General features: G+C 34.3%; 2 protein-coding genes across 3 annotated transcripts; both read left to right on the top strand.

Annotated features, from left to right (window-relative positions):
• The first annotated feature begins 5,687 nt into the window (after window positions 1-5,687).
• Window positions 5,688-8,872, top strand: LOC108454009 (ATP-dependent Clp protease ATP-binding subunit CLPT1, chloroplastic). Its single transcript, XM_017752294.2, has 6 exons — window positions 5,688-6,128; window positions 6,233-6,268; window positions 6,441-6,550; window positions 7,237-7,416; window positions 8,438-8,565; window positions 8,642-8,872. The coding sequence occupies exons 1-6, from the start codon at window positions 5,923-5,925 to the stop codon at window positions 8,672-8,674; spliced, it is 693 nt and encodes a 230-aa protein (XP_017607783.1). The 5' UTR covers window positions 5,688-5,922; the 3' UTR covers window positions 8,675-8,872.
• A 28,705-nt stretch (window positions 8,873-37,577) lies between these two features.
• Window positions 37,578-56,670, top strand: LOC108489278 (cleavage and polyadenylation specificity factor subunit 1). Of its 2 annotated transcripts, none has more exons than XM_017793696.2 (26): window positions 37,578-38,085; window positions 38,657-38,803; window positions 38,966-39,119; window positions 39,728-39,863; window positions 40,276-40,421; window positions 41,040-41,135; window positions 41,284-41,336; window positions 42,116-42,247; window positions 43,104-43,155; window positions 43,262-43,381; window positions 43,864-43,998; window positions 44,490-44,618; window positions 49,476-49,553; window positions 49,748-49,888; window positions 50,259-50,353; window positions 50,905-51,101; window positions 51,279-52,066; window positions 52,549-52,629; window positions 52,722-52,787; window positions 52,878-52,955; window positions 53,515-53,745; window positions 54,158-54,289; window positions 54,399-54,575; window positions 54,809-54,994; window positions 55,396-55,778; window positions 56,204-56,670. In XM_017793696.2, exons 1-26 carry the CDS (start codon window positions 37,763-37,765, stop codon window positions 56,316-56,318), a joined length of 4,371 nt encoding a protein of 1,456 aa, XP_017649185.1. In that variant the 5' UTR covers window positions 37,578-37,762; the 3' UTR covers window positions 56,319-56,670. The 2 variants fall into 2 exon arrangements, with proteins under 2 accessions (XP_017649185.1, XP_052874929.1); XM_053018969.1 differs by having other exon boundaries at window positions 37,913-38,085; window positions 38,698-38,803.
• Window positions 56,671-72,089: the final 15,419 nt, after the last annotated feature.

Raw genomic sequence — 72,089 nt, 5'->3', positions numbered from 1 at the left:
GCGAAACGAATTCGTGTTCTTGTATATGGCTATTGAGCCAAAAGTGGAATGGTTGATAAGCATGTTGTGCTTGTGTTCTAGTAATGTAAATGAAATGCTAATGTACTATGATATATATATATGTGTGTACACGATAATTAAGGATTTTCAACGGGCTAAGACCCGCAGGCCTTGTGTGAGATTTATATCCGGGCTAAGTCCCGAAGGCATTCGTGCTGGTGTTATATCCGGCCTAAGTCCCAAAGGCATTCGTGCTGGTGTTATATCCGGGCTAAATCCCGAAGGCATTCATACTGGTGTTATATCCGGGCTAAGTCCCAAAGGAAATTATGTTGAAAATGTGTGATCTTGCTGTAATAATTCAAATTAATGGGCTCACAACCCTAAGATGGTCAGGTATGTACCGTATATACGTTGTAAAATTTGATTTGGTTTAAATTGTGATTATTCATTTGGATAGTGCTCTGTCAGTCATTGCTTATGGTTGTATGAAATCTATAATTTATTCAGGATACATGAATTTTGATTCAAGTGAAAATATGTTAAGATTGGCTCTGAGCATGTGAGTATATTGGTTGAAGTGTGAAGTAACATGAATATGTGAATATGCGTATATGTATTTATTGATCCTTGAAATTGAATTAGATGTATTCGGTCAAATAATGAAGTTGGTTGAATAAAAAAAAAAGTTATCTACTTGATATGAAATGGTGTTTAAGGAATAATTTAAAATGACTTGCATGAACAATAGTAGTATATTTAGTCATGTTATATTCGGTCAAAGAAAATATGATAAGCATTATGAATGCTATGCTTTAATTTTAAATGATTTCATTACTTAAACTTACTAAGCATAGAAATGCTTACTTTGTTGCCCTTAATCCTCTATTTTATAGATCTCGTTCGTTAGCTACGGTCTCGGGGATCTCAAAGTCGAAGTCGTCCACACTATCTAAGCATATTCGGTACTCTAGTAGTTAAACTTTGATAATGGCATGTATAGGCTTGACTTTTTATTGTTAAATAAGTATCTTTTTTACGATGTATATATGTATAGCCATGCGAAAATGGCTTGTTAAGTTACTATATGTGTTCCACTTAATTAATGTAAATGTGTGGTTGATATTCGATTAAAGTTTTCAATGTTTTGATGTGAATTGAACTTAAGAATTAATCAATATACCCATTATCCTAAGATAACTCCTTTGTATATTGTAAGTGTGCCAACGGGAGTTATTCTAATAAAGTTAACTGAAATTTCGTGCTTGTATGGTAATACTCTTTAACCCTCCGGCGACGGGTATGGGTTAGGGGTGTTACATTTATCCGTACCATTTCGAATTTTGTTCCATCATAAGTAACATTTTACTCAGATACTTGAGTACCTCTTTCGGAATTATCAGAATTAACTCGATTGAAAAGCATCTCTGTTTATTTGTGAAACAATTTTCATCAGAGTTGGGAGATATCATACTATCACAGGTTATATAATGGCATGTATTTCTAGACTCCACATATGCTATGTTCAATATTAGAACTGACTAAATTATAGCTCTGATACCACTAAATGTAACACCTCTAACCCATGTATGTCTCCAGAATAGGGTTACGGAGTATTACTGAAACTTCAAAAACATTTTCAGATGATTTATAACAATTACTATTCACTTTCTAAAGTTATTCGTAATGTCCCTTAAATGGACCCTTGAGGCCCAATATGAGCTTTAGAATCGAATCAGGACTTAATCGGGAACTCTAAAAAATTTTCGCGAAATTTCAAAATTTTGCCAAGTTACAAGGCTCAAACGCCCCTGTGGTCTAAGGGACACGCACGTGTGACCCTAGGACACGCCCGTGCTATAAGTCGTATTTGACCCCGTGTAACTCTCTGACTTGTACACATGGCCATGCCACATGCCCGTGTGCTAGGCCGTGTGATTAATTAAATTATTTCGAAATTAGGAGTAGGTTTTACACGACCAAGACACACACTCATGTTCCAAGCCATGTAGCACATACGACTGAGACACACGCCAGTGTCTCTTCCCGTATGCTCAATTCTGAGTATTTTATTTTCTCGAATTTAAGGTGCAGGGGACACACGGCCTAACCACACGCCCATGTAACAGGCCGTATGTCACACACGATCTAGACACGTGCCCGTGTGTCTGCCCATACGGACAAAATAAAGCCATTCCTAGCTTCATTTCTCACCCAGAATCATACCTTCCTGCACCAAACTTACAACCAAATACCAACTAGCCCAAGCATTGAATTCAAGCAATTTATAACATCTAACATGATATATTGTTACATGCATTCATTCTTAAATCTTACTTTTCTCAATCATCTCCATAAAGTAAACTTAAATACATATATATATGTACCAAAACATAATAATCACTAGCCATTCCAGTGGCTAGATTATAATAATCATTTACATTTACATGCCAATATGACCAATATAACCTATACATGCCATTATAACCATAATTGCTTTACCATATTGTACCGACATTGGCCGATTGATAGTGTGAGTGATCTCCGCCAAGCTTCCAATCCAACGAGCTTCTGATTGACTCTAAAACAGGGAAATAAAACTAAGTAAGCATAAAATGCTTAGTAAGTTCGTATAACATGGTATTTAACTTACCATTCATTCTATTTTGAGGTAACTATGTAAAGCATATTCAATCAATTTGACCTCAAGCCCTACATACACCCTCATTGCCCTTATTAGTCATATATTCCATAATAACATCAAAATATATATGAGCTCAACAACAATCAAGTTTCCATGCACATATGCTTTCCACAACATGTATTCATTTAACATGTATAAATCATCTCTTTATATTACAAGTATAATTTCATAATAGTTCATCTCGAGTTTAGATTATTTCATGTCAGAACTTTACTCATATCATTCGAAATATCAATGTCACACAAGTAGTACACTCAAGGTGTACAAATCTATAATTAAGGATGAACATATTCATCAAATAAATTCTATGTACAAATATCATCATCTCATACTTTCATATATCACTTGTCATGTATCATCATTTTCTTGTATTTCAGACGGATATATGTAATAGCTCATTTTATTATTCATATCTTCTCATGTCTGGATTGTCACTCGTTGAATTTATTTGAAATATCAATGGATACACAGGTAGTACACTCAAGGTGTACAATTCAGGATCCTTCAATCTATTTTCAATGGTACCCATAAGGTACTATTTCAGAGTGTACACTCTCGAGCCACACATGTATACAACAGGATTACCAATCCAAGCTAAATCCTTTTTATGACATATGCTCTAAGGAGCTTGATCGGGATTACCTGTTCGAGCTAAATCCAATCCATAACATATGCTCGAGAGGACTTATATCAAGATTACCCGTCCAGGCTAAATCCTTTCTGTAATGAGGTCAATAGGATTACTCGTCCGAGCTAAATCCCGTCAGCAACAAATGCAGAACCTCATTCATTTTGAGAAATCACATATCCATCAATTTTCCATTTATTCAACTGGGATTTAAACATATTTCAAGCATATAAGTAACATTTTTATCATTTATCATTTATCATTTATCATTTATCGGCATTATTATTGATCGGGATTTGTCAGATATATTTTCAATGTCATATATATATATGATATTTATACAATTTACAAACACAATATTTAATTCAAGCATATAAATATACACAATTTAGTTACACGAACTTACCTGACAATGTTCGTGTACGTAAAATTTACTAATCCGACATTTTTCTCTTTCCTCATTTTAGCTCCGAATTTGGTCTATCCGGATCTATACGAGTAAATTTTACATCACTTTATCACATTTCATATTCAAGTGGACTCAATTTACATCTTAGGAAAATTACCATTTTGCCCCTAACTTTTCCATAAATTCTCATTTCTTCTCTAGGCTCGGAAAATTGAAATTTATGCAATTTACTCCCTATTACAAGCCTAACCAAAATTTCATCTTAAAATTTACAGCACATATATTCTATAAAATTCAGAATTTTCTTCAATTTTCATAAATTTACATTTTAGTCCCTAAATCATGTTTTCATCAAAAATCACTTCGTAAAAGTTATTTATCTATCAACAACCTTTCATTTTCTACCATAAATTTTAAATTTTTAGGATATTCATCCATGACCTAGTTTTCATACTTTGATAACTTCTCAAATTGATCCCCCAAATAGATAGATTAAGCTATCCCGGTTTCAAAAATATCAAAATTACTAAAAACGAGATAAGAAAACTTACCCAATTTGGCAAAGAAAGTTTCTTCTCTCTTTCTTAGGGTTTCCATGGAATATTTTAGGGAAGAAGATGATAAAAATGATTTTTATTTCTATTTAATTAATTTATCATCTTTAACAATTTTGATTTTTAATTTAGTCCTCAGCCTTTTTCTAATTTTCCATGAATGAATCATCCAAAAATATCTACTAACTTTTTCTTTAATGGTCTAATTACCATATAAAGACCTCAAGTTTTGAATTCCATAGCTATTTAATCCTTCTAGCTATTAGAATTCAACTTTTGCATTTTATGCGATTATTCTTTTCCCTAATTAAGCACATAATCGACAAAATTTTCTTATCGGGATTTTACACATGAAATTTCTAACATATTATGGATCATGTAATAAAATAAAAATAAATTTTATTTTCGGATCAGATTTGTAGTCCCGAAACCACTGTTTCGATTTTCACTGAAAAAATAAGTTGTTACAGGCAACAGTTGTCTTAATTAAACAAGCCACTAATAACTACAACCGCTATCATGCCGACCCAAGTTTGACCTCTACTATGCCAGAACAGCCGCTCTTCATTGGAGAGCACTAGTATGTCCACCTCGGGTCAGCCTTCGAATAAAAATGAAATGTAAAAGAGGCCGACTGCTTAGAAATAAAGAAAAAAAATTACATTATTTACACCAGAAGTCCCCAGAGTTTTTTCGTATGATTATGACTTCAATATTATGTATGGTATATATAAGGCATCGTTTGTGGGTATCCAAAAAGCTTATTACCCCAAATCTTATTACCGCATCACGGCCGCCGATTGTGACCTCCACCTAGACTTCGACCCTTGATCGTATCAAGCATTATTACCCCAAAACTAGATTTCCCCATGATGAGTTTTTGAGTTAATGATTTTATCCCGCCATGACATATGAAATGCATGTGTTCTAAGACGTGTTATCACATCTCCGACCCTTCAAATCTACCTATAAACTTCTACAGTTTCAGTTATAATCCTTAATCTTTCTCAAACCCTAAATTTTAGAATACGCACAAATTTTTAGGAGAGAGAAAGAGAAAGCGCGCCTAGCTGGGTGAGCTTTCCAAAACCCTAAATTTTAAAATACACACCAATTTTTAAGAGAGAGAAAGAGAAAGTGTACCCTGTTGGGCGAGCTTCCCTTCCACTTGGCCAAAAAGCGCGTCCAGCTAAACGCACTTTCCCTTTCTCTCTTCTACAAACCATATATTTTCTAAATTAAAAAAACAGCCTAAAGACCTAATTAAAAAAATGGTTATTTTGGGCTAAATTTGTCCCCTTTCCAAACTATTTTCCTAAATTTAGAAAAAAAATTTAAATCCCTAATTAATTTTTAAAAACTGCAATTTTTTTCTAATTTAGCCCGGCTAGCCCTTAAGACACTTTCCTTGTTTTAATTAAGAGTTGGAAAGACAAATATCCAAACAGCGTCGAATTCCACGGCTCTCTATCTATCCGCTCCGAGCGAGAAAGTAAACCCTCGCGCCGATAGATATTATATAATCCGACGCGCCATTCCAAATTTCCAATCCAAATAGCCATGAATTTGTAAGCCCATTTTCATTTCCATTTCACCTCAAAATATAATCTCATCTCTCCCCTTTTCAATGGCTACCCACAGAATCTCGTCTCTCCCCATTGCAATTTCTACTTCCCTTTCTCTTCCCTCTAAACGCCGCGATTATCGTCTTGCTCTTCCTTTCAACTCTCTCTATGGCACTCGCCTTTTACTTAAACCCTCCAATTTGAGCTGTTTCGTCACCAAACACCATTCTTCAACCAACGCTACCGTTTCACTTAGCCTCCCAACCGCGTAAGTTTGACGTTTAAACCAAAAATTTCTGCAATTTTACTTTTTTAACTTATAGATTTACTTATTATTTGAGAACTTCTTTTCTTATGGGTTTTATTTTTCAGGAAACCGGAGAGGGCGACTTCCGAGAAATCCCCAGTGTGAGTTAATACTATCAAATATACTATGCGGGTTTGCTTATGTTTACATATTATGCATGTAATTATAGCGTATGTTTGAGGATTTATGTGAAACTCTATAGTCTATTGTACATTGATGGTCGGGGTTCTGTTTGTGAGTAATTACTTGGAATTGGGTCATTGTGGTGGTTAGATGGTCGGCAAGATCAATAAAGTCCTTTGCAATGGCGGAATTGGAAGCAAGGAAGCTTAAGTATCCGAATACCGGAACAGAAGCACTTCTAATGGGAATTCTGGTCGAGGGTTAGTATTTCTTTGCCATTTTTGTTCACTAATTGCTGTTGCACCATCATGTAACACACTTGGAAATGTATTTTAGAAAGATTTCTTATGGACTTTTATGAAACACCTGTTTTTGTTTAGAGAATTGTGGTGAACAAGTGTTACTTTGTAGCAGCCCTGTTTGTAATTGATTCCCATAAGAATTTACATAGTTCAAATGGTGATTTACTCTTTTTGAAAAGTAGGTGGACGCTATTTTGAGTAATTTTAGCAATTGCTTCCACAATTCAATTAGCAATGGTGTCAAACAAATGAAACCATCAATTTCAGGCTTTTGCTTCTGCATTTACTTTTAATTGTTTGGGATCCTCGCTTATGCATTGTGAAGCTGAATCTTCTAATTCTATATAAATAAGTAGGTGATTTAATGCCTCAGAATATTCATGTAAGGAGTGTGAAATCTTCTGTTTTGACGTGTTAACTTTGATGTTCTGATTAAAGCTGTATAAGCCCACCTCCTTACCTCCATTAGGAGAGAAGGGAAAAGATATATGAACTTGAGTAAACAATGAACGTATCTTTTCTGTTAACCTAAAAGATGATTTCATGAAATGAAGTCATACTGTCTCCTTTTCAATCTCTTTGATGTTAGAAAATTTTTTGAATGTTTGCATTGTACGTTTGTAATTCCTCTTTTTCATCTAAAGGAACAAGCCATGCTGCAAAATTTTTAAGGGCTAATGGAATTACACTTTTCAAAGTGCGAGAGGAAACAGTAAACTTACTTGGAAAGTCAGATATGTACTTTTTCAGTCCTGAACATCCCCCATTAACTGAACAAGCTCAGAAGGTCCTTGACTGGGCTGTTGATGAAAAGCTAAAGTCAGGTAAAAGAAAATTTTTCTGATTCTCCATTTGGTATATTTATCATGTCATACAAAAGTTTAGACAATGGTTGAGTTGGTTGTTTTATGTGTAGGGACAGATGAAAACATGGTGTAACATGATAAATATTGTGGTGGAGTTGATCTAATTCATATAGGGGTTTATTTTTTCTACCTTGAGAGGGAATTGGTTTAAAAGGGAATTATATTTGAATTGATTAGAATATTACTTATTTGATAATTAAAACTAATACTTAAGTATGAATCTGCAAATCTCATACAACTAAATGTAATACTAGTCATTATGTGGGGCTGGAAATTATATTTGAATTGATTATAAGATTACTTATTTGAAAATTAAAACTAATACCTAAGTATGAATCTGCAAATCTCATACAACTAAATGTAATACTAGTCATTATGTGGGGGTGGAAATTCTTTTTTTGGGTTTCTTAGGTGACAATTGGTCAGTCATGAATATGATTTTTGACATTTTCAGATGAAATGAGGAGAATGCTATAAAATCTTCAGTTTCTTTTTAAGGAAGTTACTGGGTAGCAAAAATTAATTGTCAAGCTAGAAAAATGACCCATGGTTCTTGTTTACCAGTTTAGTGGAATCTAAGTCTCAAAAGAAAGCAAATTATGATTTTTGGGATTGACAGTTCTAATATTAAAATTTAGTGATGGCACTTTCACTAGTGTATCCTTTTGCAGAATGTGTTTGACTGGGACGTTTATTATATTTTTTAAGTTCATGATGTACATATTTTTAAAACATTATCTATCTGCCACAGTAGGATCGCTACAAGAGCCACATGTTTTACCTGTGCCAACCTCCACAATTCTTCAACAGCTTCTTTCTCCTTCCTATATGTTTCTAAATGTTTGAGATTTGGTATCAACTGAGCAAGTTGTTATTAATATTTTATATATGGATATGTTTTTCCTTATTACAATCATTCCATCATCTCATATCTTTGAATTGTTTGTCCTTGAGATTTAATTAAGATCATTGTGTGCAGGTGAAAGTGGGGAAATAACCACAACGTACTTGCTTCTGGGTATTTGGTCAGAGAAAGAATCAGCAGGCCACAAGATCTTGGCCACTTTTGGTTTTAACGACGAGAAGGCCAAAGAACTAGCAAAATTCGTAAGTCCCTTATCTTCTATATCTGCAATAGCTTCTCGGTTCAGTCATTGACAGGTTATTGTTCTTTTTCATGCAGCTCAACGACGATATTGTTTTGAACTATAAGTAGGTAAAAAATTTCTGCAATTTCCAACTTTGTAACAGCTTCCTGATTCTTCTTGGTGGAGCAGATACTGTACCTTATGAGGGTTTTCCTTTTTAATGGTTTAAAGTTCAAACATTGATATTGTTTTTTTTTTGTGAAATAACTGCAAATGTTGGGAGCTTTAGTTTCGGCGTGAATGCATAAGTAGATTTCCTTAACTAACTTGAATGACTTGGTGGACAGAATTACATTTGAAGCTATAGAAGGAATGACCTTTTTTATCCATCAAGGCGAATTCCCCGTATTTACATAAGTATTCCAAACATTGATTCTGTAGGTTCAAGTTTGACCCTTTTTAATTTACTCCCATTTGTTTTTCTGTTGTCTATTTCTGCCCTTTTTTTTATTTTTATTTTAAAATAATTAATATGTTTGAGAGTTGTCATTTAGTTAGTCACCTACTTTTTCTTTATTAATGATAATTATTACACGGTTTCTATTTTTATATTGATTTGTACTTAGCATAAGATTCCTTTTAATCATTTCTCCTATATGTTTGATTCTTTCAAGGGTTAATTTCATTAAATGCCCCTGAATCATGTTCTTAAATTGCTTAATTTTTATTTACCCTAATTTGGGAATTAGGGAAAAGCAAAGCAAAGGAAAGGAAAGTTTACTTTAAAATGTTAAATATCATTTGGATTTGGTTAATCTTTTACCTAAAATATTTTATTAGAAAGATATAACCGGAAAAAATTATAAACAATCAATTTCTTAATTTTTCACACTTTAATCAAATAAAGATGTTCAAAATTCTTTGTTTTTACTAACTTTAACTATCCTATACCGTTAATCTTCTTTATAATAGTTTTATTTGTCTCTTTAAATTTTGCTTATTATAGAGAGGTGGTTGATATATAATTATAATATTATTTTGTTATAGAGAGGAATATATTCAAAAATAGAAAGAAAGAGAGATAATATGTTCAAAATAAAAAGAAAAAGTAATAATCAAATCAACAAAATTAAAAGACATAGTCGGGCATGTATTATTAATTTTATATATATATTTTATTTTACTTTTTATATAAATAATTACAAAATTCATAAATTTAATAAGATCAACTAATCTATATGAGTTATTTAATTAAATTAATTAATTTATCATGAGTTATTAAATTCAAGTAATTAATTTATAAATTTATGATGTTTAAAATTCATGGTAAAATATTTAATTAGAAAACTTTATAATTGCTTAAATTGATGTCTTTAGTTTCACTCATTGAAGATTATTTTCATTTTAATAAAATATGATTAATAAATTTATTCACATGAAATTTAATTATTGAGACAATACTTTAAATGAGATAACTTTTATGAAATAACTATAAATTTACTTAAAATTTTAGAGCATGTTGTTATAGAAAATTAATTTAATAAAGAATGTACTTCATGACTATGTGAAAAGTTATTACAGAAGGTTAAAATAAAACATAAAAAATTGAATCTTCTAGAAACTTGGTTGTTATAACTAAATGTTGTTCTTAGTAAGTGGTTGTTTTAGAGAGGGCTAATGGTGTAATTAGGCAAATATGCTTATTTTGAAACAAAATTAGGGTTATAGGCCATTTTTCTTCAAAATAGGTATTTTTTGAGAAAGAAAATGAAAATGTGCTTTTAATGTCCTGTTGCCACATCAACTGAAAACCTGCATGTTAAAGGCAATTTTGTCCCAACAGTCCAATTTTCCTAACGACTATTTTTTTCAATGGTCAAAAATGGATAATTTCTTTTTTCTCCCAATGACTATTTCATTTTCTATATATACCCTACTTATTTTCTTTTTTCTTCATTTAATCCTCTTCTTTCAATTCTCTCAATCCATCTATTCTCTTAATTCTCTTAATCCTATTTTATTCTAAATTTTTCATTCAAATTCTCTAAAATTCTTCTTATCTCAATATTATATTTTGTAATTTCTTTGATTTTATTTTATTTTCATAAAATTAAAATGTTGATGCATCTTATTCATTTGGACCACAAATACATTTTCGATGTCCAATTACAAATGGTAGGAAAATATTATTATATTTTTTATATCAATTAATATAATTATTAAGCAGTTAATATTATTAATTTTTTATGTTCATGTAATTAGATTGAAGATCGGATTATCAAGACGTATATACACAGTTTAAGTACGAGGGCATCGCGTATCATTGAACAACACTTGCAAGAGGCGGGATTTTTGAATGTGTCTCATATGCTCAGGGGGACTAAATTGGAGTCCTAGAAAGATGGAGACCTGAGACACACTTTCCATCTTCCATTCAGTTAATGTACAATTACACTCGATGGTGTAGCATTACAACTCTGCTTACTAATTGATAGGTTGGTCGTTACGAGGGTAGTGTGCATTGGAGATTGGAACGCAATTTACTACCGACTATTAAGTAAGATGTTGGACAAATTTAGTGGTAGTGGGATAGAAATGAAATTGTTAGAAGACAATTTCTCATATCTTGACAACTCCTCTAGTGAGGTTGAAAGACAACATTTCGCGCGAGCATTCATATTGAGGTTAATTGGTGGTCTTTTAATGCCAGATAAATCTCGAAATCTGGTACATTGAAGGTGATTCCTACAACTAGTCGACTTAAATGAAGCCGAGCCACTCAGTTGGGGATCAACTGTATTGGTGACATTGTATCGAGAGATGTGTCAGGCAACAGAAGCACAAAAAAAAAATCAGTGGTTGCATACTCCTTTAATCATGGGCATAGTACTGCTTACCATTTTTATGTCCCCGAGTAAACTTCCCTTATCAATTCTCACTCGTAATAAGGTAAGATTTATTTAATAATATAGTTATCATGTTTTTTTTTCATTATTATAGTTTTGAAATAACATATAATTTGAATAGGTAGAATAATGACACGAGTCATGTGGAGATATCGAATGAGCTCGAAGATATCCGGCTTTTGTTATATCAACAATCAGAAGCCGATGTTAGTTTTTGAAATTTTCAATTATATAATATTACATAAAGATTTGAAATTTAATATTAGGTACGTTATAAAATTTATAATTTCGTACTATAGTTTAAATGGATGTCATACTTTAATATGAAAATTCAAGAATGCATCTCGAACGAATTTTTGCAAATTGCAAAAGTTCCATTGATAATGTTTGCAACGGTTGAGATGCATGAATCTGATCGAATGATGTGTCAGTTCGGGTTTATGCAAAGAATTTTGCTGTCACCCTAGAAGTTCAATGAACTTCACAATATCAACTTGTGAGGGAGAACTAATGAAGATTGGCCTAAATTTCATGCCAAATATATCTATATCTGGGAACTTAGGTACGATTTCATACCTATGTGTGAACCAATTGTCTAACCAAATTTGGCAACCTCTTCAATTGCATGACATGGTTTAAATTTCACGGTAAGTCATCTATTGTATGAGAAGGAAAATAATAGACAAATTCATCGTAGAAAGCCAAAATAACCCCACATAAGGCTACTATCGGGAATACATGTATCGGGTTCATCATTATCAACTCCAACCCCAAATACTATACCGATAGATGCACCACCTCCCAGTCAGTATGGTTTATATTTTTTTTTGGTGTTTTTACTCAAGTTATCCATAGGCCAGGCCACTTGACCATACCTGAAGGCTCGCCCAAAAATTGGGAGGGTTAGACAAAACTATAAGCCCAAAATATGAGCTTGAACAAAAAAGCGAGACCCGTTTTCTAAACGAGTAAGGTCTTGGGTAAGCTTTTTTTAGCCTAGGCCCAGCCTGGCCCGGATTTCTTAACAAAATATCGGTATCTTTCACAAAATTATTGATTCTTGCCTGGTATTCGATATCTTTTTAAGGATCGATGTTTTGAAAATTAAAACAAAAAATTACCTGTAACACCCTGAATTTGGGCTTAGAAGTTTTGGGTCTTGAGCATGGGAGCGGTTGAAGGCAACTTATAATATTTTGTTGTGCATGTAAATTTCGTTAATGAAGGCTTGTTTTAGTGGTTAAGTGTGCTGAGAAGTGTTGGAGAAGTCTTAAGTTCAAACCTGGACTCTAGCAAAAATTTTGGTTTAAGGTGAATCAAACCCTGGGTGTAGTAGGTAGGCCTTAAGAATATTGTTGGAGAAATTGTGTCACAAAAAAGCCTTGTGGTCTAGTGGCAAAGTAGCGCCACATAAGAGGCAGGAAGGTGGCGTCATAGAGTTGGCAAGGAGGTCCAGGGTTCGAAACTCATGGCAATCAAAGAGCATTGATTTTGCTAATAGGGGGCGGCAAGAGTTGGTGTTGAATTTAAACTCTGATGATGGAGGGATCCCACATCGGGAAGCTAACATAAGAGTGGATGCGAAGCTAGCTTTAAATAAAGAGAACCATGAGGAGAGTAAAGGTACCTTTCTTGGCTGATCCCTTTCGCTTTATGGCGTGCTCGTTTGGGTTGGGCGTCGGCTAAGAGTGCTTAGAGCGGATTAACTCTAGTCTCCTATCGTGTGTATTTCTCACTACTCTAGTCAGTAGGATGGCTACTTGGATGATGATGGTAGAAAGGGGCCATGTGGGCCCAATGGGCCTACAGGCCCAATTGGATAAGTTGTTTGATTGTGTAGTAAATATTAGACTAGGCTAGGTGAATCCCATATCTGTGGATAAATTTGGGCTAAAAGGGCCACACGAGCGTGTGGGCCCATTTAGGCCAAGAATGGGCTTTAGGCCCATTCGTATTATTATCCCTGTTTAGAATACTTTAGTTTACCAAATTACCAAAATACCCCTAGTTTGTAAAATTACCAAAATACCTTTGACTTGTAAAATTATCAAAATACCTTTGGTTTATAAAATTACCAAAATACCCCTGGTTTATAAAATTACCAAAATACCCCTAGTTTGTAAAATTACCAAAATACCCTTGATTTGTGAAATTACCGAAATACCCTCGACCTATAAAATTACTGAAATACCCTCGACTTGTAAAATTACCAAAGTACCTCTGATTTACAGAGTTACCATTTTACCCTCGATTTACAAAATTACTAAAGCACCTTTGTAGGGTAGAATTACCAAAATACCCCTGTATGGTAGAATTACCGAAATACCCTTGTAGGGTAGAAATATCGAAATACCCCTGTAGGGTAGAATTACTGAGATAACTTTGTGGGGTAAAATTACCATTTTGCCCCTAGGGTGTTAAATGATTGTTTTGCCCTTGTGAGCAAGGGACTGACTTGGACTGTGTGGTTGACGGATTTGATTATGAATATGATGCACGAGATATTGTTATACATGATAGGACATGATATGCACATGATATGTTATGATATGCACATGATATGCTATGATATACTCATTATATGCATGGTTTGGGTTTTATAGAAATGGAGGAAGTGCAAAAAGGGCTTTGCCCCAGTTATTAAAAGAGGCTAGGCCTCCAGTTATATGATAAAGCAGCTATGCTGCCAATGGAGAGTTTGGTTGGGTGGGTTGAGTTATTCCCCACGTGGAGAGCTTGGTTGGTACGGGTGGAGAGTAGCGGATGGTGGGTTGAGTAGTCTCCCCAAATGGGCTTGCATACATTCATTGGTATGTCATGTGATATTGAAATAGGCCTATGGGCCATACCATTTACAGTAAAGGCTTCGGCCCAGTGATATGATTTATGAAAAGGCTTCCGCCCAGTAACCGTTAAAAGAAAGGCTTCGGCCTAGTATATGTCGAAACTGAATAGGGCTTTGGCCCGCTTTGTACCGATACCGTGTTATTCACTTTGTTTGTTTGTTATTGGGATTACACATCGAGTTTTCGTAAACTCACCCGCTTATTAACCTTTCGTAATTTCCACCTTAGACGGATCGAGTTGTGAGGGCTCGAGATGGCCATACTATCTTTTTTTTTTTTTAATTGCAATTAGATTTCGTTTTGGGTTTTTTTTATGTAATAAGGCCGTTGGTGGGTTTTAAGTTTTAATTTGGATTGTGATTTCTTATACTAAACTGCTAGTCTAGGAAAACTCGAGATTTCAAAATGGCATGACTTTTCTAAAGAATACGAGCTTCCAACAACAAAGTTTTCAAAATGCTTCCGCGATTTTTAAATGAGGTAATAAACCAAAGGCAAACAAATTGGTAAACGTTTTGATGGGAACTGTGGTTTAATACTAAATTTAGATTCAGTAATGGATTTTCATCGGAAAGATCAAATTTGAAAAATGGTTTGATGTGACGCACCAGATTCGGCCATAACGTCTAGGCCGGGTTTGGAGTGTTACATTACTTGAGTAACGATACCCTCCCCAATGTATTGATACCTTGTAGTAAGTATCGATACATTCCCTATTGTATTGATACTATAGGCTTTAATACCGGCCTAGTCTGTAACACCTCGCTCTGTGGGGTCCTAGTTGGCAGATTGTGTGGGCAGATTGTTGGCTAAGTTTGAGTTTGAGAAGGCAAAATGCGCCCTATCCGCCAGGTTAAGTTAGTGCTGGTTGTCACGCCATGATTGATACATTGTTTGGCTAAACAGGTAAGTCTATAAAGACTTGGTTGAAGATTTATCTTTTGGTGAAGTGTGGTTTATTAGTTTATATGTCTTTGCATGGTCAGTGTGGAAAACCCTCCAATCGGCAGATTCTCTTAGACAACTTTGTGTTGGTGGACCCTTCTGTCAATATCCGTCTAGTGGTTTGTTTCATTGGCGTGTAGAATTCACCAGTGGTGGATTGCTAGATCATAGACCCTACAATTTTCTTTGTGAGCGCAATGGGTAAGACCGCAATTGTGAAATAGTTTACCATGCTTACTTGTGGCACGTGGGTATACTATTCAGTCTTAATTTGTTCCTTATTAAGATCTAGTTGGAAATCACTAGAGTGAAAAGATGTTTATTATAGGGATTTCCTATAGATTGATATGTTGGCGACTAAGGGGTATTGAATTAACTCTGAATTGTTAGCTACGTGTAGGGTTATAATGAGGGTTGTTTGGGCTATAAATAACAGTATGGCTGGTGAAATGGGGAGTTTCCCTTTTGTTTTATTTTTTTCTCTTGTATCCTGAGAAATGGGGAGTTCTTTAACGGAGAAGAACCTGTAAGTGTCCGAGAAGCAAGAGAAGGCTGTAGAGTGTAGTGAGTTCTTTAAGTCTCCAATCTGTGTGAGTATCCAGCTTGTGTGAGTCTTTTGTCAGTCTCTTTCGTGTCATTGTATACTGTTAGTTCTTGAGTTGTCATAGTTAAAAGCTATGAATATGGTAAAATCGTCTTATTTGAAACGTAGTAAGTTGTTGCATGTAACCACTTACATATGCATGTAAGTGATAAGAAACAAACACAAATTCCTTGGTGCGCAAGCTCGATATCCAAAAAAGTGATATGGGCTACTAGTAGGGTATGTCAGCTGCTAATAAGAATGACAGATGAGATAGGCCACTGGTAAGGCATGTTAGTTGCTAATCAGACTGACAGATAAGAGATAAATGATAGGGCATGTTAGTTGCTAACCAGAATGGCGAATATGTCGAGTCACTAGTAGGGCACGTTATTTGTTAACCAGTCTGGAGGTATGGGTTTTGCCATTAGAAGGGCATGTTAATTGTTAACCATGACAGAACACCATAACTTTGCAGGGGAACATGCATGTGTTAAAAATAACAAGGATTGACATATCGATTCTGAAGCGTAAATATAGGATCTGAGGCTAGCACAAGGAAGAGTGTGAAAAAGAGTAAAAAAATGTGAACACTGATATGTTGCACGAGGTGCATGTTATGACAATGTGAATCTAGACTTGTTGCATGTAATGCATGTTATGTATATTTGAAGTGAGGAATGAGACCGCCAAAAAGGAATATTTGATTATGTAGTTGCCTTGCATGGTAATATTGCATGATAAGTGTTATGTCATAATCTTGTTAATGTGATTTGGATGGAGCATATCCGTTAGTCTGTTATGTGCTTGGCGTATGGCATATTAAGCAGGAGTTATACTCAGTGGTGTATAATATCTATCAACCAATATGTCTGGGATTATAGTGGTATGAGTTGGTAGCATTTGTGTCCATCAAGGTAAAGTATCAGTTGGTGTTAATGAAACTGTTCTCTAGGAAAGTAGTTGCGACCGTGTTTGCCAGACGATAGTGTCCGCCACACGATACTATCTGCCATTGTTGTATGTAAAAGGGTATATACCTAGTTGTTTCTGTGTAAAGTTTGTTGGCTTATCATTATTTATTTATATGTTCATTCCGTTCATGAAACATAATTGGAAAGGGTTGAGTATTTTTTTTCTAGAGCTTACTAAGTTCTTTTGAACTTACCCATTTTCTTTCCCTTTTTCCAAGTAAATACCATGACGTAGAGGGCACGTGGAAGGGACTCAGCAAAAAAAGTGACAATAATTATGAAAATACTGAATCAACTTAAATATGATCTCTTGATAGGAATAAAATTATTACCTCCAATAATAATAATTACGGAAATACCAAACCAAATACAAATAAAATTTAATACTCGAAATTACATTTATTTCCAAGGAAATTCCTACATTAATTGGCTCAAAAGCATAAGCAAATCAGATTGCAAAACACCTTTAATTTAATAAAATTGACCCCTCATCTTTTAGAGAATTGAAACTACTTTTAATTTTTTGATCAAAGTAAAAACAAACAACTTTTAGTTTTAAAGTTTTAAAAGCCTCTTTCTAATTGTACTATTCTATATTTTTATCTACCTTCTTCTTTGTATTTTTGAAAACATTTTACTTTTCTCAATGTTTGAGAATGTTTAGTTTTCTCAACATTTGAAAATTAGAGAAGAGAAGCAAAACTTCTCGACAACAAAAAGTGAAAACCCAAAGTTTTTAGTTTTCCTTTTTTATTTTCTTATAAGAGATGAAATAAACAGTTTTGCATGTGGATTTTGAGTTTTAGCTCTTCTTCTTTTTCTAGGGCTATTTTTTTAACTTTATTTTGTTTTTTTTTCACCTGTGATGCTTGATACACTAATGATACTACTTAAAAATATTTTTTATTCATTGATATACACATATTTTTCAAGTATTTTTCCAAAAAAACATACTGGTGCCGCATGACATAATGGCTACTTCTTCTTTTTTTTCTTTAAGTAATGATGGCCGAATGATGGGGGGAAAGTATGGGTGGTGCTACCGGTTTGTCAGGCAACATCAGTAGGCACAGTGTATTTTGCCTGTTTTCGTATTTAATTTTTAACCTATTCCATTTGGGTAATTATTTATTTTTTATATTATTTATGTAAAAAAACCCTAATTTATTTAAAAATTTGAATTTTAATATCTCATTGATTAGAAAATATTCTCATAGTTCACTTATTTACTATTTCCTTCAAAATTATTTTTAATATAACAACTCGTTTTCAGTGAAATCGGAACAGTAGTTTCGGGACCACAAATCCGAAGTCAAAAAATTTATTTTATTATTATTTTATTACCTACAGCATGATAGAAGTACCATATAAAAATTTCGTTAAGAAATTTTATCGTTTACATATTTAATTTGATAAAAATGACTAAATCGCGTAAAGTGCAAAGTTGACTTCTAATAGCTAAAGGTATTAAATAGTTATAGAACTTTAAAGTGGAGGTCCTTATATGGTATTTAGCCCATTAATGAGATAGTGGAGGATGTTGGCTTGGAATTTAGTGTAAATATGAATGTTTTTAATGGTAAAATAGTAAACAAGTAAATTAATGATAAAATAAATAAAACAAATTAAAGCTTTCATCTTTATTTTCCTCTCTTCAACCGAATATTCAAACAAAAGGAAGCCATGGATGAAGCTTCATTCGGCCACCTTTGTTTCTTCAATTAGGTATGCATTTTTGTCCATTTTTTATGATTTCTACATTTTCGGGATCGTTGTAGCTTAATCTAGCTAGCTTAAGGACTAATTTGTGAAACTGTTAACACATTAGGGTTTTTCTGTTGATGCATGTTCATGAGTTTTGAAGTTTGATGATAAAAAAATGAATGGTTATTGTTAGATAAACAACTTTTGTAAAGGAATTTTTGATGAAATTATTAATTAGGGGCTAAATTGAAAAATATGATAAATTCATGGTAAAATTTGTGAATTTATAAAATATATAGGCTGCTACTAATATGTATAAAAATTTTCTAGGTTTGGGTAAGGGTTAAATTGCATGAATTCCATTTTTCGAGCCCAGGGACTAAATTGAAAAGAAATTAAAAGTATATGGGTAAAATGATAATTTTTCAAAAATATGTGTTAGACTAAATTGAATATGAAATATATTGAATTGAGTTAAATTTATCCATATAGATCCAGCCAGACGTCGTACGGAGTTAGATCAAGACAAAGAGAAAATCTCAAATTAATCGCCTCCGTATCTACGTATACTCGTCGAGGTAAGTCCATGAAATTAAATTGAGTACTTATATGTTTTAATTGAATTATATGTATGTGATTTGTATAATTGCCATGAATAAATACAGATCACATATTCGGGGATGTACGACGATTACCGAGTCCCATTTGAACCTTAGGAATTCGTAGGATACAAATGACATATAATTAGGGTTATCGATTTGGTTGAAGTCCTGCATGTGTTGCGGACACACCACAGCTCATATGAGCTTACCGATTCACAACTCGTGAAAGCTTATCGGTTCACAGCTCGTGAGAGCATACATGTACAGGAATTGACAGATTACAGTTTAGCACACTATGTATGAGCTATCCCAAGTATCCAACGATATTCTAAATAGTTTAAAGGGCAATGTTCTATTACGAGACAATATGAGTTCGATACGAACTATTACAGGTATATACATGAAATACATGGAAATGATATTACATAATATATTGAAACATGAAATGGATGATACATGTATATGAAACCTGCTTAGTGGTTATGCTCAGCCATGTTTATTGGCTATTATATGTGTTTTACATGGCTAACATGTTGGTGAATATGTGCTTAGGCATTTGGCCAAATTGAGTTAGGATATGCTATGTTTACTTACCTAATTTGTGACTAAATGGTAAGTTAAATTCTATGTTATACGAACTTAATAAGCTTAAATGCTTACTCTATGTTATTTTTCGTGTTTTATAGTGAATCAGAAGCTCGTTCAGGTTGGAAGCTTGTCAAAGCTATATCACACTATCCATTGGCTTACTCAGTACTTTTGGTTGGTTTGAGTTTGGTTATAATGGCATGTATAGGTTATTTTTTGGTTATAATGGCGTGTATAGGTTATTTTCGCTAATATTGGCCTATATGTTTTGTTGTGATTATGACCACTTATTTTGCTTGTGTTTGGTATATTTTAGATGTGTATAAGTTGTCTTAATATGGTTGATATGTGGTATGAATTGGGGTTGAATTATGAAAAGTGAAATAGTTCTTGAATGTGCATATTAGATATGTCATATAGTTTGATGTGAATTGGTGCTTTGTTGTGGAAGGCATACATGTATATTGATGCTAGTTCAGAATGGTATTGTAACACCCTTTACCTGTATCCAACGCCGGGACTAGGTTCGAGGCATTACCGGGCTTAAACGAAAACAAACATAAAATGCTAATCCATAAAATTTCATCCAAATTTAAAAAATTTCAATCACATGCAAATTGTCCTTTATAAAAGGCCTACGAGGCCTAAAACATACATCGGAAGCGGCTCGGGACTAAACTGAGAACTTTAGAAAACTTTGAGAAAACTTAGAAAATTTTCCTATTTTGGAGAGTCACACACCCGTGTGGGTAGGCCGTGTGGTCACATACGCTCGTGTGGCTTGGTACATGCCCGTGTCTTCAGCCCGTGTAACACTCTGACTATGACATCATCAACCAAAATAAGGTCACACGGCCAAGTCACATGCCCGTGTGCTTAGGCCTTGTGGCGAATTAAATTCTCGAAATTAAGTGCATACTTCACACGGCTTGGGCACACGCCAATATCCTAAGGCCATGTCGTCCACACGGCTGAGACACACGGCCGTGTCTCTACCCGTGTGTTTACTACTGAGCATTCTGTTTTGATTAATTAGGGTGCAGGGGACACACGGCAGGGTCACACGCTCATGGGCGGACCGTGTGTCACGCACGGCCTAGACACACGCCCGTGTGTCTACCCATGTGGACAACTTTGAGGCTATTTTCCAAGCCATTTGTCACCCTTAAATGTTCATTCACTCACTCATCTTTTATGGCATGTAACATAGTATATTTAGTCACTCAATTACTCATAAACATGATTAATTCATGCATTTGTAATGTCAGCATTTCACTTATCCAAACCATTATGCTTTCATATTCTTCCATTAAACATCAAAATACAAACACGTCACACATGGGTCAAATTTCATACATGAACCCTAGCTCAAAATATGGCTAGAAATGGATAGATCATGCTTCAAGGACTTCAAAAATGCAAAGAACATAAAAAATGGGGCTAAGGAGCACTTACAATAAAGCTTGAAAAGTTGAAAACCCTAGCTATGGAACCCTTGCAAATTTCGGCACATAAGGAGGAAGATGGACAAAATTTTGACTTGATTTTTCCCATTTTATTCTTTTATTTACCAAAAGACAAAAATGCCCTTAAGGCATTTCTTTCCAATTTCTCCTATTCATGCCCATTTTTATCCAAAATTATAGAAATGGGTTAAATTGCTGTTTAAGACCTTCTAATTTATAATCTAATGCAATTTCATGCTTGAAGTTTCTAGAACACATATTTTGCAACTTATTCAATTTAGTCCCTAACTTCAAATTCGACATTTTATCAATGAAATTTCTTCATGAAATTTTTCACACAAGCATGTAATCATATCATAGACCTCCTAATAATCATAAAATAATTATTTCTACTTCGGATTTGTGGTCTTGAAACCACTATTCTGACTAGGCCTTAATTCAGGATGTTACAATTCTTCCTCCTTAGGGATTTTCGTCCTCTAAAATCTTACCGGTGAAAAGGTTTGGGTATTGGTTTCTCATGTTTTCCTCGGTCTCCCATGTAGCCTCTTCAACCCCATGTCTTTGCCATAAAAATTTTACAAGGGCAATACTTTTGTTTCTCAATTGTTTGACTTCCTGGGCCAAAATCTTAATCGGTTCTTTGCCATAAGTCATATCCGGTCAGCTCTCGACCTCTTTCTGTGAAATCACATGCGAAGGATCAGATCGGTATCGACGTAACATAGACACATGGAACACATCATGAATCTTTTCCAATTCAGATGGTAAGGCTAACCGATAGGCAACCGGCCCTATTCTCTCGGTGATCTCATTCGGTCTAATAAAACGTAGACTTAATTTGCCTTTCCTACCAAATCTCAAAACGTTTTTCCATGGAGACACTTTCAAAAATACATTATCATCGACCTAAAACTTAATCTCTTTCCGTTTCAAATCCGCATACGATTTCTGTCTATCCTAAGCGGCTTTCAAACAATCATGTATTACCTTTACTTTTTCTTCGGTTTCTCTAACTAAATTAACTTCGTGAATCTGATTCTCTCTGAGTTTGGTCTAATACAAAGGTATTCGACACTTACGCCCACACAATGCCTCATAAGGCACCATTTTCAAACTAGACTGAAAACTATTATGTAAGCAAATTCTACCAACAATAAATACTTTTCCCAGTTACCTTGGAAATCAAGAACATAACACCGCAGCATATCTTCAAGAATTTGAATTACTCGCTCAGACTGACCGTCGGTCTGCAGATAGAAAGCGGTACTAAAATTCAATTTTATACCTAAAGTCTCCTACAACTTCTTCCAAAATCGCGAAGTGAACCTCAGATCTCTATCCAATATAATTGATAAAAGGCACTCCTTGCAACCTTACTATTTCTGAAATATACAACTCGGCTAGCTTGTCAAGTGAATACTCGATACTTGCCGGTATAAAATGAGCTGACTTTATCAATCGATCAACAACAACCCATACAACATTTTTCTTTCTTGGTGTCAAAGGCAAGCCCGTCATGAAATCCATAGTAATACGGTCTCATTTCTACTGGGTGACCATCACAGGATGAAGTAAGTCTGAAGGTACTTGGTGTATAGTTTTCACTTGTTGACAAATCAGGCATCTCGAAACGAACTCAGAAATATCTCTTTTCATACTCAGCCACTAATATAATTTCTTCAAATCATTGTACATTTTCGTACTACCCGGATGCATAGACAAACGACCACTATGGGCCTCAACCAAAATCTTCTGAATCAACTCGGTATTCTTAGGAATACAAATCCTATCTCGAAACATTAAGCAACCATTGGAACTAATCCTAAAATCTGATTCCATACCCGTTTCACATTGGACTCTTTTAGCTTGCAAATTTTCGTCACTTTGCTGAGCTTCATAAATCTCTTGAAGAAACATTGGTCTAGCTCTTAACTCAGCTAGAATCGAACCATCATCTAACAAGGAACTGAGTGTTTATAGCCCTCAATACAAACAAGGATTTCCTACTCAAGGCATCGGCAACCACGTTCGCCTTTCCTGGGTGATAATCAATCACTAGCTCATAATATTTTATCAATTCTAACCATCTCAGTTGTTGTAACTTCAAGTCCTTTTGAGTCATCAAGTACTTTAGACTTTTATGGTCAGTATACACATGACATTTCTCACCATACAAATGATGTCTCCAAATATTCAACTTAAACACAATGGTAGCCAATTCCAAATCGTGTGTTGGATAATTCTTCTCATGCGGTTTCAACTGCCTCGAGGCATAAGCTATCATATTGCCTTCTTGCATAAGCACACAACCCAATCCATTTAAAGATGCATCACTTAAACCACAAATTCTTTTCCCAATTCAGGTTGTACTAAAATTGGAGCCTCAGTCAACAATACCTTTAGTTTCTCAAAACTCTGTTGCCATTTTTTTGTCTATTCGAACTTAACATCTTTCTCTAACAATCTCATCATCAGAGTAACAATCATGAAAAATTCTTTAACAAACCATCTGTAATAACCGACTAAGCCTAAGAAGCTTCTAAACTCTGACACATTCCTCGACAGTTTCCATTCAACAATAGTCGAAATCTTACTTGAATCTACTCGAATGCCATCACCCGAAACAATATGTCCCAAGAATCCGACTTCTCGAAGCCAAAACTCACTTTTACTAAACTTAGCATACAATTGGTTGTCTCTCAAAGTTTGCAAAATCGTTCTTAAATGTTCGTCATGCTCGGCCTCATCACAAGAATAAATTAGTATATCGTCAATAAAAACAACCACAAATTTATCTAAGTATGGTTAGAAAATACAGTTCATTATATCCATAAATACCGAAGGAGCATTCTTTAAACCAAAAGGCATAACCAAAAATTCATAGTGACCATATCTCGTCCGAAATATAGTCTTTGGTATGTCTGAATCTTTAACTCTCAACTGGTAGTAACCGGACCTCAAGTCTATCTTTGAAAATACTGTGGCTCCTTTCAATTGGTCAAACAAGTCATCGATTCTAGGTAAGGGGTTCTTGTTCTTTATGGTTACCTTATTGAGCTGTCAGTAGTCAATGTACAATCTCATTAAACCATCTTTCTTTTTCACAAATAGCACCGGTGTGCCCCACGGAGAATAACTGGGTCTCGTGAAACCTTTATCCGTTAACTATTGTAACTAGACTTTTAACTCCTTTAGCTCTGTCTGAGCCATCCTATACGGAGTAATCGAAATAGGTGCAGTACCCGAAACTAATTCAATGCCAAACTCAACTTTCCTAATTGGAGGCAATCTGGGCAACTCTTCCGGAAACACATCTGGATATTCGCAGACTACCGTCACTGACTCAATTTTCAACTCAAACTCCTTCGTATTCAACATAAAGGCAAGATAAGCTTCATACCTTTTTTCAAACATCTTTGAGCAGTCATAGAAGAAATCACTACAGGCAAGCTATCCGATTCATCTAATTCAACCCGAAGAATGTCACCACTTTCACATTTCAATTCAATGATTTTCCTTCCACCATTTACTACTACATCATGCATGGTCAACCAATCCATACCAAGTATTATATCAAATTTATTAAACGGAAAAAGCATGAGATTAGCTTGAAAACAATAACCTCTAATGATTAAAAGACAATTCTTACATAATTTGTCAACTATCACATGCTTGCCTAGAGGGTTTGACACTTTTATCACGGATTCTGTAGACTCAACGGGTATATTCATGCTAGACACCAATTTCACATATACATACGAATGGGTAGATCCCGGATCAATCAAAGCAACAACATAAGTATCATAGAAAGAAAAAGTACTCGTAATCACATCAGGGGATGAAGCCTCTTTGCTAGCTCGAATGGCGTAATCCTCGCAGGTGCTCTACCCGCGAATCTCACAGCTGGTTCCCTAGGTACACTCTTACTACTCGTGTAACACTCTTAACCTATATCTGTTGCCGGAATAAGGTTATAAGGTATTACTTGACTAAACAAAACTTCTATAAGGTCAAATATACTTACCAGACATAAATTATCAACAATGCAAACATGTCTCATTGATTTTCCATAAGAGCTCTTATAAATTTCTAAAATGACTCACTATCAAAACATAACCGAATATCTAATAACAAATTAACTACTATCAAGTTATAACTAAAACATTTCACCACATTAGTTCAATTATAAGGCTTCTCTAAACAAAATGAGCAAGCCATATTCACATGGCTATAATGTATACAAAGTCGAAATATCATTCTACCTATAGTCTATCCTATACATGCCTTAAACCATGATGATATACAATCTTCTCAACTCACATAATGACTAGATAGTGTGATGATATCTCCGGCCCTTCCAACTCGAGCTAAAGTATATACCTATAAGAAATGGAAAAGAGAACACGGAATAAGCTTCAATGCTTAGTAAGTTTTAAGCAATGTAAACAATTAATTTACTTATAGATTGATTATTCAAATTTTCAAGAAATCATTCCTAGATAATTGCCATTTTGGCCAAGTATCCATGAACATAATGCATATTTAGCAAATTCACCTCACTTGAATCTGAACTCAATTAAAACCAAATATTGAAATTACAAATAAGATCATAAGAACTCGAAAAGCATCTCATTAACAAGTTTTAACCATGTTTGCAACAAAATCACAAATTCACTACAAGTGTCTTCCCGAGCAACAGTCACTAAATTATTTATAATCGAGCTAAGAAACGCCAAATCAAGTGCCGTTAATTTTACCTGAAAATAGACTCATATATCTTCCATCCATCAAATTTTCAGAATTTTGGTTTGACCAATCAATACCAGGTTTTATTGAAGTTTCCCTATTTCACCGCTTTGACTAATCGACCACTCTTCACTATTTAATCAAATTTCTCATTATAAAGAATTCAAATATGTTATCGTTTATTTCATTTGAAACTAGACTCATTAGGGAGTCTAAGAATATAAATTTTATCTTATAACCATTTTTGTACCATTTATAATGATTTTCTGAAAATGTAATGGGGACCTCGAAGTTATTTTGACTCTGTTCACACCACTTCAAATATCTCATTATTGGAAACTCTTTTGCTTACACGGTCTCTTTTATAAAAACTAGACTCATTAAGATTTCATGACATAATTTATTCAGCCTCTAACTCAACTTCCACAATTTATGGTGATTTTTCGAAATCACGTTACTGCTGCTGTCCCAAGCAGATTTGTTACCCATTCTTTGGATTCATATTATTTAATATGTATATCACCAAATCAATCTCATATAACATTTCACCATAACTGAATACACATATACACATATGAGATTGTCACATATACTTCTCATTTCGCATTCATGATTCAATTCCGATCAATTAACATATAAAAGTATATAATACATACTTGACCAACTTAATGTATTGAACATATTCAATGGCAGTTTACTACAAACATTCGAAGTCATAATCTTACTCCAATCATCGGCATTAAGTCTGCTAGATTTAAAACCAAAATCAAATCATCAACACAAAACATGCGAGACTTTAAGCCCGGATATAATACCAGCACGAATGCCTTCGGGACTTAGCCCGGATATAACGCCAAAGACGAATGCCTTCGGACTTAGCCCGGATATAGCACCAAGACGAATGCCTTCGGACTTAGCCGGATATAATACCAAAGACGAATGCCTTCGGACTTAGCCGGATATTTTTCCAGACTTAGCTCATGGACTTTAAGTCCGGATATATTTCCAGCATAAAGCCTACGGACTTCAAGTCCGGATATATTTCCAGCATAAAGCCTGCGGACTTCAAGTCCGGATATTTTTCCAATACCATGCTTACTTAGTTATATATTTAACACATCTCAATCAACCTATCACTTAGTAATCATTTAATACATTCGGATATAAGTTCAATAGGCACATCATCATTAAAATTTCAACTCAAAAATTATACCTAATATCACACAATCATTTTGCCATTCAAGCTTAAACTCAAAGTTACCATCGACCTCAAAGTCATATACACGCATTGTTTATTAAACAACTTTGTACAAGTGCTAACTGAATTTCAATTCACCTATTAGACTCTTATAAACCAGCATCAATTATATATTAAAGGAAACTACTCAAAACTTACCTCGGATATTTTGAACAGTTGCAGATAGGCTACTCGACTGCTTTTTCCTTTCCTTATCTCGATTTAGACCTCTTTGCTCTTGAGCTTAATTAAAACAAATAGATTTATTTAATGACTTATTCAACTTTACTAAATACAAATATCAATTTTTTTCAAAACAATATTCAAACATTATATCCAATGAACCACAACTATCGAGTATTTAACTTATAATCGGACATATGATATTACCCGTATGTCATAAGCTGATTACCAAACCTATTACTTCAATTCATGTACATATCGAATGGAGTAATCCTTACTTGAACTATTAGTCAACCTTATCAAATGGACAAATATACTTAAGATACCTTATATATATATATGTGCATAGATACCATGTTACCGAAAATTATTTTTCTAGCTTAATTGCCGAACCAATATACAAAACCCATATGCTAAACAACTCGTCAATGTTACCTAATATATATATCAAATTCATTCCTCATCCATTCGACTAGCTAAGTTAATATCACGACACATTATCATATAAGCCACAAAGCATGCTCATTATTTATTATTTCCAAACCAATTTATAAGCTAATTTATACAATCAAAACAAGTCTATAATAAACCACAACCTAATCATATCCACCGATCACATTTACTTTACTTAAACCGAATAAGCAAGCACATTTAGTCCTTGGCCGAATATCACTAAACACAAGTCAACAATAGTCTTAATATTTATCCCCCTATATATATCATTTGCAAAAGAAAAGAAAAAAAATGGATTAATCATACATATATACTACAAAAGCCAAATACAAAAATTTAACCTATGCATAACATTACTTACATTCCAATACTCAAATTATTCAAAATCAAACTCTTAAAAGTTATGCACAAAGCCGAATCCCAAATATGAACAAACCTCAAATTCATTCATTTCAAACATCCACACGGTATTTGTTCAAGTCATTAAGTAAATTTATGTTCGGCTATAGTACTCATGAGTATTAAAATTTATAACTTAACTAACTCCAACCTTCCTCTTCAACAATTCTTCAGAAACATAAAGACTATAATCCAATCTCCTCCTTTAATAACCAAAACCGAATGCTCAAATCATCACCAAATTTCAAAATTTTGACATGGGCTATGTATGAAACTATCTAATTAACTAAAATCAAGCTTAAAATTTCAAAAACTAACATAATTTACTAACCTTCCCAAGCTTAAAGTGACCGAAAATCTTGTCCCTTTTTCTTTCTTCAATTCGCCAAGAAGAACCAAAAAATATGAAGCTTTGTTTTCATCACCTCTTTTCTATTATTTTTTATATACATTAATACTATAAAATATAAAGCCACTTCACTAATAAACAATACATATATTCTAAATAAAACCACATCATGGCTTACCATTACACAACAAAATAGATATTTGACATGCAAGTCCATCTTTTGTATTTATGCATTAATAGGCCACTTTAAAATTAACCTAACATATTTCACAATTGTCTCACCTAAGTCCTATTTAATAAATTTCACATACAAATGACAAAATTAAAGCATGAAACTTTCACACTTGCATGTACACATACTATAAGCATAGAATATAACAGTTAATTATTTTTTTATGACTTGGTTTTGTGGTCCCGAAACCACTTTCCGACTAGGGTCAAATTAGGGCTATTACAACTAGTTCCATTTCCCGGATTCTTCTGTGGTCTCCCTCTAGAAGGAGCATTACCCGATTTTGCACTCTGAAATTTTTCCTTTTCAACTGTATCAGGACAATCCTTGATAAAATGATCATGTGAACCACACTTGAAACATGCCCGGCTATTCATCCAACATTCACTGAGGTGATGTCTGCCACAATGTTGACACTCAGGTCTATTAGGTCAAGCGTTACCCACACTCGCTGTCGAAGTAGTTTGAGTCTTATGACCGGTATACTGTTTTCCATGGTTCCTGATTGAAAACCCAACTGAAACACTCAATCGAGTATTAAACTCTCTCAAGTTCTTAGTTAAAGACTAAAATGATTTACTCATCTGTCTCTTCTTCAAATCTCGAGACTCTAACTCATCTTTTCTCTTCTCTTTAGCTAATTCCTCAGCTTTACAAGCTCTTTCTACGAGCACAACAAATTCTCTCAGTTCAAGAACACCCACCAACAACCGGATGTCTTCATTTAATCCATCTTCAAATCTTTTGCACATGATAGCCTCAGTCGATATACAATCTCGAGCGTATTTGTTCTGTCTTACAAATTCACACTCATATTCTGTTACTGTCATTCGACCCTATTTTAACTCAAGGAATTCTTTCATTTTTTGATCAATAAATCTTTGGCTAATGTACTTCTTACGGAATTCTTTTTGAAAGAATTCCTAGTTAACTCTCTCACTTGGTGCCACCAACACAAGAGTGTTCCACCACTGATAAGCTGAGTCTTTCAGGAGGGACACAACACACTTCATGCATTCCTCAGGTGTGCATGATAACTCATCAAACACCCTAATGGTATTCTCGAGCCAGAACTCTACCCTCTCAGGGTCATCCTCTTTACTAGCTTGGAACTCTTCGGCTCCTTGTTTCCTAATCTTATCAACTAAAGGTCTATTCAGTCTCACGAAGTCCATACCTTGGGTGCTACGGGGATAGGTTGAGGAATAGGTGGGGTGGAGGGGGTTGAGCATTCGGGTTCGTTCGAACAAACTTCGTGTACCAGGCATCCATCATATGGAGAAAGACTTCACTACCTCATTCTCCTCGACTAACTGAAGGGGGTCTACTATCAGACGGCGTTGCCCTTTCAGCGGGTGCAGGCATATTACGTTGAACATCATCCACCATTACTCTGTAAGGATCCTTTTACTATATGAAAACACATTTTAAAATAGTCAAGAGTCATCACACTATCATAATATATATATCATGTACAGCTAAACTTGTACACATGCCACGTTAGTCTGAGAAATCAAATCCGTAGCTCTAATACGACTAAATGTAATACCCCTTACCCGTATCCGACGCTGGGACTGGGTTTGAGGCATTACCGGACTTAAACGTAAACAATCATACAATGTCGATCTATAAAATTTCATCCAAATTTAAAAATTTTCAATCACATGCAAATTGTCCCTTATAAAAGGCCTACGATCCCGAAGCATACATCGGAAGCGGCTCGGGACTAAACCTAGAACTTTAGAAAATTTTCTTATTTTAGAGAGTCACACGCCCGTGTGGGTAGGCCGTGTGGTCACACACGCCAGTGTGGCTTGGGACACGCCCGTGTCTTCAGCCCGTGTAACTTTTTGACTATGACGTCATCAACCAAAATAAGGTTAAATGGCCAAGTCACACGCCCGTGTGCTTAGGCCGTGTGGTGAATTAAATTCTCGAAATTAAGTGCAAATTTCACATGGCTTGGGCACACGCCCATATCCTAAGGCAGTGTCCTCCACATGGCTGAGACACACGACTGTGTGTTTACTATTGAGCATTCGGTTTTGCATTAATTAGAGTGCAGAGGACACACGATAGAGTCACACGCCCATAAGGCAGACCGTGTGTTACACACGGCCTAGATACACGCCCGTGTCTACTCGTGTGGATAACTTTGAAGCTATTTTCCAAGCCATTTGTCACCCTTAAATGCTCATTCACTCACTCATCTTTGATGGCATGTAACATAGTATATTTAGTCACTCAATTACTCATAAACATTATTAATTCATGCCTTTGTAATGTCAACATATCACCTATCTAAACCATCATGCTTTTATATTCTTCCATTAAACATCAAAATACAAACATGTCACACATGGGTCAAATTTCATACATGAACCTTAGCTCAAAATATGGCTAGAAATGGATAGATCATGCTTTAAGGACTTCAAAAATGCAAAGAACATAAAAAAACGAGGCTAGGGAGTACTTACAATCAAGCTTGAAAAGTTGAAAACCCTAGCTATGGAACCCTTGCAAATTTCGGCACACAATGAGGAAGATGGACACAATTTTGACTTGATTTTTCCCTTTTTATTCTTTTTTTACCAAAAGACAAAAATGCCCTTAAGGTATTTTTTTCCAATTTCTCTTATTCATGCCCAATTTTGTCCAAAATTATAGAAATTGGTTAAATTGATATTTAAGACCTTCTAATTTATAATCCAATGCAATTTCATGCTTGAAGCTTCTAGAACACATATTTTGCAACTTATTCAATTTAGTCCCTAACTTCAAATTAGACACTTTATTAATGAAATTTCTTCATGAAATTTTTCACACAAGCATGCAATCATATCATAGACCTCCTAATAATCATAAAATAATTATTTCTACTTCGAATTTGTGGTCTCGAAACCACTGTTCCGACTAGGCCCTAATTCAGGATGTTGCAGGTATAATTTGTACAAATTGAGAAGTTTTGGTATGTTATGGTAAGTAAGCTAAGTGGTATGAACTAATGCAAATTGCTTGGAAGATTGTTGGCTTATTTGGTCAAATTATGTACATAATTATACGTGTTATGAAATGTTTGAAATTTCTGTTTGTTTGATTTGTGATCTCCGGTGATACTCCATAACCCTGTTCCGGCAACAAATTCAGGTTAGGGATGTTACATTTAATCCCTAAAAAAGTTAATTTTAATCCCACATTGGTTAGAGAGCACTCACATGCTCAAATTTACCTTATAAATAAATTTCAAATTCTTTACTATTTTTTAAATAGTTATTTTTAATCTTACATCAAATAGAGAACACCCTCATATCTCATATTAACCTTATAAATAAGACTCAGTTTAGCATTGCATTTCTTTTCAAAAGCATTTTTAGAACAATAAACAATTCTAAACAAACAACTTTTAGAATTAGAAGTGTTTTTAAAAGCGCTTTTGAACCCAAAAGCAAAACCACTCTTTTTTTTTTTTAGCTTTTGGTTTTGGCAAAAGCGCTTTTAGAAACAAAGGATAATATTATATAATTTAAATTTTAATAGTTATATTTTAATATTTAAAATATAGTTTATATATTCAATTAAACTTTTAATTAATTGATATTAATTGGTTAAAAACATTTAAAATTTATATTTCATATATTAAAATATTAACAACAAATTATAATAAAATTATTTTTATATTCTTACTAAAATATCATAATATTAACTAATTTGAATATTACTTAAATGCATATGTGTTATCAGATAACACCATATCTAAAATGAACATTATGAACATTTTATTTCTCAAAATCACTTTTTCACGACACTTTTTAAAAGCACTTCTCAAAAGTAATAGTAAACTAGGCCTAAGTTTATTGACTAGATATACTCTCATAGCTCACTTTTTTGCTATTTTCATTAAAAAGTTAATTTTAATCCCACATTGATTAGAGAATACTCCACAACTCACTTCTTCGCTATTTTTTTAATCTCCCATCCATTAAAGAATACTCCATAACTCACTTTTTACTATTTTCATTAAAATTAATTTTAATCATATAAAAGTTAATTTTAATCCCATTGACTAGAAAATACTCTCATGGCTTACTTATTTATTATAAAATTAATTTTAGAACACTCCAATGCTCGCATTTATTCTATAAATAAGTGTCAATTTCTTTATTATTTTCATTACAAAGTTAATTTTAATCCCATATTAACTAGAAATCACTCTCATATCTTACATTAACCTTATAATTAAGTGATAAATTTTCACCATTTAAGAAAATATTTTCATAGCTCATTTTTTCACTATTTTCATTTAAAGAAGTTAATTTTATTCCTATATTGACTAGAGAATATTCTATAACTCACTTCTTTACTATTTCCATTTAAAATTAATTTTGTTCCGATGCTCATACTTACCCTATAAATTTATTTACTATTTTCATTAAAAAGTAAGTGACAATTTTTCACTATAAATGTTAATTTTAATCTCACATTAACTAGAGAAGACTCTCGTCGCTCCCTTTTTTACTATTTTCATTAAAAATAATTTTAATTCCACTTTAGTTAGAGAACACTCTCATGCTCACACCTACCCTATAAATAAGTATTAATTTCTTCACTATTTTACCCACGTTTGGTTCACTGGAATGGAATAGGGCCGTAATGGAATAGAGCTGTAATGGAATAAGCCTGTAATCAGTAATTCAATTGTTTGGTTGAATGTAATGGAATAGAACTGTAATAGCATAAAGAAAAAAACTAAAATGACCATAATACTCTTAGCGAATTTTTTAGATATGGATATTAAATTTTAATTAGATTCTTATTAAATATAATATAATTTGATAAAATAAAATAAATAATTTAATCATATTTTAATATAATTATTATTAAATATAACTTAATAACATTCTTAATATAATTATTTTTATATTTAAATTATACTAAAATGTTTTTTATTTTTATATTTAATTATATTAAAACATTTAAAAAATTATTTATGTTGTGAAATAATAAAGAAAGAATAAACTAAAATGTGATAGAAGAAAAAGTGTAGAGAGAATGTAAAAGAGAGAGTGTATCTTCTTTTTTTATATATATTTCATGAGTACATGAGCCCCATATATATAGGGGTTAAAAGTAATTTTCTAATTATTATAGGGCATGTAAAGGGTCATGACCTTTTATCTCCCATATTAATGGGGTATAGGAAAAGTCTCATAACTTATGGGGTATAGGAAGAGTTTTATAACTTATGGGGTTGATAATGACATCCACATAAATATTTCATAACACTCCCCCTTGGATGTTCATTATCTAATTATGCCTCGTTAAAACCATACACAGAAAAACCCAGTAGACAAAAACTTAGTGAAGGAAAAAGAGTACATAATTATACGCTTGATATGTCGCCTCATTAAAAACCTTACACTGAAAACCCAAAGGATAAAACCAAGGTTAAGGGAAAAAGAGTACAATATTACATTCCCCTAATGGCTACATCACTTGAGATCTCGAAGGTGACGCATTCCAATGTAGTAAACAAGCTTCTGAAACACTGATGTAGGAAGAGCCTTAGTGAATAAATTTGCTAAATTCTCACTTGAACTGATCTACTTAACTTTTATCTCCTTAATCTTCTGGAGGTCATGAGTGAAGAAGAATTTTAGTGCAATGTGCTTTGTTCTGTCACCTTTGATGTATCCACTATTGAGTTGATCAATGCATACTGTGTTGTCTTCAAACAAGACAGTTGTAGCTTCCTTTCCAGATGATAAACCACAATTATTCCTTATATGCTGGATTATAGATCTTAGCCATACACATTCACGACTTGCTTCATGGATTGCTAAGATTTCTACATGATTAGACGAGGTTGCTGCAATTGTTTGCTTCATTGAGCGCCAAGAGATTGCAGTACCTCCATATGTAAAAACATATCCAGTTTGTGATTTTCCATTATGAGGATCTGACATAAATCTTGCCTCTGCAAAACCAATCAACTCTGTCTTTGATTTATTAGGGAAAAATAAACCCATATTCTTTGTGCCTTGGAGATAATGAAATATCTGTTTTACTCCAGCCCAATGTCTCCGAGTTGGCCATGAGCTAAATCTTGCTAGCAAATTTATAGAAAAAGATATATCAGGTCGGGTATGGCTAGCAAGATACATTAATGCCCCAATTGCACTGAGGTATGACACTTCAGGACCAAGAAAATCTTCACTATCTTCCCGAGGACGGAAAGGGTCTTTACTTGGATCAAGTGATCTTACAACCATCGGGGTAGTTATTGGATGTGCCTTATCCATATAAAATCTCTTTAGCACCTTTTTAATATACGTTGATTGATGCACAAGGATTCCTTCTTTTAGGTGCTCAATTTGTAACCCCAAACAAAATTTTGTTCTTCCAAGGTCTTTCATTTCAAATTCTTTCTTCAAGCACTCAACAGTCTTTTGGATCTCTTCAGGAGTTCCAAAGATATTCAAATCATCAACATATACTGCAATAATTACATATCCAGATCCAAACTTCTTAATGAAAATGCATGGGCAAATTAGATCATTCTTGTATCCTTCTTTCAACAAATACTCGTTTAGGCAATTATACCATATGGGTTCGGATTGTTTCAATCCATAAAGGGATTTGTGCAATTTGATCGAATAATGTTCTCTAGAACCTGAACTCACTACTTCAGGCAGTTTAAATCCTTCAGGAGTTTCATATAAATGTTAGTATCCATGGGCCATACAAATAAGTCACACTACATCCATTAGGCGTAAATCAAGCCCTTCTCTTATAGCCAGACTTATCAAAAATCTAAATGTAGTTACATCTACCACAAGAGAATATGTCTCCTCATAATCAATTCCAGGTCTTTGTGAGAATCCTTGTGCAACTAAACGTGCTTTATACCTTACAATTTCACTCTTTTCATTTCTTTTACGCACAAAAACCCATTTATATCCCACTGGTTTCACACCTGTAGGTATACAGACTACAGGTCCAAACACTTCTCTTTTCGCTAGCGATTTCAATTCATTTTTAATTGCTTCTTTCCATTTTGGCCAATCATCTCTTTGTTTACATTCCTCAATCGATTTTGGTTAATAATCATCAAAATATCATCAAAATATCCTCTATTCAATTCATTAGCACTGCCCTAAATCAAATTAAAATAATTATTTATATTAAATTTCATGGAAAAAAGAGCACGTAACAAAATTTCAATAAACAAACAAAGCTTAAACTTACAGTCTTGCTCGTTCTTTCTCGATTTTTTCCTTACTTGCAAGCTGCACACATAAGCCAAAAAAGTTAAAAAGAACTATAGCTTAAAAAATCAAATATTTTAGAGTTAAAAAGGGGGAGATGGAGGAATTGCCTTGTAAATATCGAAGAAGCGAATAGATGATTTTGAAGCGAAATGTTGAAGAGGTGAAGGGGAAATCTTTGGGTCATGACTTAGGAGGTATCGACAATTTGAAATCGAAGCTCATGCCTGGTTTATCACTCGGTTTACACTCAACATTTTCGATTTTCGATTTAGATTTCAATTCCCCCTCTAAGAACCCTCTTGCTCTTTCCAACAATCGATGGAATTTTACAGATTAAAAAAAATGGAAGAGAGGAAAAGAAAAACTCTATTGAGAGAAAGAAAAAGAAAGTAGAAAAAAGAGGGCAGAAAAATTAGAAGAGAGGAAGATGGAATGAACGGAGGGAGTAAGTGGGGAACGTTTCAGGTGAGAAAATGGGAGAGGGCAAAGTGAGGAGAGTTTTTGTGGTGATAGTCCCCTTAAACACCGAATCAGTAATCGGTGGTGAGGATACAAAATAGAAATCAAACAATTTTACTGCATAGGCCCGTAATGGAATAAACCCGTAATAGGGCATTCCATTGAACCAAACAGGTATTTAGGGTGGGCCCACGGAATAGAGTTGTAATGACATAGACATTACATTGAACCAAACATGGTGTCAATTTCTTCACTATTTTACCCCATAAATTTTTACTATTTTTATTAAAAAAGCTAAATTTAAATTTAAATAAATCTTAGTATATGCACTTAAATTGTAGTATGTGTAGATATTTTATATATAAAAGTATGAATCTATTACATATATCTTTTAATTTAAATACATTAAATCTGTACATTTATATATAAAAGTATTAATTTACATTATTATTAATTAAAGGTGTATTGATTGTTTTATTATTATAATCAATATTAGCATCTGCATATATCAAATTATTTAAATTTATTTATTAAATAATTTATTATTAGACTTAAATAGTGATAGATTTTCATAACTCTAAGAATTATAATTAATTTATACACTAAGTAAATTCATGCTTCCCATGGGAAAGAAAACTAGTTTTGTAATAATTTTATAATATTTTATAAATTTATATCAATTTTCATAATTTTTAATTATTTTTATGGGAAAAATATTAGATTAAACTAGAAACTATCACGTGTTATTATCTGCTTAGTCTATTAATTTATTTTAATGGTCATGGTTAATAACAAAAATTATTAATCGAGAAATTTAATTGATTATTTTAATTAATGATAAAACTTAATTTAGTGTAAATTTAATCAACGGGTTTAGTTAATTTTTACATTTTTAAAGATTTATTTTTGACTTTAACTAAATACATTTCTTATTTTTTTGTTTTTCAAGAAAAAAAGCAAGAAAAAAAGACTTTGGTTCCTTAAATCAAACTGAGCCTATAACACCAAAGGCAAACTAATTTAAAAATAAAATTATATTTCATTTTCTTCTTATGAGTTATGGTTTTTTTTATTTCTCGCTATATTTTGGTCCAAACCCAGACCCAGATGAGAAGCTGAACCGAAAATAAACCGAAGGGTTTAAGACTTTGGAGCTCAAACTTTGGCTCTTCTGTTCTCAGTCTTGCTGCCTAAACTTCTAAACGGCTAGATACCCCCCAACTTGGCTCTTTCTCTGAAATCCAGAAACCCTAAAACTCCCTCGGCTTCCACAATGAGCTACGCGGCCTACAAGATGATGCACTGGCCCACCGGTATCGAGAACTGCGCCTCCGGCTTCGTCACCAACTGCCTTGCCGATTTTACGCCCCAAATTCCTCTCAACCACACCGAAGATCTTGAATCCGACTGGTCCTCTAGGCGCGGCATTGGTCCCGTTCCTAACCTTATCGTCACTGCTGCTAATGTTCTCGAACTCTATGTAGTCAGGGTTCAAGAAGAGGGCACCAGAGAAGCCAGAAATTCCACGGAAGTCAAGCGCGGTGGCATTATGGATGGGGTCTCTGCCGTTTCACTCGAGCTCGTTTGCAGTTATAGGTTTGGCTTCGAAACCATAAGGCCTTTTGAAAATGCACGCATATCCTTTATGTTTAGTTTTGGCCTTTACTTTGACTTCGTAGTACTTTTTATGTTTTTGAATTTATGTGGCAGTTTGCTCAGTGAGTATCGGAAATGAATTGGATAACTAGCGGGATTTCTTGGTGTTTGGTTCATATTTTGCTTCCATAGCTTTTGCTTTCCGAAGCTAAAAACCAAACACGCATTAGAATGTAAAAAAAAAAAGAAGCAAATTTTTATAAACGGGAATAAGAAAATTAAAAATTGAATTTCATGGAGAGTAAAAACGCATATGGTTTTACTTCTATATGGAACCGTTATATTTGTATTGGTGTTCCTTGTTAGTCATATGGTATTCATTTTGAATCAACATGGTTTTGCTTTTGTGTTGGTTATATCAAGTGATGAAAATGCCAACCAAAATGCAGCCTGAAAAATTTTCCCTTCTTCCCTTGTGTTGTTTGTAAGGTCTTGTATGCTTTCTGACTTTCTGGACTTCTCTTTGGGATGTTTTTATGTTTTTTTTGGGTGTTTAAAAATTCTACCGCAGATTGCATGGTAATGTTGAATCTATGGCGGTTCTATCAATAGGAGGTGGTGATGTCTCTAGGAGAAGAGATTCAATTATCTTAACATTTCAAGATGCCAAAATTGCGGTCCTGGAGTTTGATGATTCAACCCATAGTCTTCAAACAAGGTAAGGATATATCATGGAAAATGTTATTCATACCATTCTGATTTGTGGATTCTTTGTTGTCCTCCTAGTTTTGATTCTTATGGTAGAGCTATTTGTCCAATATATAGCCTGTTCCCCAATTTTTGAAGTCTGACACTTACTCATTGATGATTTCTTTTCCAGCTCAATGCACTGTTTTGAGGGCCCAGAGTGGTTTCATTTGAAAAGAGGGAGAGAATCATTTGCAAGAGGCCCTTTGGTAAAGGCTGATCCTCAAGGCAGATGTAGCGGTGTTCTTGTTTATGGTTTGCAAATGATAATACTTAAAGCTGCTCAGGTCTCTTTTGCTTCCTGTTCTTTTGACTATTTCATAGTTCACTTCTCTATATCTAATGGCACTATGAAAAACCTTTTCATGCATAGGCCTGTAGGGAGAAAATGGTAGTGTGTCTCACTGTAATTGTTACCTATGTTTTCTAGGTGTGTATTTTTCAGTTAGACTACAAAAGTTCTGCTGTTTGTTTGACAGCTGCTTGAGAATTGTAATTCCTACTTACCCAATATTCTTGAGGTTGCATATATTTAAACTCCTATTTCTGTGGACGAGGAGTATTAGTTCTCCTTCTAATGCTTTAGCTAAGAACTATTTCCATAATACAGAAGAAGAATAACATTTGAATTGTTGGAAATCTAGTATTTCATTTTTTGAAAAAAAAAGGTTCTTGTTAAAAGATTCATGTTCTTGGTAAATTCTGAACAAAGGTTAATTGTTGGAAATCTCACACTTATTTATACATCCAAAATCACAAAAACCAGTATACTAAAGTTGAAGTTCTCAAGAAATGGGAGGGTCCTTGTGGTGGCTGATGTTAAAAGGTCATAAGCATTCTTAAGAAGGCCTCAGCAGTTTTCTTCTATTTTTGATATGGAAACTTTATTTTTCAGGCTGGTTCTGGATTTGTTGGTGAGGATGATGCTTTTGGATCTGGAGCCACAGTTTCTGCCCGTGTTGAATCATCTTACATTATTAATTTGCGAGATTTGGATATGAAGCACATAAAAGACTTCATATTTGTGCATGGTAAGGTTGAGCAACTATCTCTTATTGATTTTAAGATTTTATTGGAAGTATTTGCTCTTTAGCAAGTTAGTGTACCTATATTTGGTTTCAATTTGTAGAAAATCTTCTAGCAGTCTCTAATTTTTTAGCTGGTTATGTGAACCTCTTTCTCCTTGTTAGATTCTAGTTAAATTTAATGACTTTGGGGTCTTTATTAGACTGTCACTCTTATTTTGGCTACTTGAAATTGAATTACTTGGAAAACTTGCTAGACTTCATTTTATTACTCATAATGTCACAGTTGAAAAACTTTTGAATCATGTTAATTACGGCTGATATCCATTTAGACGTTGACACTGTTGCTTTTTCTTTCTTTTTCTCAATTTATTTGAGCTACTCTTCAATATTTTCTTATATTTAAAAAATAATCTAGGTTATATTGAGCCGGTCATGGTTATACTTCATGAGAGGGAACTTACTTGGGCTGGACGAGTCTCTTGGAAGCACCATACTTGTATGATTTCTGCTCTTAGTATCAGCACAACATTGAAGCAGCATCCCCTCATATGGTCAGCAGCTGTATGTTCTCAACATGATTAGTTATGTTTTATAGCTATTAATAGAAATGCTTTTGATATATACATTACTTGGATTTGGGTGTGAGTGTTGGTTAGGGATATGTGTCCTATATCGGTATAATTAGGGATTTCCAAGTTTTTCCATGAATTTGGAGGATCCTAGGAGGCCATGTCTCCATATCCATGTGTTGGACATGAGTGTGAGATACAGTTACTTAAAAAAAAATGAAGGGTTAAAGCAACATGCGCTAAGCTAGAAATGAAATTTGACTAAGATAATTCAATTTCTTCCTTCCTCTCTTCCAATGAAAGGTTGTGGCTGCTGGATATGTGCTGAATATAGAAGTTTGTGCTTTTGATTGACTACCTATTCTGTGGCTTTTATTTGAAAAATGGTGATTTGATGCTTAATTCCTTGCAACGTGAAAATTTTTGTGTCAACCACATGATCTATTAAAAATTACCAATGAATACTACAAAAGCATTATTTCAGCTTTTCTATGCTAATATTTTCTAGCAAATTAAGTGTAAAATTCAGAAACATTGTATTTTTTGATGAGCTGGAGGTTTGTGGGTAGTCCTTCCAAAAGCCAACCTTATTGGAATGTCTTTATTTCAGAACCTTCCTCATGATGCTTATAAGCTACTTGCTGTTCCATCACCAATTGGAGGCGTTCTTGTGCTTAGTGCAAATATGATTCATTATCATAGTCAGGTAGACTTCCATTGTCTAGGCATGAGCTGGTCTAGCATTTTTTTGTAAGATTGCTTTCTGTTTAAATTTTGATTTAGTGATATGTGTATCATCTACTTTTTCTAGTTTATCCTTAAGAATCCCATAACTTGCAAGTCTGTTTCTGCAGTCAGCATCATGCGCACTTGCTTTGAACAGTTATGCTGCTTCTGTTGATAACAGGTCATCTCTCTCTCTCTCTCTCTCTCTCTGACACACACATACACAAGTGTTTATTGACCTGATCCTGCTACATACCTGCACCTACAGCTTGACGAAAATCTAATTGAAGAAAATGGGATCTCCATTCTAATTCAGGCCCTGCATGTAGTCCCAAAAGAATCTTTCTTAATTAAGAGCTTAAATGTGATCATAACTTGAATAAGTTCTAAGCCTTACATGAAATAAAAACCATAATTGAAGAATTCTTGGAATTTAATCTTGACATCTCTATTGTCAACCTCAACTGTTGCAACTTTCAATATGCTTTTACAACAATGTGAAAGTGGTAGTGTGTGTGTGGAGTCATTATTGTCAAAGGATGATAGCTTGTTCTGGTATCTTGTCAGTATCACTTTTTTCTGTGCGAAAGGTGGTGGATTACAAATTAGTGCCGTAGGGCATTCTTCATTCCTGTGTGAAAATGGTCGGCACTGTGTTATATATGCTTATCTGATCAATCTTGAATAGCTGTTTGAATCATTTGTGCGTTTCAGAAGTTGCCTGTTGGTTTTGACAGTAACAACTGATCTTCACATTAATTGATTGGTATCTCACTTTTTCTTTTTCACGGTGGTCTATTTTGTTAAAGTGGCTTTTGAGATAATGGTTAAATGTGTTAAGCATCTAATATTTGTTAACCAGTCTTCTGAAATTTTGCTTTCGATTCTCTCCCCCCCCCCCCTTTTTTTCTCTGAAGTCCTATCCTCTCACACTGATTGTGTTTTGTTTTTTTATTTTAGTCAAGAACTTCCAAGATCAAGTTTCAACGTAGAACTTGATGCTGCTAATGCAACTTGGTTACTTAATGATGTAGCTTTGCTTTCATCAAAGACTGGAGAACTACTATTGCTGACCCTTGTTTATGATGGGAGGTAAGTGTTCTTCATTTGGTTGTCATTTTTCTCTTTTATGTTGGTTTCCTTTAAGCTGCAGAACTAGAACTCAGTCTTTTTTTGTTCTGATGGCATAAATAATTGAATTGGTAGACAGTAATGATATTGCATAGCAATCTTCATCAAGGTGATGGTAAGGGAATAATTTTAACGAGTATTGGATTCTGTTGGCTGATAGTCAAAATGTTATGATCTTTTGCTTGAAATAGGAAATAAAATTTGCATATAAGTGGCAGTAATGAGGTCCTATTATTCAGAAGAGTTAGGTTGAGGCAGAAGTTCTGCTGCAAGCACGCCCTTATTGATATCAGATATATGATACAGTTGCTTTCTTAAGTTTTATTAATTTGTTATATTTTGTTCTAGAAGATGGGTTTTCCTCTTTGAAATCTTTATTCATGACTCAAATTCCTTCATTACTTTACATCATTAGTTTATAAATAAACTAACAAATTAAAATTAGTTTTGTTTAATAAGTAATATAATTTTTCTCTACTAAGCCATTGACCAATTAAGCTAAGAAAACATATGATTGTTGAAGAGTGCTTGAGGTTATTCTTTGTTGTATACTCAGACTCGGTGTGACTATTGGATATGTGTATGTATACGACATGGGTATTGTCAGACTTTTCCAAGGTTTTCCATGTATTTGGAAGATCCTTGGGGGTCATGTCCCAATATCCATGTGTCAGACATGGGTACTCCAAGAAAAATGGAGAGTCCAAGCATCATAGTTCGATTTGCTTAGGTTTTTTTTTTTTTTTACTTTGTAGTCATGAAATTAGTGAAGCTGCTACAGATCTTGTTTTTTAATTGTTTCTTTTCTCCTTTGAAGGGTTGTGCAGAGACTTGACCTCTCCAAGTCTAAGGCTTCAGTACTTACTTCGGTTAGTTAATCGCTAAAATTTTCATGCTCATGCCGAAATATATTTATTTCCATTTTTTTCCTGTCATTGACTAGTTATGTTGGGAATTTTGCTTTAATTCATTTAGGACATTACAACTATTGGGAATTCATTGGTCTTTTTGGGTAGTCGATTAGGAGATAGTTTACTTGTGCAATTCAGCAGTGGATCGGGAGCATCAACCTTGCCATCTGGCTTGAAGGAAGAGGTGTGTTTGTTATCAGCTTCTATTCTGTAATTTGTATGCTAAAAATTAAATTATTTTGAGGTATAATTGTTTTTGGATTATGCAACATCCAAGCTATTTTCAATATCTTCTATTCACACTTGACTTTTTAGGCACTATTAGTTTGTTGATATTCCAACACTGAAGGGCTGTTATCTCATATTCCAGGAATATCATGGCATCATTCAATAATTTATAAACTAAATTAAATAATTTTGAGGTAGTGTTGTTTCTGGATTGTGCAACATACCCATGCTGTTTTCAGTATCTTCTATGCACACTTGACCTTTTAGACACTATTAGTTGGTTGATAATCCCACACTGAAGGGCTGTTATCTCACATTCCAGGAATATCTTGGCGTCATTTCGGCATAGTTTCATAGTTCATTCTAAAATTGCTCTTCATTAAATTGTTTTCTGTTGGAATGCCATAAAGATTTCTTTCTGGTTCTCTATTCTTCTAGGTTGGAGATATTGAAGGTGATGTGCCTTTGGCCAAGCGCTTGCGAAGGTCATCCTCTGATGCTTTGCAAGATGCAGTCGGCAGTGAAGAGCTTTCCTTGTATGGTTCAACCCCAAATAACAGTGAATCAGCACAGGTGGTGTACCTCTATAATTAATACAGGGCCGTTTGTTGATGCTTTTAAGCTTCATCTTAGAAGAAATTCTTAAAATAAGGGGGATGGAAATCAAAGGAAATCAAACTCTTTTGGGATTTGCAACCAAATAATCAACTAGTAATAAAAAGCTTAGGCTGATTTGTAGTTTTGCAGTTAAAATAAACTGGACAATTGCTTCATTCCTTTGGAACCAGCTCCTGTGCTTTTCACGATTTCTAATTTTGACAGTTGCTGCGTTAAAGTTGTAGTTCTGCAATTTCTTTGTTTAGTAGGTTTGGGAAATTATTTGTACTAATGGTGTCTTACTAGGTAAAATTTGTACTGCAATTAGCATCAAGAGAAGAATGTTTCTGTTATCATTTGCATTTATTTCATGTATTATATTCTGCATGGCTCATTATTGTAATGGATATGGTTATTATTTCTCAACTTTTACACCCTATTATGTTTCTCTTTCTCCATGCGTGCAGAAAGCTTTCTTGTTTGCAGTGAGGGACTCGTTAATAAATGTTGGCCCTTTGAAGGACTTCTCATATGGCTTGAGGGTTAATGCTGATGCAAATGCAACGGGAATAGCCAAACAAAGTAACTATGAACTGGTTAGTTTTAGCGAGTTAGACACTTATTATCTACTCAGCTTTGACTAATGCATATGGATGGGGGTTTGGGTTTAGGGTTCTGATTTGAATTTGGCACCGCTTTTATGAAGGTGTGGCTACCTAAAATTTGCCTATTTATGTATTGGCTATTGAAGAAACTTAGAAAAAGATTGTTATTCATTTTGCTAATTAGTTTACACCTATAAAGAGAGGAATTAACACAAACAAGGAAAACAATCCTAAAAAATAGTAACTTCCTAAGAATCAGTGACTGAGATTAGTTTCTATTTACAATGAAAGTCCTAGTAATAAGGTAAGTTTTTTGTCCTTAATCTTAGGAATTCCAACACTCCCCCTCAAGCTGGAGTGTAGATGTTTTTCAAACCCAGCTTGCCAATAAGTTCTTCAAACATGTTTCTGTTCAAACTTTTAGTTAATACGTTTGCAACTTGTTGTCTAGTAGGTAGGTAGGTGATGCACACTTCTCCTGGGTGTATTTTTTCTTTTATAAAGTGGCGATCTATTTCCACATGTTTGGTGCGATCGTGATGCACAGGATTATGTGCTATGCTGATAGTTGCCTGGTTGTCACAGTACATCTTCATGGGCCTGGTGTAAGGCACTTTTAGTTCCCCCATAAGTCTTTGTATCCAAACTCCTTCGCATATACCATGAGATAGTGCTCGATACTCTGCCTCTGCATTGCTGCGTGCTACAACAGACTGTTTTTTGCTTCTCCACGTCACGAGGTTACCCCAAACATAACTACAATAGCCACTTGTAGAGCGTCTATCGTTAACAAAACCTGCCCAGTCTGTATTAGTGTAGACTTCCACTTTCTAGTTGGCAGTTTTCTTGAAATGCAGGCCTTTACCAGGAGTCCCTTTCAGATACCTTAATATTCTATATGCAGCTTCCAGGTGCTTCTCCCTCGGGGCATGCATGTACCTACTGATAACACTTACACTGAAGGCTATGTCTGGACGGGTGTGAGATAGGTAGATGAGTCTTCCTACTAGTCGTTGATATCTCCCCCTATTGATTTCTTCTCCATCCTCATCAGTTCCCAATTTAAGGTTAAATTCCATAGGAGTTTGGGCTGGTTTGCAGCCCATCAAACCAACTTCTGACAGTAGATCAAGAACATATTTCCTTTGGGAGATGGAAATACCTGTTTGGGACCTTGCTACCTCTATACCAAGAAAGTATTTAAGATTCCCCAAGTCTTTAAGCTCGAACTTTGTACCAAGGAATTCTTTCAACCTCACAATTTCACTTGAGTCATCTCCTGTTAATATTATATCGTCCACATAAACGATGAGGATGCAGCATTTTCCCTTTTCTGAGTGCTTGTAGAACATGGTGTGGTCTGCCTGCCCTTGAATGTAATTTCTGCTGGTCATAGCTTTTGCAAATCGGCTGAACCACGCTTGTGGAGATTGTTTCAGCCCATTTTTCAACTTACACACTTGGCCCTTGCTTTCTTCAAACCCGGGTGGGAAATCCATGTACACTTCCTCACTTAATTCTCTGTTGAGGAAAGCATTTTTTACATCCAATTGAGTCAAGTGCCAATCAAGGTTGGCAGCAAGAGATAGGAGGACTCGAATGGTGTTTAGCTTGGCAACCGGTGCAAACGTCTCGTCATAGTCAAGACCATAAGTTTGAGTGAAGCCTTTAGCCATAAGTCGAGCCTTGTATCGGTCAATACGGCCATCGGGTTTAAATTTCGTAGTGAAGATCCATTTGCATCCTACTATTTTTTTTCCCTTTGGTAGATCCGAGACTTCCCATGTTTCATTGTTTCTGAGGGCTTTCATTTCTTCCATCACAGCTTGTCTCCACTCAGCTGATTCAAGAGCCTCTTCTATATTTTTTAGAGTTTTTACAGAATTAACATTAGTCACAAAAGCTTTGTAAGACTTAGATAAATTTCCATAGGATACAAACCGAGAGATAGGGTGTTGAGTGAAGCTCCTTGTGCCCTTTCGAACTGCAATTGGAAGATAGATGGATGGTGACGGAGGTGAGACTTCTGTTTCAGAACAGTCCTCGGTTAGGGATGCAATTGGCACTGCTGTATCAGTTTTAGGAGAACGATTCCGTCGAGAGTAAACCTGTCTTTCGGGAACCTATTTTTGCTGTTTTCTTTGATCAGGGGGCTGTTGTACTTCGGTGGTGGTATTGTTATTGGGAAGGATCGGGCTAATTTCTTGCTGCACAGGGGAAATAGTCTATAAATCTGGGATTACCATAGCACCTTGGTTGTTAGGCTTGTTTGTGATAGTAGTTGTAGGATCATGAGGTATAATGAGGAGAGTATTAAAGGTCTCATCTTCATTGGAAGTCTCCCCCTGAAGATGAGATGCTGCAAAGTATGGTTCATTTTCAAAGAAGGTAACATCCCGAGAGACAAACATTCGGCGCAAGGTTGGTGAGTAACACTTATAGCCTTTTTGTGTGGGGGAATATCCAATGAAGATGCAGGTGTGGGCTCGAGGATCAAGTTTGGATTGAATTGGTTGATGGTTATGGACAAAAACTTTGCAACTGAATATTTTGGCTGGAAGATTAGGAGCACGAAATAGAGGAAAGGACTTTAGAAGGGTATTTAGAGGTCTTTGGAAATTGAGGACCTTTGATGGCAGTCGGTTTACGAGATAGCAGGCAGTGAGGATAGCCTCTCCCCAAAAGTATTTTGGAACATTCATGGTGAACATTATGGCTCGAGCCACAGCAAGGAGATGTCGATTTTTTCTCTTGGAGATCCCGTTTTGTTGAGGAGTGTCAGGACAAGAGCTTTGGTGTATGATGCCTTGATCAGAAAGGTATGGGCTTAGGACAGAGTTAAAGTATTCTCTCCCATTGTCAGTGTGGAGAGTGTATGGTAGAGTTGAACTGGGTTCGAACCATTGCGTGAAAATTTTGGAATACTTTGGGTGTTTTAGATTTTTCTTTGAGGAGATAGACCCAACATACCCTAGTGTGATCATCAATGAATGTTATAAACCACCTAGCCCCTGTAATTTTTTTCATTCGGCTGGCTCCCCATAGGTCACTGTGGATTAATGAAAATGGTTGGGACTGGATATATGGTTTTAATGGGTATGGCAACGGGTATGTTTGGATAATTGGCAAATTTCACAATTCAAGGAATTAATACTTTTATTTCGAAATAACAGCGGAAGATGTTTCTTCAAATACAAAAAGTTTGGATGCCCTAACCTACGGTGACATAACATAATCATGTCCTCTTTTGAAGTGGATAGAGCCAATCCTCCTTGTGTGCTGTCTTTATTCCAAACATATAGTCCATCATCAACTTTAGCAGTGCCAATCATCCTCCCCGATTTTTGTTCCTGTATCACACAACCAATTGCAGAAAATTTAGCAAGAAGTTTTTCATCCTTAGTAAGTTTACTGATTGAAAGTAAATTGCAGGACGAGTTTGGGACATGTAGGACTTTATCGAGAGAAAAATTCTCTGTTATTTGTACTTCTCCTACTCCAGCCATAGGTGAGTAAGAACCATCAGCTATGCGGATTCGGGACTTGTCATGACAAGGGGTGTAGGTGTGAAACAATGTGGAGTTAACTGTCATGTGATCGGAGGCACCCGAATCGAGTATCCAAGAGGATTGATTATTAGATTCAAAGGCAATATTGAGGGCAGTACCTTGGGTGGCTAGAGATCAATGAGCAGTGGAAGTACCAAGTATCTTATGGAGAGTCTCAAGTTGGGTTTTGGTTAGGCGAACATCGAGAACAAAGATCTGCAGCGAAGGAGGATAACAGGCGTCTTATTATCCTTCTGTTTTTTTTCAGGATAGCCATGGAGTTTGAAGCACTTTTCCTTTGTATGACCAACACGGTTGCAGTGGTTACACCATGGCCTAATTGATCCAGAATCATTTCCAGCCCGTGGTTTTTGTGGCTGTGGACCTCTGGAGATGAGGGCAGAGGTCTCAGTAGACCGGTTGCCAAGAGTTGTCACATGTTTAGGTTCCTTTGAGTCTCCCATCATGACAAGACGACGCTTTTCTTCTCTTCTAACTTCTGCAAATGCTTCATCGACGGTTGGGAGAAGTGATCTGCCCAGAATTCGGCCACGGACCTCATCTAACTCACGGTTTCGTCTTGCTAGAAACTCATAAAGACGTTCATTGTTGAGATGAGTCATAAACTTGGTGTGTTCCAAGCCTTCACCCCAATTTGCCTCATAGTACGTATCCAGTTCCTGCCACAAAGTTTTCAGATTGTTGTAGTAGTGAGTTACTTCGAGTGTCCCTTGTCGGATATCCTTTAACTTAAGCTTGATCTCAAATACTTGGGAGGCGTTTCCAAGATCCGAGTAGTTTTCTTTGATTGCATCCCACATGTCTTTTGCAGATTTGAAAAAGAGATAGGTGCGGCTTATATGGTCTTCCATCTAATTAATTAGCCAAGCCATTACAGTCGAGTTGTTGAGTTCCCAAGTGGCATAGGTCGGGTTAGCTGTGGTTGGTCGTGGAATTTCTCCATTGATGTATCCTAATTTGCCGCGACCACGAATCACCATAAGGACCGATTGAGACCATTGCAAGAAGTTTTTCCCATCTAGCCGATGATTGGTGATTATAAGGGAGGAATTAAGTTCACCTTGAGTGATTCCCTGATTGACATTCTGAGTTATTTGTGAAGTCTCAGTTTCAGACAGAGTTTCATTGACGTCACCCATGGGAGGAGGACTAAACCGGAGGGATTTTTAGGAAGGGATTTTAGCAGTTATTTCATTTTCTTATCCTCTGTTTGCATTTTTTCCTCCAAATGATTTGCAGTTATGTTGTGCCTGAAGTCTGTTCTTGGCTAATCTTTCAGGTATGCTGTTCTGGCCATGGAAAGAATGGTGCCCTCTGCGTTCTTCGGCAGTCGATTCGTCCAGAAATGATTACTGAGGTTCATTCCTACTCCAGCTTTGACTGAATTTCACCTGTTAAAATTTTTAAATGTTGATATAATCCATGTAAACCATTTTCTGGTTGCTACTAATCTATTGCATTTTCAGTTGTAAACATCACTTCTTAGTGCTAGAACCATCATCTGTGAAACTCTATGCATGCATCATTACATGCACACTTTTGCATCTGCAGGTTGAACTAACTGGTTGTAAAGGAATTTGGACTGTTTACCACAAGAGCACTCGCGGTCACAATGCTGATTCTTCTAAACTAGCTGACGATGATGATGAATATCATGCATATTTGATTATAAGTCTGGAGGCACGAACTATGGTATAATCTCATGCATAACCTTAGAAGACCTTTTGTTTTATTGCCTTTTCTCTTTGCTTGCTTTCTCTATGACAGATAATGTATTAATTATCTGTCTATTCCAATTTCTTTTATTAGCATCAGAACACCTGAGAATAAGAAATGATTTATCACTTTAATTCTTTATCAGGTTCACTTTAGTTTTGCTAATAAAGTAACATTTTGTAAGAAGCTTAAAGAGATGGGTTCAGATAAAAAATGTCTTTCAAATCTCAATGTTTGAAATTGCTGTTTTTGCTTAACAAAAAGGGAGAGAATGGCTACTACTAACTTACAAATTGTACATTTGACTTTCTATGTTGACCACTGCTTAACTCACTATGGTGATCAGGTTCTTGAAACTGCTGATCTTTTGACAGAAGTGACTGAAAGTGTAGACTATTATGTTCAAGGTAGAACAATTGCTGCAGGAAATTTGTTTGGAAGGTGACAACACTAACATGCTCTATATATTTTCGTGAAAATATTTTGTCTTGGTTTGTGGTTAGATTTTCAAGAAGAACAGTTTCCTTTCTGGTGTTCTATTTTTATTTATACCAGTAAACGCTGTCTGCTTTTATCATTTCAATGCCACAGTTTCATTTAGCTGGTTTGCATACTCACTATACAGTTTATTGATCCTAATTATTTTTTCACTTGAACCTAAACTCTTGGGAGTTTTTACGAATCTCAGGTGAAATGACATTGTTGTTATTCAACAATATCTTGCTTAGAATAACTTGAAGAGTTTTCTTGCTTGACAAGTTTGAAACCTGTCTTAGAAAATTTCGTTTCTTTTTTGCTTTCTATGTCCATTTAGCCATGTAATATTAGATACCATGCTTCTAACTATAGTATTTACAAGTTAAATATCATTGGGCTTGTATGACTTGTGGATGTGTTACTTTGAAGATCAGGATTCGTTGGCACTCTCATGTTTAGAGGTGCTTACATTCACATACAAAATTCTAAATACTTCTCTCATCATGTTCTTCTAGGCGTCGAGTTATCCAGGTTTTTGAACGTGGTGCTCGAATTCTGGATGGTTCTTTTATGACTCAAGAACTGAGTATTCCATTGCCAAACTCTGAAACTAGCTCTGGTTCTGATAATTCTACGGTTATGTCTGTTTCTATTGCGGATCCGTATGTGTTGCTAAGAATGACTGATGGAAACATTTTGCTCCTTATTGGAGGTATGGTTTGTCGTAGATGATATTTATGCATGTGTTTGTTAACTTGCATCTCTCTTTACTTTCCATGAACCTTCATAACTTGTCTTTACTGTATTACAAAACCATGCAGCAATGTGGCATCCTGTTGCTTCTGTTACTGGATTTCTTAATGTTTTTATGTTTAACTTTGAATTACAGATCCTGCCATGTGCACTGTTTCTATAAACAGTCCAGCTGCCTTTGAAGGCTCTAAGAAAAGGGTATCTGCTTGTTCATTGTATCATGATAAAGGTCCAGAGCCATGGCTCCGCAAAGCAAGTAGTGATGCATGGCTTTCCACTGGCATTGGGGAGTCCATTGACAGTGCTGATGGAGGGCCACATGATCAAGGGGATATATATTGTGTCATTTGCTATGAGAATGGTGCTCTTGAAATATTTGATGTGCCTAATTTCAATTCTGTTTTCTCTGTTGAAAAATTTGCATCTGGAAGAGCCCACCTTGTTGATGCCTATTCACAGGAATCTTCTGAAGATTCTGAGAAACCTATTAACAAAAGTTCTGAAGAATTGGCTGGACAAAGCAGGAAGGAAAATGTACACAACTTGAAGGTTGTTGAGTTGGCCATGCAGAGGTGGTCTGGAAATCACAGTCGCCCATTTATTTTTGGAATATTAACAGATGGAACAATTCTTTGTTATCATGCTTACCTGTTTGAAGGTCCAGATAATACTTCAAAAGTTGAAGGTTCAGCTTCTGCACAAAATTCTGTTGGCTTGAGCAATGTCAATGCTTCTAGGCTTAGGAATTTGAGATTTATTCGTGTTTCCTTGGATGCATACACAAGGGAGGAGACATCAAATGGAACATTATCCCAAAGGATTACAATTTTTAAGAACATTAGTGGTTATCAAGGGTTTTTCCTCTCTGGGTTAAGACCAGCTTGGTTTATGGTGTTTAGGCAACGCCTTCGCATTCATCCACAGGTCTGAAATCAAGTTTCTCCTGCAATAGGATATAAATAATTTAATGGTCTAAAGTTAGATACAGTTTTCTATAAATTTTTGCACAAACTTTAATGTGATTTTAATAGTTGCAAATTGATAAAATAACTGATAAAATTTGGACCGAGTATACATGATAATTATTTTCTTCTTGTCTACTGCACCATTGTAACATTATAGTTAGAAACTCTCGGCCTATTTGAGAATCTATGTTTTTCTCATTTGCTATATTGACTTAAATCTTCTTTCTCAAATTTAGTTTTTATGGATAAAGTCTCAATGCCATTTAAATTTTGCCCAGTTTAGGAAGGATTCTGCTAGATATTTTATGTAGGTGCCTATAAATACTGAATGAAATCTTTAATTGAATACTGTCAACTTTTGACAGAATTACATCTTTAATTGTTTCATCATATTATGTAAGGATGTGTGTGCTCTTCTCATATCGTTTCTTTGTTTTTCAGATATGTGATGGATCTATTGTAGCTTTCACTGTTCTTCATAATGTAAACTGTAATCATGGGTTCATATATGTTACCTCACAGGTTAGATTTTACTTCAGCCTTTATATTTTTAAACAATAAACTTTTGCATAATGGCTAAAACAGAAAATTCTTTTTGGTATCTTTAATCCTAGGGTATTCTGAAGATCTGCCAAATGCCATCTACATCGAACTATGACAACTATTGGCCTGTGCAAAAGGTGATTTCTAACCTATCTTACCGGTAGAAATTATTCACATAAGTTATTTTTTTGTCCGTGTACTTAATAGAAACTTCCTCTCTGAGTTAGATTCCACTGAGGGGCACTCCACATCAAGTTACTTACTTTGCTGAGAGGAATCTGTACCCACTTATAGTTTCAGTTCCTGTAAGCATATTCTTTCTTTTCTCTACTATTTATTTTTGGTATGATATTAATATCTACAATGCCTGTTGCTATATAAACCTTTACAAGGTAATGTAGCCTACATATGGCTGGGGACCCATGCTGGCTGTCTGTTCTGGCTTCTAATGGTTTGAAAATGAACTTCATATATTGAGAACAATTCATTCTCACAAACTTTCTGCTATTGAACTCTGCAAACAGGCATGCATGTTGTTAATGCTAGGCTGCTGGTTTGTAGTTAATTCCTGCTGATTGTTTAGACTTATTAACATTTTAGAAGATTGGTAGGTGTTGGTTTCTCAATTTCTTCTTAAAGTAGCTACAATAATTAAGCATTTTATCAGAGGATATACTTGCATTCAATGGAATTTTAGTTGGGAAGAATTTGCATAGCCTCATCCACTGCATACATAATTCAAGTTTTGCTATGAAGTTGCTGCCTTATTCCTATGCGTAAGTTACAAGAAGTATGGTGGATCTAGGAGGGTGGAGGGGGTTGGGACTGTTTCCCAAAGTTCTGTACTGATCACTATAATTGCAGGTTCATAAGCCAGTTAATCAAGTGCTATCATCATTGGTTGATCAAGAAGCTGGCCATCAGATGGACAATCTTAATTTAAGTTCTGATGAATTGCACCGAACTTATACTGTGGAGGAGTTTGAGGTTCGGATTTTGGAACCTGAAAAATCTGGCGGTCCTTGGGAAACTAAGGCAACTATTCCAATGCAGAGTTCTGAAAATGCTCTAACTGTGAGAGTGGTCACTTTGTTTGTAAGTTCTTTTTTCTTTTGTTGTTCTGGTTGTTTTAGTCTTGGCTTATGTGCTTTCATGGTTCTGGAAGAGGGCTGATTTGAAGGATGATAGAATGCATGTCTTTGTGTTAGTCTTTTATAGAGATCATGCTTGATGTATCACACTTCATAGCTTAATTTAATCTTTACAAAATATGAGGGGACAACTCTGTAAGTATTGGGTCACATTTCATAGCTTAATTTAATCTTTACAAAATGTGAGGGGGCAACTCTGTAAGTATTGGGTTGAATGGTAATTAATATATTTGATGGAATCTGGCCTGGATACTTTCGAATTGGATCATTTATGTTATTGTCATGTCTTTCTGGGGATAGGCATTCTTTTTTCTGTTTAGGGGAAAAAGCTGTATTTAGACAGTGCTTTATTGCAGAATACCACCACAAAAGAGAATGAAACCCTTTTGGCTATTGGGACTGCTTACGTTCAAGGAGAGGATGTTGCAGCACGAGGACGTGTGCTTTTGTTTTCTATTGGAAGGAGCACTGATAATAATCAGAATCTGGTATTTTCTGACTCTCTAATTGTTCATGTCCAAAATGTTTAATCCAAATCTATTCTATATTTGCTTCATATCTGATTTCAACTTATGAATTGATTTTTATATTTTATAGGTTTCAGAGGTCTATTCAAAGGAACTAAAAGGTGCTATATCTGCTTTAGCCTCCCTTCAAGGTCATCTCTTGATAGCTTCTGGTCCTAAAATTATTCTACATATTTGGACTGGTAGTGAGTTGAATGGCATTGCATTTTATGATGCTCCACCATTATATGTTGTGAGCTTAAATATTGTAAGTGTTACTTACCTTGACAATCTTAATGACATGCTCTAGGTCTAGGGTCTTGAATGCCAGTCTGACTTTATTTTATTCCATCTGATATGATGTGATCTATTTTATTTTACCTTCTATAGATGATGTTTTGAACTCTCTGTTGACTGCAAATAGTTCTTAGTGGCCCTTTTGCATTTTATTTATTTATTATTTTAATGAATTTTTTGGTAAATACCTACAATGAACTGCAGGTCAAGAATTTCATTCTACTTGGTGATGTTCACAAGAGCATATATTTCCTTAGTTGGAAGGAACAGGGTGCTCAACTTAGCCTATTGGCCAAGGATTTTGGCTCCCTTGATTGTTTTGCAACAGAATTTTTGATTGATGGAAGTACCTTAAGTCTTATGGTTTCTGATGATCAAAAGAATATTCAGGTTATCGCATCCATCTTTTCTGCCATTTTGTATTTAAATTTGTGTATATGGTGTTTTTTCCATTTATAACATGTATTTGGTATCATGAAATTTTACTGTACCATTCCCCAGACATAGGCGTAGCTAGGGACACAAAGAAATCATGGATGATACAACTTGAGAAGAAAGTGGTTATTTTGAATACTCGGCTATTAACAATTTAACATTCATAGGCATCTTGTAGACACTGCCCTTCTATTTCTTTCACTAAAGGCCTTAATTCATCCAGCTGAAGTTTGCTTCATCATTTGCCATTAGGATCTACACCGTTTGAACTATTTGTTGAACTATGTTCATTTCTCATTTAGTTTGATTGTTTGTTATCAATTTTGACAATTTTGATGCTACTGTCTGCCATTCAGGTATTTTATTATGCACCAAAGATGTCTGAAAGTTGGAGGGGACAGAAGCTTCTTTCAAGGGCTGAATTCCATGTTGGTGCCCATGTAACTAAGTTCTTGCGGCTCCAGATGCTTTCTACTTCTGGTCGAACTAGTGCCACTGCTGGCTCTGATAAAACCAATCGATTTGCTTTGTTATTTGGTACTCTGGATGGCAGCATTGGCTGTATAGCTCCTCTTGATGAACTTACATTTCGTAGGTTGCAGTCTTTACAGAAAAAGCTTGTTGATGCTGTTCCACATGTAGCTGGTTTAAACCCAAGATCTTTTCGCCATTTTCGTTCAAATGGAAAGGCTCATAGGCCTGGTCCTGATAGCATAGTTGATTGTGAACTGCTTTGCCAGTAAGTAACATCTTTTTTTGTCTCTGAAAGAATTTTCATCTTATAATATCAAATTGAGTGCCAGAACTTGCATTTCTTTTAGTTCTACCCAATGTTGTACTGCTCGTGGTTCATGGTTACATAAGAATTAATGACATTTTCCTTCTTCTCCAAGCATAACATTTGCATTTTCAAGTTTTTGGTGGGCATGCCTGACCATGTATTAGAATGTATTACTCCACTAAAGCCCAAGAGAAAAATTTCCTCGTGAAAATATATCATTTGCTTTCTTTGTTTAAACTAATATCCCATGCAAATTTGTGAGGTGAGAAATGCTGATAATACCGTTGGCTAGAATTATTTAAATCAATAGGTCATTTAGTGTATGTGATCAATGGGAACCGTATAGTATCATGACGGCTGCACATTTTGAAATTGTTTTGCAGTTATGAAATGCTTCCATTGGAGGAACAACTTGAAATTGCTCATCAGATTGGAACAACCCGTTCCCAAATTTTGTCTAATTTAAATGATCTTACTTTGGGAACAAGCTTCTTGTAAAGCAGCAGATATCAAGGCAGGTAGGTTATGGAAAATATTTGATTTGTACGGAACAATTCATGAGGAGCATACCTGTTGTAGGATGAGTGACAGCATTTAAAAGCTTATTCAGATCAGGTTTGGTGTCTTTAGTTCATATGATATTGAGAAAGGAAAACAAATGTCGTATAGTGGATTGTGTTTTATCTGTATGGTGTAGAATCTTGTATCTTGGAGCTAGTAAACAGGACTATAATAGCAGCGCAGTAAATTTCTGTAATCTTTTGTTAGAAGCCACTGCGGCTGTAAACTGCTGATTGCTTTTGAACTTGTGTAGCTGATTAAATGAATGTCTGCACCTGTTTTCTTTTAACATTCCAGGTGAATTTGCACTTTGCTTGTGCCCAGTTGTTCAATCATGTTTGGTAGAACGTCATCAGCTATCTGAATTTATTTTCGAACTGTGGCTCCAACAATGGCTTATTATTGTTTGACATAATAGAGTTATGTTACAACAACAATTATGAATGTAGGTAAATGTTATTATGAAGACAGAAAAAAAAGGGTAAAATACTGAATGGACAGCCTACCAATTTATGATGAAGTTTTGAAAAAGAAGTGTATGTATAGGGTAAAACATCGTTTTTTTCATTTAGATGTTTTAAGTCAAAACCCAATTATAATCCAACAGCCCCACCTCGGTCCCCAGTGTTATAATGAGCATGCACCCAACTTGTACCCTACCTTTGTCCAGTAGAATCAATACCGGCTGTAAGATGAACTAACCTGGCACTTCCACTTCAATCTTCTCATTATTAGTATGTGCGTTCATAAATTAAATTTAAGCCACTGGTGATTAAGCACATTACACTATATCATAATCCAGTGATTTACTAGTGTTGAACCTCCATTACCGTTGGGTTAAGCAGATAATTCAATCACTTCATGACCATAAAAAAATGAATTTAGGTTTACTGTATCGTTACACGTGTGTGTGGGTGAATAACGTGTTGGTACAATGATGACACACGTGCACATGACATGGTTCATCATGTTATTCTTTAAGTGTCAACAGATGTTTCTGAAGTGTACGGGTATGGTCTATGAGTGCATTTTTCTTTTAAGGAATGTCCTGCTAAAGTGGAACAATGCTCCTTCATTTCATATCCATCGGTTTGAATAGGGCTAGGCAATCAATATGCCCTTCTACTTTGTTGTATGTGAATTTCTTTTTTACATTTTAATGAAATATCTATAGGCGAGAAATCAATTTACATAATATAATTTTTTTAATTTACATTTTTTAAATATTTTTATACGATTAATATTTTAACAATCTAACTGTTATATTTAATATTCTATTTATATAAATAATGCATGTTAAATTTGACATAAATTAAAATTTCTAACTATTTATTTTATAACAACTTTTACTGTTTAATAAATTTTAATATATATATTGTAGATCAAAATGATAGATAAATTAGATTGGTTTAAAATTTACATGTATGACAAGTACAAAACATACTAAAAATACAATGATTCAAATGAATTCTTCTCATAGGATTTAATTTAAAAGATTAATATTATGTTTATTTATGTAAAAGGGTTTCAAGGACTTTTAGATACGTTTATTAACATCATTTTAATATAATTTTACATCCAATATCTCAAAATTAAACCATTCTCTCTCCTTATTTCTTAATTCAAAGCATTCAAAAAACAATCTTGAGTACAACACAAGTTCAATTGAAATTTGATCTTGAATTTAATCCTGGATAATTCGTACTCTACCTTTTATAAAAAATATATCTCTTAAAGTTGAATTCCATAACATTTAGAAAGAAAAAAAAGGTCCATTTACGTCATAATGCATAAACCATTATCATAAAAGAAGAGGTTTCTGGGTCTCACATATGTTTATTGGTTTGATTTCTCCATCGATAGCATTAGTCAAAAGCAATATTGTAGGACAAGTAATAATGCAAACCTATAATATGGTCCAATCAATATACAAGACTCGGCTCAATTAATTAATAGAAGTCTTGGAATGGGTCCTATTAATAGAATAGATAGCCATGGTCTGACCCGGACTGACTCCTCGGTTGGGTGGGAGTCAAATATCCAACACTCCATTCTCATGATCATTAGATAGGATTCCATATTTTTTATGTTATTACATAATGTACTTTGTATAAATTCAAGTTTGATGAATTTTAGTTTTTGTATTTTTGAATTAATTTTTGTAATTTTTGTAATTTTTAAATTTTAAATTTTTAAATTTTTAAATTTTAAATTTAATTTTAATTAAATGGTTGCGTTAAAATTTATTTGGTTAAATTATGCTATTAGTCATGTATTATGTATAAAGTTATAGATTTAGTCCGTGTTCTCTAATTAGATCATTTTAGTCACTATATTTTTCAATTTGAAATTTTATTTTTGATGCAAATGATAGTTATTCAATCTATTAACCGGTATTTTTTTTGTGAGTAATATGTGGAAATAATAAGCATGACATTACACATGTGATAATATGTTTGCTACATCAAAATTTAAAAATACTAAAACTTAATAAATTTAATAGCTACTATTTACTTAGAATTAAAATTTTAAAATTCTAAAAGTATAAAGATTAAAATGACTAAATTAAAATATAAAGACTAAATTCACAACTTATATATACTACATGGATTAATAATAGAATTTAAACGCTAAAAAGTGGGTATATAGGTTTAGACCCACCACCAACTAGATTTGAAGTCCTTATGGTCGGATTTCCTATCTTTATAGCTTTAATTTGGGTTTTGAAGTGGGAAGAAAGGCATATTGTCAAATGTGAATGTCCCTAGAAAATATATGTGGTGGTAACCAAATTGTTTTAAAGCTAATTTTCTCTCAAAAAGCGAAAAAAGAAAAAGAACAAGAAAAGGAAAATAGTCGCTAAGGTAAGCGCCATGACAAGTGGGGATTATATTCACAACATTTGTTGCCGGTGAAAGACAACCAAACTTATTGGATGTAATTGATTATGAGTTGACTATTATTATATAATATAAACAATCTAGTGGTAGTGGAGACCAATTATTCATGAAAATTATTTTTTAAAAATTTCTTTCATGACTAAATTTTGGATATATACTAAGGTTATTTCCTTTCGTAGTAGGAAGTTTTATGTAATTAATGCCTGAAATGCTTGGTGCTGAAAAAAAAAGAGATTTTTTAATAAAAAATTAATTTTGAATATAAAACAAAATAAATTATTTTAAACTGGAGAAAATTTCCAAACTAGTACACATTTTTGCAATGTATAGGAAAATTAAATTTTCTGAAATTTGATTTTCATATTTTCTTATCTCTCATCCTTCAATCATTCAATTAGTTGAAAAACTGATAAAATAAAAGAAAAATCGATTTTATAAAATGGATTTTTTAATTTCGATGTAATCTTAAACCAATTCAAATAAAATTTTTAAACAATTTTTTATTTTAGAGTTTGAGTTTACCCATCCTCCCTAATTCAGCTTCAACTTTAAAATTTTCTTTAAATTTTTAATTAAGTTTTACATCATAATTTGAATTATAATTTATAAATAATAATTAAAATGATATTATAAAATAATTCAATAATTTACGTTATAAATTATAAATTACTTCAAAATTATAAATAATGTCATAAATTAAATTACTTCAATAATTTTATAAATAAAAATGATATTGTAAAATTAAAATATTAAAATTATATTATAAATTAAAAATAAAATATAATTTTTTAAAAATATTTAAATATTATAAAATAACTTTACAATTTATAAATAACGGAAAATTTTCTCTTACACATATGTGTGAGTGTTAAGTGAACTCTAATTAAAAGTAATTATATGTTTGATTAAGCACACAATAAGAGTCTTATATGTGAGTGATTACCTAATGATTCATTGTATAAGTTGAACCTTTATAATTTGGCAATGAAAAATGAATATGTTAGAAAGGCTAAATCAATGCATAAATGAACATAAGAAAATTTTACTAAGGGCTTAACATTAATCATGGGATAGGATAAGTATCATTTACTGAACTTATCCAACATACACGTTAGTTGTTTAAGCGTGTAGGTTCAAAACTTGATTGAGAAGCTTGAGATTTATGGTTTGAAAGTATTGCATCATGATTGAGATTTTGAGGTGGTAGTTCATTTATCTGGTTATCAATTGTATTATGACTCTATACATAAATACTTAGAGTGAATTAAGAAATTTTGTAAATTTATTTTGGGTTTGGCTATGTACATAAATACTTAGATTGGTTTGAAAAAAGAATATGTTAGAAAGGTTAAATCAATGCATAAATGAACATAAGAAATTTTTTACTAAGGGCTGAACAACAATAATGAGATAAGGTAAGTATTTGGTATGTACATAAATATTTAGATTGGTATGTAAATTTTGTGCATAAGCACTTATGGTAAGGTCATTGGATGAGCATTGATTAAGTTATTTTCGTAATGGTATGCTGTTAGAGAGAGCTCAGTCATGATATTATAGTGGAATGACTTCGTGACTAGATGAATTTATAATTAATAGGTGAAAAATCAGAACTAAATTATAAATTATTTGAGCCTCAATTGCATATGTCTAATTGGTCCATTCGCTAGCTAGTTGAAACCAAAAATGAATTGCAAGATAAATCAAATAAACAAAAATAGATAGAAATGATAAATTTAGAGAAATGGATTACATTTGGAAATGAATGTGGTTTTCTCACTAAGTATGAAAATGACCTGGGAATTAATTTATGATTTTTGAATTATTATTAGTTAATTAAATAATTGAAGTTTAAAAATAAATTTAAATTTATTGGTCATTGTGAATCCAATTGAATTAAAAAATTAAATATATTTTCTCATAAATTCTTTTATGATAAAGTTGTCATGATTTTAACGAAATTAGAATTGAGTTGAGAAAATTACTTAATTAAGAAATTAATTTATTTAAATTAATTGAGCAAATAATATTTAATTTGGGAAATAGAAAAAGATATGTACTAGGTTGAAATAAATGATAAAGTGTTGCGTTAAAGTCTAAGAAGTACATATAATTGACCCAACTCCCCTTATATGGAATACATGGGATGACAAACCCTAGTATTCCTATCTAGGGTTGTTGCCTTTCTCCCTAAATAATAAGGAGTTGGAGGATTTTTCTATAAAGATAATATTATTTGTATTCTACCATTTCAACTAGGATTTTACAACTCTTACTATAAATAGATGGCATTGATAGGCTTCAAATCACACCAGTAGAAAGAAAAAAATACAAGTTTCTGTGAAGTTTTCAGTATTGCTATTCCGACAAAAAGTAGTGGAAATTTATTTTAAGAATAAATTATATATTCTGGGAATTACAATTCTACTAGTTTCTATTTAAGAGAGTTTTACTTTCCCACTAAGTAAAGGAAATATTTCTGATTTTGTATTTGATTCAATTTGTTCGAGCTCACACTCAAAGTAGATTGTTATATGAGAATAGTGGAAAAAATCATTTGGTCAAAAGCCAAGAATGATAAGGATCCGCCTATCTGAAAATATAGGTAAAAATTCGGTCCAGGGTTTATTGCTATAAATATCACAAATTGGGTCGGTTTTCAAAATTTTTATTTTCCGCAATGCTAGAAAACCATTTTTAAATTGGTTTTTTTTCCCAACAATTGATATCAGAGTTAGATTATGTAATGTTTATAGTGTAAACTGAGACCATAATTCTCTCTTTTCTTCATGTATGATTCTATTTGGTAAGATGTGACATTCTTGTAATTTTATGCTTGCTTAGGGGAATGTATGCGAATGAATGTATGTAATTATTTTATTGATATGGATGATAAAGTAATTTTTCCAAAGCTGTGATTCCTAGAAAATAAATGCAATTTATTATTTTCTCGGGCATGTATATTTTAGATCGTGGACTATCATCTCCATGTAGGATTAATTTTAATTATTTTAGAATAAAATATGTGAGTCGAAAATAAATATAGGAATTTTGTAATATTTTTCCCGGTGGAACCTGGAGAACCAAGATGCATGTAGATCGAGATGACGCAAACATGACCCAACCAAATCGGCAAGTGACGACGATGGTTTGACAACAGGACGCTGCCAGTGGTTCGATGGTGATTGGCGGCAATGACAACACGAAAAGAGTTGCAGAAAGACGACAATGATGGAAACATGAACCAATACCGCCGCAGAAGTTCGTAGTGACAAAATTGAAGACTCAAAGTATGGTTTGGGGGTGAATTTTTGTAATTTTGCAATTTTATTTTTCTAGGATGGAATCATGGAAACTTTGGCTGGTTAGAGTAATTTAATTTTTATACTTATATATTCATGCTTATCTCATGCATATATGAGATATGCATGCCAAATAGATTAGGAAAGAATGCCACATGTACTTTTCATGCATATATTAATCATTCATGATTGAAACCGGGTATTAAAAACCTTGCATGTTTTTAAAATATTGAGTGAGAGAAGGTCCCTAAATAAGACCTACGACTTCCATCAATGGTCTTTTATGATGTCATGATAATTTAACCACGCTACGGTAGGATTGTCATGTGGATTTTCACTGAGGAGATTTCCTTAAAGTAAGTAGAACTCTCTTCTATTCCTATAATAATTGGACCGACCTTTGTGGTAGGTATTGTCCTATGATATAGCAAGAAGTTTTGTCTTCAAAGAGAAAAACTAGTCACAGCATGCCACTTGATGAGATTGTCCCGCAATGACTTATTTGTTGTGCATGATGTGGTATGTGTTGAGTTGATGGTTATACAATCAAGATTTCCTAGTTAAGTAACTCCCCACGGAGCTCTAGTTAAGTTAGAAAGATGACCAAACGTTACATGACTTGTGTGAATGCCTAAGGAGTTAGGTTCATGTGCTAATTGGATGGAAATCCTTATTCTTACTATTAATTAAATAATTGATGTTCAAAAATAAATTTAAATTAATTGGCCATTGTGAATCTAATTGAATGTAGAAAAATTAAATATATTTTATCATAGATTCTTTTACGGTAAAGTTGTCACGATTTTAACAGAATTAGAATTGGGTTGAGAAAATTATTTAATTGATAAATTAATTTATTTAAATTAATTGAGAAAATAATAATTAATTTGAGAAATAAAAAAATTGTACTAGGTTGAAATAAATTATAAAGTGCTGGGTTAAAATCCATGAAACATATATAATTGGACCTAGTAAAGAAGAGGCCCAACCCCCTTTTTATGGTATACATGAGATGACAAACCCTAGTATTCCTATCTAGGGTTGTTGCCCCTCTATCTAAATAATAGGGTGTTGGAGATTTTTTCTATCAAAATAATATTATTTGTATTCTACCACTTCAACCAGGATTTTATCAACTCTCATTATAAATAGATGACACTAGTAGGCTTTAAATCACACCAACAGAAAGAGAAAAACATAAATTTCTCTGAAGTTCTCAATATTGCAATTCCGATAGAAAGAAGTGGAAATTTATTTTAAGAATAAATTCTATTTTCTGGGAATTACAATTCTACTGGTTTCTATTTAAGAGAGTTTTACTTTCCCACTGAGTAAAGGAAATATTTCTGATTTTGTATTTGATTCGATTTGTTCGAGCCCACACTCGAAGCAGATCGTGATATGAAAATAGCAGAAAAAGATCGTTTTGTCAAAAGTCAAGAACGACAAGGAGCTGCTTATTCGAAAACGCATGTACAAATTTGGTCCAGGGTTTATTGCTATAAATATCATAAACCGAGTTAGTTTTCAAAATTCTTATTTTTCGCAGTGCTAGAAAACTATTTTCAAATCAAAATTTTCTAGCAATTGGTATCAGAGCTAGATTGTGCTATGTTTATAGTGTAAATTGAGACAAAAATTCTTTCTCTTCTTCATGTATGAGTATATTTGATAAGATGTGACATTCTTATAATTGTATGCATGTTTCGGGGAATGTATGCGAATGAATGTATGTAATTAATTTATTGCTATGGATGATAAAGTAATTTTTCAAATTTGTGATTCCTAGAAAATAAATGTAATTTAGTGTAAACTTAGACCAAAATTCTCTATTCTTCATGTATGATTATATTTGATAAGATGTGACATTCTTGTAATTGTATGCATGTTTTGAGGAATGTATGCGAATGAATGTATGTAATTAATTTATTACTATGGAAGATAAAGTAAAATTTCCAAATTTATGATTCCTAGAGATTAAATGTAATTTAGTGTAAACTGAGACCAAAATTCTCTCTTCTTTATGTATGATTATTTTTGATAAGATGTGACATTCTTGTAATTGTATGCATGTTTCAGGGAATGCTTATGAATGAATATATGCAATTATTTTATTGCCGTGGATGATAAAGTAATTTTTCCAAAGTTGTGATTTTTAGAAATAATTGTAATTTATTATTATCTCAGGCATATATATTTTAGATCGTGGACTATCATCTCTACGTATGATTAATTTCATTATTTTAGAATAAAATACGTGAGTTGGAAACATATATAGGAATTTCGTAATATTTTTCCTGGTGGAACCTGTAGAACCAAGATGCATGCAGACCAATCAAGATGACACAAACTCGACCCAACCAAATTGGCAAATGATCGACGGTGGTTCGAAAACAAGAGGTTGTCGGTGGTCGGCGGCGACAAAAACATGAAAATGATTGCAAAAAGATGATGATAATAGAAACATGAACCGATACTATAACAGAAGTTTGTGGTGACAAAATTGAAGACCCAAAGTATGGTTTGGGGTGAATTTTTGTAATTTTACAATTTTATTTTTCTAGGATGGAATCATGGAAACTTTGGTTGGTTAGAGTAACTTAAATTTTTTATACTTTTATATTCACGAGATAAGCATGATGATTTTATATGACTGCAAAAGTATGTTCATGCATTTATGAGAAAAAAACATACCATATAGATTAGGAAAGAATACCACATGTACTTGTCATGCATATATTAATCATTCATGATTGTAACTAAACATTAAAATCCTTACATGTTTTTAAAATATTGAGTGGGGAAAGGTCCCTAAACAAGACCTACAACCTCCATCAATGGTCTTTATGATGGCATGACAATTTAACTACCCCATGATAGGATTGTCATGTGGATCTCACCGAGGAGATTTCCTTAAAGTAAGTAGAACTCTCTTCTATTCCTATGATAATTAGACCGGCCTTTATAGTAGGTATTGTCATACGATATAGGAAGAAGTTTTGTCTTCAAAGAGAAAAACCATTCACAGCATGCCACTCGGTGAGATTTTCCCATGGTGACTTATTTGTTGTGCATGATGCGATAGGTGTCGAGTTAATGGTTATACACTCAAGATCTTTTAGTTAGGTAACTCTCCACAGAGCTCTACTTAAGATAGAGAGATGACCAAAAGTTACACGATTATTAGTACATGTGAAGGCCTAAGGAATTAGGTTCATGTGCTAATTGGATGGAAATCTTTGTTCTCACTTGTTGATCATGACCACCCCACGATGATTTGATTCAATGGGTGTAGGAATTATCATTGCAATGACTTACAAATGTTTTCAAGATTTAATATAAGACGCATGCATCATCTTAATACATATCGTAATCTTGCGAAACTTTTTCAAGCATTTGCCTATATAAAGATATTAATAAATGAATATTTTATTTTCCAATTCAAAAATGACACTTACTCCCTTATTGAACATACTCACTAAAAATAAACTAAATAAAAATAACTAAAAAGAATGTAAAAGGAACCTGATGATTGTCCTGAGTTGTGGGAAACTGGGAACAATTCTTGATAATAAGTGCCCTTCAGCTAAGGCTAAAAAATGCTGGGAGGAGTTTGAGGAGATAGCTCATTGTTATATGTTGGCAAGTGTGACCAACACATTATATAAGCAACTAGATATCTGTAAGATTGTGAAAGGATTTTGGATAAGTTAGAAGGCATGTTCGAAAGTGTAACAACCCAGTTTAGACTCTAGTCAGAATAGTAGTTTCGGGACCACAAATCTGAGTCAAAAAAATATTTTAATATTATTTTTTGTGTTTACAGTATTTTATATGATATGTGTGAAAATTCCATGAATTAATTTTATCGTTTGAGTGTCCAATTTGACAAAAGGACTAAATCGCAGGAAATGCAAAAGTTGTGTGCTACATGAGTAAGTGCCAAATTGCTTTGATATATTAAATGTGAGGTCCTTATATTGTAAATGGACCCTTGGATTAATGCATGGACAAAGTTAGACATGAGTTGGTGGATTATTAATGTTATAGTTAAGGTTAAATTGGTAAATGGTTTATTAATGTACATTAAATAAAACAAAACATTAAATTAGTGTAACGCCCCGAATTTTTGGGCCTAGAAGTATTGGGGCTTGTGGGTGGGAGCCGCTAGGAGACTGCACATAAAAGTTTATGTGTGGAAGAAATATCACAATTGATTGTCTGCTGCAGTGGTTAAGTGATTAGGAGTGTTTAGGAGTATTGGAGAAGTTTTGGGTTCAAACCTGGGCTTTAGCAAAAATTTATGTTTTTCCGTTAAAGGAGCCTTGATGTTAGTGGGTAGGCTTCAACAATATTTTTGATGAATTTATATCACAAGGAGCAATATGGTCTAGTGGAAGTGGCATTACAAGTGAGCTAGTGGTCTGAGGTTCGAATCCTCGTTTGTGCAAATAGAGATTATTTTTACTGATGGCTAAGGAAGGAGGTGGAGTTGGAATGAGACTCTGTGGATGACTTGTTCATGAGTGTTTCAAGGAAATTTGAATTGCAGGTTGAGTGATTTAGTGGAGTGTTTCAAGGAAAGAAGATTTGGATGAAGGAGTTTGTTTGTAATTCAAACTCAGTTGGTGGCTTAATTCAAGGAGAAAATCACGGAATTTGAAATGGGAAGGGTTGGTTGCTGAAATTGGAACTCCCCATTGTGCAAATTCGGTCATAGGATTTTTTTTCCCCAGAGTGCTGGATTCTTTTGTGCCATTTCGGGTTTTCTTTATTTTCAATTTTTTTTCCTTTTTTCTCTGTATTGCCGTACATATTTTGGAATTTTATCATTCGTGCAACCTTTCTACCTCTTTGCCGTTTTAGTATAGAATTGAAAGGCCGAATATAGGGGTTGTTCTTACGTGTTTGTGACTATTCTTTTCTTTCATTTCTGAACCGAACTTCTCCACCCTTTCCCTCTCTCATTTGTTTTGCATGACCAAATAGCTTTTGGTCTCTTCTCTTCTTTTCTTCCTTCTCTCAATTGCGTATTCCTTCTTTGTGGTTTAGCCGAATAGCACTTGCCTCCTCTCTCTCATCACTCAGTCAATTTTTCTTGGCTAGCCGATTGTCTTTATGTTTAGAGCCGAATCCCTCTACACTTGAGTAAGGTAGTTGATTTTGTTTGGGTTCACGACTACTCTTCTCCCTCTTTCTCTCTTTGTCGATATAAGTTTCCTTCTTAACACTATCTTCATCCACCAGTTCCGATAAGAGTGTGACTATTTTTCGTGGGAATCAAATCCTAGAGTGTACCTTAGGAGGCCGCATACTCCTAAGTAATGGTAAGTTGTTGTTCTTTCGTTTCTAATCTTTGTCATTCACGGTCTTAGTTAACAAGGTGGTAATGCTATATAGATTTTGTCAAGTTTTGGAAGGCGGCTTTGATCGGTAGTTAAAGAGAGGAATCTGTTAATATTCAAGGTAGGCAGTCAGTACCATTTTGGAATCAGGTGCTATGTAAGGGTGTTAATTCTAACGATTAAAGGACTAACGTGGGGTTATGATTGAATCTAGGTTTAGCGTCGTAAGATTTGCTCACTTATCACAAACAAGTGTGTATCCGTACTATGTAAGCGGTAATAGTTGTAAATATGTGTGTAACTGTATGCCTTGTTTTGATAATCGACTGAAAAGTCGAAAATATGTGTGTTGTTTACTCTGCTATAACTGTAGATCGGTAAATGCCGAAAAGCCGAACATATGGCGTATAATGTCACATGAGCGTCTGATTGCGCGTGTGGTGAACTGAGCTCACGGAACATGGGCGTACGACGAGGAAGGCCACCATGAGCGAATTCGTGGGCTTGGGCTGTAGTGGGCCACTTGGGCCACAAAATGGGCCGAATAGGCCCGTGGGGCCCGCTTGTGTCAAATCAACAGTTAGGTGGAATATGGTTTGGCTTGTCATGTTGCGTACATGGCATAGGCTGTTCTGGGCCACGTTGGGCCAGACTGGGCTGTGTGGGCCCACACGAATAAAATGTATGTTATGTGGTAAGTTTTGGACTGGGCTACGTCGTTCGTACAACCGTGAATAGTTTTGGGTAAAATAGGTCGTATGGGCCCAATGGGCCCGTGGGCTCGTATGGGTAAATTTCGCTGTTAAGCGGGAAGTAGCTAGATTTTTCATGTCGCGCACATGACCTAGGTTGTTTTGGGCCTCGATAGGCCAAAATGGGCCGTGTGGGCCCAATGGGCTTGTGGGCCCACACGAATAAAATCTGCGGTAAGTGAATATTAATGAATCGAGCTATGGTGTACACATAGTCGTATCTAAATTTGGGCTAAATGGGCCACACGAATGTGTAGGCCCACTTGGGCCGAGTAATGGGCCTTAGGCCCACTTGCACTGTTATGTCTATTTAGGTTACTTAAGTCACTCGAGGTGACGGTGGACCTTCTATTGGGTCGTTAAGACCCCAGTTTGTAAAATTATCGAAATACCCCGGATTGTAAAATTAACGAAATACCCTTGGTTTGTAAAATTACTGAAATACCCTTGTAGTGTAAAATTATCGAAATACCCCTATAGGGTAAAATGACTGTTTGCCCTTGTGGGTAAATGACCAGCTTGGACTATGAATTTGATTGATTTGATTGTGATTGTATGACTGTGTTTTAACTGACTTGATTATGGTTGTAAAACTGATACGCTTTTAATATATGTTTAAATGACTGTTTCTGAGCATGGCCATTCTGCATACACGTGTGATGATTGAGCATGACATACACAACATATTGTATGGGGTTGGGACATTAATATGGAGGAAGTACTGTTCTGATAGGGTCGCACGGGTCACACAAGACGACTGTGGATCCAGTATTGATCTGTTAAGGTCGCACGGGTCACACGAGATGACTGTGGACCGATGGACGGCTTGGTGCCGCTTTATCTGATTATGGCTCTGTGCCAACCTAAAAATGGCTCTATGCCATCTTGACTATGGCTTTGTGCCAAACGTATTTACCTGTGGCTTTGTGCCTAACATACTTATTGATGACTCTGTCTTGATCATATTTACCCAAGGCTATGTGCCGATTATATTACTGCCGCTGATGGCTATGTGCCAAACATAATAAAGTTACCAATGGCTTTGTGCCAATTATAATATCGCTACTGAAGGCTTAGAGCCATTAGAGCCACATATATACTACCAGCTTTGTTGCGATATCGGCTAATGCTGCAACCGGTGCTAACATTGGTGTGTTGGTTGGGTGGGCCGATTTTATCCCCACATAAGTGTAGGGTTGGTACGGGTGGTGTGTTGGCTAGATCGAGGTGGGATGCATCCTCATACCGTTGCATATTTGTTTATGAGATCTGTCACTGTATTGGGCTTAGGCCCACTTGTTTTGTTATTGGTTTGGGCTATGCCCAATTGATTCTGTTATGGGCTGTGACCCAAATAATATTGTAATGGGCTTTGGCCCACGTATGCCCTGAACAGGATTGTATTGTTATTGTTAAAGGGCTCTGGCCCAGACTGTTTCTATTTCTGTTTCAATATATTGACTGTTACTCTAGTAAGGGGATTACACACTGAGCTTTCATAAACTCACCCCGTTTATTAATTGTGCAGGTAATCCCCAGCATTAGGAGGATCGGTGCTGCGAGGGACTCAGAGATGGCCACACGACTACCTTTGGACTTTATTTATGTTTTAGATTCCGTTTTGGGTTTTCAACTTTTGTATTACGGCCTCTTAAAGTTTCTGGATTTTAAACTTTGGGTTTTATTTACTTCGATTTATATCAGTTAAACAACACTACATTTCCACAACATTCTCGAAATGGTTTCGCAACTTAGTTTTTAACATCATGTTTTCGTAAATCAGTTACTTTTAAAATTAGCTTCCGCAACTTAAAAGAAATTTTAGGAATAGAATCAATAACTTTTCAATGTACCACTTTATAAAATAAACTAACGTAACTGGGATTTTACTCAAGTTTTCAACTAAGAAGAGTTTTCAATGAAAACATGGTTTTCGAAATACACTTCAATGTGGCACGTCAGATTCGAGCCTAACTTCTAGGCCGGGTTTGGAGTGCTACAATTAAATAATATGTTCATCATCTAGCCAAATTTGAAGCAAGAAAAATAGGGTTTCTAAGCCTTCAAACATTTGACACTTATCTTGGCTAATTGGTATGTGATTTTTGATCCATTTTTGATGATTTCTATGTTTTTGTGATTGTTTCTTAGTACTCTAGCTAGCCCATACTTGAATTTTTGAATTTGATGATGATTTTGAGATATGCTATGGATGAATCCATGAGTTTTGTGTTGTTAATTGATGAAAAATGAAAGATATGTGTTGGGTTAATATGTTCTGTATTGGGATTTTTGATGAATTTGATTATTGTGGGCTAATTTATGAAAATGAGAAATTGAAGGGTTGAAATGTGAAATAAGTGAAAGTTAAGGGCTACTAGAGACTATATGAAAATTCGGCTAAGCATGAGAAATGTGAAATTATGTGTATTTTGTGATTTTATGAAATAGGGACTAAAATGTTAAGATGTGAAATTTTAGGGGTTAAAGTGTTTAATGCCCTAATTATGTGTTTGTGTGAATAAATGTGTGATTAAATTAGTGAAATCTACATTTATATAGATCAAGAACGAAAGAAATCAGAATTAGATTGGGGAAAGTCAAAGGTTGTAGAATAATCGAGTCGTTTAGCTGTTCTCATTTCCGAGATAAGTTCATATGCAAATAAAAGTATTTCAATTGAATAATATATGTTTGATTGTTGTGGAAATGTATTGAATTGCTATGAGAGCTGAATAATTGAATCTGAGAAAGTATTGACAAAGTTACGACATCCGAAAGCCCCGTACGAACCATAGAAATAGCATAGGATATGTGACAGCCCTAATTTGACCCTAGTCGGAAAGTGGTTTTGGGACCACAAAACCGGGTCACAAAAATAATTAACCGTTATAGTCTAGGCTTATTATATGTGTAAGTGTATGTGTGAAAGTTTCATGTTGTGATTTTATCATTTGTATGTGAATTTTTTATTATAGGACTTATGTGAGACATTTTGAAAATGTGATAGGTTAAATTATAATGGTCTATTAGCGCATGATATAAAAAGAATGGACTTGCATGTCAAATTATCCATTTTAAGATAGCGGCCGGCCATGTTGTTATTTATATAAAATATATGTATTAACTATTAGTATAATGGCAACTAAATGGATTTATATTTTATAATAATGATAATTAAAAATAGAAAAAAAAGAGGGGGTGAAGAAAACAAAGTGTTCATTTTTGTTCTTCTTAGCCGATTTTAAAGAAAGAAAAAGGAGCAAACCATTCGGTCATCTTAAGCTTGAGACAAGGTTAGTAAATTATGTTAGATTTTGAAATTTTAGCTTATTTTAAATTAATTATCAAGTTCCTTACTTAGCCCATGACAAAATTTTGAATTTGGGTGATGAATTGAGCATTCGAC

The sequence above is a fragment of the Gossypium arboreum genome, chromosome 9, assembly GCF_025698485.1.
Source record: "Gossypium arboreum isolate Shixiya-1 chromosome 9, ASM2569848v2, whole genome shotgun sequence".
Taxonomy (NCBI): Eukaryota; Viridiplantae; Streptophyta; class Magnoliopsida; order Malvales; family Malvaceae; genus Gossypium; species Gossypium arboreum.
Note: the sequence above shows the minus strand (reverse complement) of the source record. Positions and strands in the feature narration are given on the sequence as shown.

Excerpts from the sequence above, each read along its gene's own strand:
- LOC108489278 (XM_017793696.2), top strand. The coding sequence starts at position 37,763 with ATGAGCTACGCGGCCTACAAGATGATGCACTGGCCCACCGGTATCGAG. Across the intron at positions 49,554-49,747 it reads GTCCAGAAATGATTACTGAG|GTTGAACTAACTGGTTGTAA; the intron begins GTTCATTCCTAC and ends TTGCATCTGCAG. Across the intron at positions 51,102-51,278 it reads CATTTTGCTCCTTATTGGAG|ATCCTGCCATGTGCACTGTT; the intron begins GTATGGTTTGTC and ends TTTGAATTACAG.
- LOC108454009 (XM_017752294.2), top strand. The coding sequence starts at position 5,923 with ATGGCTACCCACAGAATCTCGTCTCTCCCCATTGCAATTTCTACTTCC. Across the intron at positions 6,551-7,236 it reads AATGGGAATTCTGGTCGAGG|GAACAAGCCATGCTGCAAAA; the intron begins GTTAGTATTTCT and ends TTTCATCTAAAG. Across the intron at positions 7,417-8,437 it reads TGATGAAAAGCTAAAGTCAG|GTGAAAGTGGGGAAATAACC; the intron begins GTAAAAGAAAAT and ends CATTGTGTGCAG.